The 72,089-nt window shown below is 37.9% G+C and overlaps 1 protein-coding gene across 2 annotated transcripts; it reads right to left on the bottom strand.

Annotated features, from left to right (window-relative positions):
* Nucleotides 1-18,245: 18,245 nt before the first annotated feature.
* Nucleotides 18,246-61,105, bottom strand: LOC132059578 (protein ILITYHIA). Of its 2 annotated transcripts, none has more exons than XM_059452222.1 (59): nt 60,808-61,105; nt 57,033-57,409; nt 56,813-56,944; nt 56,307-56,688; nt 56,048-56,194; nt 55,617-55,928; nt 55,376-55,449; nt 54,758-54,834; nt 54,593-54,629; nt 54,340-54,506; nt 51,947-52,124; nt 50,613-50,690; nt 49,933-50,052; nt 49,788-49,847; nt 48,344-48,469; nt 48,156-48,255; nt 47,889-48,058; nt 38,987-39,283; nt 38,743-38,859; nt 38,553-38,654; nt 38,325-38,474; nt 36,768-36,932; nt 36,497-36,673; nt 35,911-36,033; nt 35,624-35,704; nt 35,413-35,529; nt 33,901-34,073; nt 32,949-33,026; nt 32,662-32,809; nt 31,979-32,101; nt 31,828-31,884; nt 31,628-31,738; nt 31,329-31,520; nt 31,077-31,250; nt 30,342-30,452; nt 30,178-30,247; nt 29,924-30,002; nt 29,594-29,696; nt 29,359-29,529; nt 29,123-29,245; nt 28,926-29,039; nt 27,469-27,575; nt 27,329-27,380; nt 27,134-27,240; nt 26,991-27,050; nt 26,789-26,903; nt 26,598-26,708; nt 26,370-26,507; nt 26,178-26,300; nt 25,983-26,054; nt 24,740-24,852; nt 24,430-24,588; nt 24,156-24,252; nt 23,882-24,064; nt 21,348-21,542; nt 20,630-20,812; nt 20,401-20,530; nt 19,927-20,005; nt 18,246-18,610 (listed from the first exon to the last, which is right to left on the bottom strand). In XM_059452222.1, exons 1-59 carry the CDS (start codon nt 60,920-60,922, stop codon nt 18,568-18,570), a joined length of 7,875 nt encoding a protein of 2,624 aa, XP_059308205.1. In that variant the 5' UTR covers nt 60,923-61,105; the 3' UTR covers nt 18,246-18,567. The 2 variants fall into 2 exon arrangements, with proteins under 2 accessions (XP_059308205.1, XP_059308204.1); XM_059452221.1 differs by having other exon boundaries at nt 20,401-20,533; nt 20,633-20,812; nt 60,808-61,104.
* Between the last annotated feature and the right edge of the window lie 10,984 nt (nt 61,106-72,089).

The raw sequence follows: 72,089 nt of genomic DNA, 5'->3' as shown, positions 1-72,089 counted from the left end.
TTTTGGAACCTAGCAAGGTTCTAGTTTGTGTAGAGGGACGTCCGACTTTATTAGAGCAGATTAGAGCCCAACAGTTTGAGGATGCAAAATTGTGAAAAATTCAAGATAAGGTGTTGAAAGGAAAAGGAAGGGAGGCCATTCTTGATGTTGAGGGGGTTTTGAGGGTCAAGGGTCACATATGTGTTCCCCAGGTGGGTGACTTGACTAGATTGATCATGGAGGAGGCTCACAGTTCGAGATACGCTATTCATCCGGGAGCTACAAAGATGTATCGATGTTTGAATTATCAACAAGTGAAGTATGAGCACCAAAAGGTGGGTGGAATTACTCAGATGATGCCTATACCTGAGTGAAAATGGGAGCATATTGACATGGATTTCATGGTAGGGTTACTACAGACTTCGGGGAAGTTTGATGCGATTTGGTCATTGTGGACCATTTGACTAAGTCGGCTCATTTTGTACCGGTTCAGACTACCTACAATTTAGAGAAGTTGGCCAGAATCTACATCTGAGAGATAGTTCGTTTGCATGGTATACCTATTTCTATCATTTCGGATCGAGGCACTCAGTTTACATCCCATTTCTGGCGATCCATGCAGAAGGAGTTGGGTACGCGAGTGGATCTTAGTACAACATTTTACCCTCAGACCGATGGTCAGTTCGAGCGTACTATTCAGGTTCTTAAGGATATGTTGCGGGCCTGTGTGATTGATTTTAGTGGTCATTGGGACTAGTTCTTGCCTTTGGCAGAGTTTGCTTACAACAACAGTTATTACTCGAGCACTGAGATGGACCCATTAGAGGCATTTTATGGTGGGAGGTGTCGTTCACCAGTAGGTTGGTTTGATGCATTTGAGGTGAGGCCCTAGGGTACACACCTATTGCGGGATTCTTTGGACAAGATCAAGTCAATTGAGGAGAGACTTCTCATAGCTCAGAGTAGACAGAAAAGTTATGCAGATAAGAAGGTTCGTGACTTGGAGTTCATGGTGGGAAAGTGAGTTCTGTTAAAGGTTTCACCCATGAAAGGTGTGATGAGGTTTGGGAAGAAGGCCAAGTTGAGCCCCAGGTACATTGGTACATTTGATATTGTTCAGCGTATTGGTAAGGTAGCCTATGAGTTGGCTTTGCCTCCTGGTTTGTCGGGTGTTCACCTTGTGTTTCATATTTCCATGCTCAAGAAGTACCATTCCGATGGTTCTCATGTGATTCAGTGGGATTCGGTGTTTCTTGATCAGAACATGATTTTTGACGAGGAGCCAGTTGCTATTTTAGATAGACAGATCTAGGAATTGAGGTCCAAAGAGATTGCTTCTGTAAAGGTTCAATGGAGGCATCATCCGGTCAAGAAAGCTATTTGGGAGACCGAGTCGGATATGTGGAGTAGATACCCACCGCTTTTTGGTGATTCCGGTATTTCCTCTCTCTTTTATGTTCGAGGACGAATATGTGTTTAAATAGTGGATGATGTAACAGCCTGCTTGGTCATTTTGGGTGTTTTGCCTATTTTACCATTATTGACCCTTCCCTTAGCTTCTTTATTATGGTATATTTGACTTGTGGTGATGGGTGGTGTGATTCCCGAGGCATCCGGATGAGATTTAGGTGAGAACATGGGATTTTTGGAAATTCATAAGTGTTTGGTTGACCAAAGTCAACATCGAGGGTTGTAACGGTTCGCATTTTTCGCGGGCGGGGTTAGCGCTCGGAAAAAGCTACTTCGAAATCATTGGTGCTCTTTCGGACTTTGTTTTAAAAGAATCGCCACCTAATTTTTAGGAAATTAGGAAAACTAATTTTGAAGGGTTTATTCATTCGTCGCGAAAAATCCTTCGTAATTCAAAGTTCTAGGTAAGGGTTCTGGTGATCCCCTAGGGAAAGTGTTAGGCACCCTAGTATTAAGGATCCGTACTATACGGTTGCCGTTCGAATACCAATGTGTGGGTATTTGCATGAACTGTTTATTTAGTGTAAATTCCCGTAAAATCTATCTTTTATTTGCATATCAAATTCTTTTCTTGAAAAATTTGAGTGTAATTCCCTTATATATAGGCTATTTTTTAGGCTGAATCTATCATATATAAAGAATATGTTTCCTCTTATATATGAGGATAAATAATCTTTTGCGAAGAGGAAAATGTGTTATAATGAAGTATATATGTTTTAGTTCATGCTTTCCTCCACACTTGGTTCGGGTCAAACGCATATGCACGCTAAGAACCTCTCACCTATTACTTCTATTAAAGGACGTGTTTAGTATATTTGAAAGAGATTATTTAATTCGGCATTGGACTGCAAAACAAGTTGAATTGATAAAGGATAATCACCTACTATATATTAAGAAGGGCTCAAGATTAACTTTGAAATTAAAAACCTGGTCTCATAGCAGTTTAGTGGGCCGTGGCCCAAAATTCGATTTTTGTTGGTTTGAAATTTATCAAAAACTCATGCCAGTTTTTCAAGAGCAAGACACAATATACTCTTTGATTTGTTTTTGAGTTTACCGTGATACCAAAAATTTTATTACTATTTATTGTAAACAGGATTTATTATGAAAAGAGCCGTGTCCCTTTTAATGCTAAGTGAAGATTTTGACGACTAATTTTGATAAACAAAAACCATTTAGGTGCTAACCTCTACCCGAGTTTCCAAATTTGATTTGTTTCTTTATAGGAAAAACATCTATTTTGTTTTCTGTTTTAGAAATTCTTTTTGAAAGTGAGAAAATAAAATAGGTTTTTGGAAATTCGCCAAAGGGGCCAAAAGTCCAACTAAACGACTTAAGTACCGTTTGCCTAAAACGTCTAGTTCCAACCATTTGGTTTCCAATAATGTTGTGAGTTTTACAAATACAAATGAAGATAAACATATCATATCACAAGAATAAAAAAAACTTGGGGTGTACCAAGCCCCTTAACCATTTTCACCCATGGTTGGGCCTTCATAGACATGTATATTAGCTTCCCTTTTTTTCTCGTACTCGGCAGAATTTGAAAGAATTGTCCTATTGGACCTTAGGCCCAATAGGGAGGCTCTATCCCCGACCCAAGTGGCTATACAAAGAGTAAGATGAGGGGGGCGGGGGGAGGAAAAGAAAAGGAAATAGGTTAGACTGAATCCTATGAAAATTCACATAATATACATGGAAAATATACACATATAATAATAACATTGAGATAAAATAGCCAAGCTGCCCTAGCATGATATTTTCCATGATGCATTTTAGCGATGTGTGGGCTGAGTATATTGGAGTGGTATTAGGGTGGTTGCCACCCTCCTTGTTCCCAGTATCGCGCAAAATCCAAGGGATTTCATCGAACCCCAGGCATGGCTGGCACCGGGGGAAGGTTTGGCCAACCCTAGTTGGTCCTCAACATTACCACAATCAAGCACAAGTGCATAGTTAGGGTCCAATATCATTGGACAGTTTTAGCCTTCATCCCAAGATAGAATGCAAACATGACTCTTAAGAGAAAAGACACTACTTCACTTCTACATTCATTACTGCCATTTAATCACACCAAGGAAACAAGAGCATGTTCATCACACTATGTATTGCACTTCGGCTAAGAGTGGTTTATGCCAAGTAAACTTATCAGTTCCTATATATATATAATGTACAGTTATAGCAAACATCAATATGAAATTCAGTTACAAACTGCATCTGTATAGTGAACCAAACAGATCCTAGTAAATAAGGAAATGTATCCTAAATCATAGTCTACAAAGGCCAAGCATAGACTGAGCAGACAGATACCATCATAAGAGAGGGACTAATTTTAATCCAAGCTTAAAATACATGAATCATGGCAGATAGGTAGGTGAACCCCAGGTACCAGTTGGACCCCACAAGATGAAGACATCAAGCAAGAATATGCAAGCTACACTTATAACATAAAGGGATATGCATAAAATCATTTGTCTCTTTGGGTGATGTTCCTTTTAAAAGAAAACTACATGATCTTCAACAATCTTAATAACCCTGTTTCAGTTTCAAATCCCTGTTTATGCAAGTTCCCTATTTCTTTTTAAGTTCTTACCTTGGCATTCAGTTCAATCATGTACAGGAGCTCCCAGATTCACCAATAAGCCTTTATTAAACCACTGATTAATGCATGCCTGATTTAGCTTATTCTTTTAGGTCCTAGCAGTAAGTCTACATGATTTTGGAAGGATGTGTTCAGTCAACATGCACCACCATGGGCTCAGGAAAATGCCATGGTGCCTTTTATACAAAGGGAAGATGTGGTGGATCCAACAATGCCATGATCACCCCTCCTTTAGATCCCCTCTCAAAGCACCTTTTTTGAAAAGACTCTTCCTGGCCATGGGGTTTTAGTTTACCTTCAACCCTCTCCAGTTATAAAGGCTATTTGCTACCAAGAATTTTATTTACAGCCAAGTGTCTTAACAAGTTTAACTACAAGGATGTGTAAATGGATAGGATCATTTAGGCTAGAATTATGATCATTTCAACACTAGAAGCTAGCAAAGTCCATGCAGGGTCACCACACAAGTCAAATGTCATCAACAAGTTTCTTAAGTCACTTTACAAAATTACCCTAGACCAGCCTAGGAGTTTAACAATGTTATGTCATATCACAAGCCTCATCTAGGCAGGCCATAGGGAGTGTATAGGAGACAGTCAAGGAGATAAAGGCAACCAAAACATATTGACAGGGAATTAAAGATCAATCCTAGACATAAATTACTCAAGTAGCAGACAGTAGGTAATTACCATTTTTAACTTAAGCTGGTTATATTCCAACAGAACCTGTGCAAAGCATTTCATGTTTTAACAACACAGGCCAAAGGAGGGGCAATTTGATCTTAATTATGGGATAACTACTTTCTTTTAAGAAAAAAAAAACATTCAGAGCCTCTAAGTGGAGCACAAAGGGGACTCAGACAAAGATTTTGCCAGGTGGCCATGAACCAACATTCCTATTTAGTAATGATCTTCCATTTCCCCTAACAAGAACAAATCCTTAAGCTTTCAAATACAATCAAGACTCACAGAAGAGGAAAATAAAAGGAAGAGGAGAGATATGCATTAACTGGCAAGTGAAGCACATTTCTGAAACTGTCAAACAATTGCAAAGAAACCAAGTGACACTTCATGAACAGGCCACATGGCAGACACTTTAGGTTTCTAGTCCAATTCTTAAAAGACTAGTTAATTAGCAAAAGATTGACTTACCCCCCCCCCCTCCCCTTTGCTAACCTAATCTCTAGACAGAATCCTCCTTAACCTACACATGGTTCAATCTAGTGTAAGTAGTCTCACCTTCTTTTTCCCTGGTCATGTTTTAACAAGTTGAACTAGCAGGATAATGGCGCTTTATGAAACTAATGATTCATTATTAGTCTAGCCTTTTCTTCCCTCCGCACAGTCTTGTTTCAACGCTCTCCTAGACTTATTTGTTTCAACACTCTCCTAGACTCTCTCATTAAGGTTCTATCCCTGTTTTGCCTATTCAAACCTCTATTTTAATAGTGATCAGCTACTGAGACATAACAACTTATCACTCTCATTAGTCAGGTCTGATCAAGAAACCACAATCAAATAAAACTCCAAAACACATCAACCTCCCATCAAGGGAAAAGAAGAGCACATACTAAACTGTTAGTCTTGTTTTAATTTAATCTTGCTTTTACAAATGAAATAGTGAGCCACGTTGATCCTCAGAAAAGGAAGGGGGTTCCTTATTTAGTAAAGAAAAATGAATTCTTGATCTATCTGTGTCTCTAATCTCTTTTCATCTTATTTACCAAGATTAATACAATTATTGCACATTCATAAAGTTAACCAGCTAACAGGAAGTAAGAACAAATCACATAGAAGATCAATTTAAGATACTGACACAGCAAGGTAGCATCAAACATTGGAAGACCCAACACATTTGCACACACACTCTTTTGGGCATAGTTTTAAAAGGATTTTTCACTCAAGCATGATAAGATAGGAAGAGAGTAGCCTTACTTTGTAAAGAAATATCACAAATCAAACTGGTGACAGTCTTAGATATGTTCAATAAGGAAAATCAAGAGGTCCTCAAACATAACTAAAACAAAATACTTAAGTCATGAATTCCTTTTGGAGACAGGTATTATCACATCATGATGAAAATATCACAATGCTGATCCCACAAACATGTCATAATTACTTTCTAACACTAAGCAGTGTCCCTCAAACAGTCATAAAAAACAAATTAATATCCTAAGCAACTTTACAACAACCTAGCTATTTTCCGATTAAATCAGACCCTCTTGTTTCCACATATACATATTAATAGTGTATAGTTGACCCTTATCAAAACTCAAGGTCACACAGGCCATTTCCAGATACCCAACAACCTCAAACACCTTTGCAAAGTTATAACATTGATATAGGGCACCCACCTTAAACCAGATAATCATGCACACATAAGTAAAGCATCATGTTTGTAAAGGATTTACTCTAAAGTTTCCTAAACAATGCCTAAATCAACAATTATACTACAAAGCCATCAACCAAGAGCATTTTAACAATACAGACTAACTAAGAATGATAAAGAACATAAAAGAGGGGCTGAGTATTACCTTTTTTTTGATGCAGCCCTTGTCAAGAATGGATTCGCAAGCTCCTTGTGCTTCTAACCCAAACTCAACCATAACAAAGGAGGAAAAGTAAATAAATTTTCGACTAAGGGACTCAAACCAGACGAAGAGGTTTACTTTTGAGTCTAAAAATTATACTTTGCTTAAATTTCAAATTTTTAACTCAAAATTCTAGCTTTCTTTGATTTTTTCGAATTCTAAAAACTTGTTTTTGTTTGAAGGTTGGGGTTCTATAAACCGATGTGGGATGAACTAGTTTTGTTCAAATCATCTTTGCAAATGAAAATCTACGGTTGAAATTGACCAGATTCAAGAACGCATGGCCAGATCTGAGTATTGTTCTACTCGATCTGGCCCGTTTGTACTCAACCAATAAGAATCGAACAAAATACAACAATATGATAGCGAAAATAAAGAACAAATGCAGAAATCGTGTAATAGATTCAAAAAATTAAAAGGAAAATCAAAGATGAAAGCGACTTATACCATGTTTGGAAGGAGTAAGACGAGAATGAGGTTGAATCATTAATGCTTATCACAAAGGAGGAGTGTACAAAGGCTGTAAAGCCTTGTACTCTCTGCAGCTTTGCTATTTTTGGCATGAGAGAGAAGGCACAAAGCCTGGTGGCGTTAGGGTTTACGTATGGGGAAGGGGAAGAGGAAGAGAAAATGCTTAGGGGTCGTTTGGTTTGGGAAATGAATAAGTGAAAAGGGGTTATCCCCCCTTATCAGCTGATTTTGGGCCGGGTCAGCCCCATTGGGCTTGGACTCGGTCCAGCTGATTTGAGGAAATAAAATGGGCCCTTTTCTTGTGTATACACTTGATATTCCACATATATGTTGTGTATACTTGGTGTATAGGCTGAATATATTTAGTCATTAACCATTTATAATTAAAAATACTATTAAAGAAAGTTTAAACCATGGGCAAAAATAGGTTGCTATGTATTTTGTAATAATAAATAATAAATAAAAAAAGAGAAATGATTTTAAAAACTGGTTAAGTCATTGATGGGTCTGAAATTCAATTGGCCCAACACATTCATTTTAATTATGGCCTCTTAGCCTAAATTTTTAGAAAATTAAGACAACATATTATTTTAAACAAAATGCCGACAGGCTAATTTCTGAAAAAAATATAAGCTAATTCCTTTAAATGAAAGAACAATTAAATTAATTGTGACTAAGGCAAAACCAAGGAAAAGGGAAGGTATATATGAAAGGGCTCAGTTTTGCAATAATTATTATGCAATTAACTAACCAGCCAAATTAAATCATTAAAGGGAGACTATACTTATTTTTTGTAAAAAATCAGGAGTAGTAAAGAAAAGGCAAATAATTAATTACTTAAACTATTTAAATTATCCAAATTTCATAGGTGAAAATAAAAAGAGAAATGTTAAACAAAATAATTTTAAGTGATTAAACAAGAATAATTCAACCAAATATCTTGAAAATTATTTATTATTCTCTAAATAAAATATGATGCATGAAAAATCTTTTTATTGATTTAAAAGGAAGAAATATTGACCTACGCATTTTTTAAAAAAATCATTTAAAGTCATTAGAGATATTCAGCTTATTCACTTATTACCCGGGACCCCGAGTGATTAAAATGACTTACGGGAGGTCAAAATTAGGTGTCAACAGGGGTAAATGAGCCATTTTGAAAGTATCGTCAATTCGATTAGGTCCGGAATGTCGATTGTGACTTGGTTGAGTGGTTGGTTCGGTTCCCGGGGGACTCGGTGGTATTTTGGGCTTTTGGTTGGAAAATCTAGTTTTAGGGGATTTGGAGTTGACCACGGTCAACACCAAGCAAGGTGACCTCCTTTGGGAATTTCGAGTGCGATAGTGAGTTCGTAGCGTGTTTTATGGTTGGAACGCATATTTGGTTTGTGTCTAGGGGGTTTCGAATGAGTTTCGGGTATTGGATCGGAAGTGCGAAAACCAGATTTTTTTGGTTTTCAGTGAAGTTGATCTATCTACGCGTTCGCGAGCCTGGGTGGACCAAGAGGGTCACGTTCGTGAGCCTGGGGTTTATGTTCTCGAAGAATAAGGATGATCTGGGTGGGTTGGGCTGACCCATCGCATTTGCGTTGGATATTCACAATCGCAATGAGTGGGCGGGGTCATCCATCACGTTCACGAGTCTTTATCGCGTTCGTGAAGAGTAAAAAGGACTTGGACAGATTTAAAACTCCATTTCGGGTTTAGACCTCTCATTCACATAATTGGAGCTTGATACCTCGGTTTAAGGAGATTTTGAACGGATTTGCAAGATTCATCGAGTGGGTAACTTTCTAACCTCCTTTTTACCTTTATATCATTAATTAGTAAGGATTTCCATGTTAGAAATCATAAATTAAGGATGGGATTTGGGGGTTTATGAACCCTGAGTTACAATTTGGGGATTCTTGATTTAAGCATGATTTGATGATGGATTTGGTTCATTTTTGGGATATAAACTCCATAGATATTGGGTAAACTAATTTTGGGTTGAATTTCCTATTTTGCCCATAGTGGCTCGGAATCCTATTTTGGGTGACCTTTTGGATTCGGAACTAAAGTATAGCATTATAGGTATCTTTGGATTCATATGAATTCCTAGATTAATAATTTGACCATGTTGAACCCGATTTCGCAATGAAATTACGATTTTTGACCTTCGGGGCTTGAAACGGGGTTGACTTTCTAGACCTGAATCTTTATATGGAAATATGGGTATCAATTGACTCGTATTCAAACATATAATCCGTGTTTGAACAGATTGGGATCGTTCGGAGGCTTTACGAAAGGGCAAGGCTTCGCTGTGCTTATCAGACTCATATCCAGGTATGTTGAGACTTTTGACTTTAATTAAAGCATCGTGGTTGGTTAAAATTGGACTAATAAAAGGGGATAACGGGGTAACTAAAGGCTTCTCGATACTTGTGAGTTGTGAGATGACGAGCACCTGTATCGGGTACCGGTATCATGTGATGGTTATTTGCGTAATTTCAATTGTATAGTCTGGTCTGAATGTCATGCTTTGGTCATTAGCTGATAGCATAGATTGATTTGTGTCTGTGATTGGGATATGAGGTCCCTTATTTATTGCTTCTATGCTTATTACTAGTCTTATATGTGATTGCATGATCCCATCACTCCTAAATACTCGTTAAAAAGTGGAAAAGAAGCTAAAGATTGTAACGTTTTTGTGTAATTGGCTAAAGGTCAGACCTTTATGACTTATGTTGAGTATAGATTGAATCTTTATCGCATATCTTGGCTTCTTGATGTTGCGCATGTCATATTCATGCTTATAATTTCTCATGCGTTATATAATTGAGGATACATACGTAGGTCCGAGGGGAAATGGTTCCTGACGGAGTGATGTGTTGATATGAGCCCGAGTTGACTAGAGACAGGTAATGTGAGCCTAATACTAGCTAAGGAACCTGAAGAGAAATAATTCCGAGTGGCATATGGACATCGCGAGTCCCCATGGGTCACGTTTCATCAATGTTTGAACTTGTGTGTACCGGTGATGGAAAGGCCCTGCATTGCATAGCATTTTATCATTTCATTCATTGTTCCCTGTGATTTACTTGTCTAAATTACTTATTGACTCCTGCTATCTTGCTACGTGGCTATTTGAAATGAACTTGGACAATTAGGGGCTCCGTACACCTAGGCTTGAATTCTGGGGTTATTGACTTTATTACTATGACGGACTAATAGCGGTTTAGTATGGGAGTGGTATTCATACGGCCAACCCTCATTTTCGTTTTATCTAGGGTCGGCCGATGATATTGCTGAGAACTCGTTGTTTATTGTACTCACCCTACACTTGTTGCACCTTCTATGTGTGCAGATTCTGTTCCTAGCACGAGTGTATCTTAGGTCGTTGCCGGCCGTTGAGGAGGCCATCTGGACGATTCGGGGTGAGCCACTAGTGTGATCCATGCCACCGGATCTTCTCTATCTATATTTACTTCCTGTCTTTTATTTCTGGACAGTTTACGTATTTTCGGGATGTATTCCGAAACTTGGATTTCATTTTAGTCTGTTCTTGTATTAGTGACATCGGTCTTGGGGATTCGTAATACTTGTTCTGTATTTTCTATGTTATGAAACCTATTACAGACTTAAATTGACCTGTTTTATTATTGCGCATTGAATTCATTAATTATATTTTGGGTTAAATGCTTGTGGTCGGCTTACAGACTCTTTGGAGTTAGTGCCATCACGGCTTGGTAAATTCGGTTGTGATAATTCTCTTAGGTTGAGGTCAAAAAATTCCCATATTCCAACTCCAATTTGAGAATCTAGGCATGAAAATAAATGGATAATCTTGCAAAATGATCAAATTTGAGATAGAATCAATTACCCAACAGTGTGACGAAAATCCTCTTTTGAATTGCTCCAAAATGTGATCCCCAAAGAAAAAATGAAGAAATCACTCAAATCGCGAAATCTGCCACTTTTTATACTATAGGGACCCGCGAAAATGCGGCTTGTGTCGCAGTTGTGACCTCAACAATTGTACAATATCCATTACAAAAGCGAAGCTCCCCTACCCCAGACTCCATTCCAAATGCAACCTGCATTCCAAAAAGGGTCACCGCAAATGTGGTTGTACTAGCAAAAATAAAATGAGCAACGTCTTGATCTAATTTTTGGTTCCGAAACACATCTGAACCCCTTGGGTCCCAACTAAGTCCCAAATCGTGATACGAACTTATATGAACCTTTAAACCATGAATCTTAATCTATTTACTCAAAATGTTAACTTTGGACTACTCTAAGCATTTTAGGCTTCTAGTTCAAGTGCTCCCAAAATGCTCAGGACTTGTTCCACCCATACTCGCAAGTCATAAATCACAAACAAACTTTTGAAAAGCCTCAAATAGAGAAAAGGAGTTATAGAACTCAAAGCGGCAGGTTAGATCGTCACACATAAAGTAAGTCGTATGTATACTTTTGTACCTTTGCTGAATTTGACATGGACTAAAGGGTTATTGTCAGGAATTGAATCGGGGACAAATGTGCTAATATACAAACACCTTTTTAATACTATAAGGACTTAACTATAAGAAATAAAACCTCTAGCCCCCTATTTAATTAACTCATTCTAACAGGTATTTTAGGCTTCTAGTTCAAGTGTTCCCAAAATGCTCCCAATCTCTTTGGAACCCGTGTCATCTGTACCAGGGTGTCATAAATCCCCAACGACCTTATGAGAAGCCTCAAATAGGAAAAAAAGGATTCGGTCGAATCGTTACACGTCAACTTAGTTTGTACCTTTGTACCTTTGCGTAATTTGACATGTACTATATGGGTAATGTCAAGAACTGATTTAGGAACAAATGTGCTAATGTACACACTTTTTTAACGCTATAAGTACTTTAACTATTTGAAATAAAAACTCTACCCATCTATTTAATTAATTCATTCTAACGGGTTTGTACTTTTCCAGAGATTACATGTACAACCCTTCAACACTGACTTCCAACTTCAATTCCACTTTCTGCTGTACAACCCTTCAATGCTGACTTCCAACTTCAACTCCACTTTCTGTTGCATCCATATCAGTATGTGTATATATGCGCATATCAGTATGTATAATTATATTGCTGATGTACGGAACTATCACAATTGTGTAATGATCCCGGTCTACTTTAATTCAATAACCAAACAGAAATAAGAACAATAGCTTTTTTGGGACAATTTTCTTTATATTTATAAAACTACAAAATGGAACTTGAACAACAGATCTGAAAATGCGGAATTAAACTATACAACTAGATAGGATTGATTCTCCACTGCCATGATAATCTGAAGAAGAAGGAGAAGAAGAAGGAGAAGAAGAAGGAGCAGAAGAAGGAGGAGAAGCAGGAGGAGCAGCAGAAGGAGCAGGAGGAGGAGGAGGAGGATGAGGAGGCGGAGGAGGAGAAGAAGGAGGCGGAGAAGGAGAAGAAGGAGAAGGAGACGGAGAAGAAGAAGAAGGAGAGGGAGACGAAGACGAAGGAGAGAGAGAAGAAGAGAGAGGAGGAGAAGACGAAGAGGGAGGAGGAGGAGGAGAAGGAGGAGGAGCATGAGATGAGGAAGAAAGAGAGAAAGAGGAAGAACTCGTGAAAGAGAGAAGAAGGGAAAGAAAATGACCTTTGCTCAAATTTGATTTTCTCTCTCCTTGTCATGTTTAGTTATAACAACTTTTGGTGACGTGTCCAAATCTCAGCCCTTCGAAATCATTAAACCACTTCGCATCTCATCCGTTGGTTTTGAAAATTAGTTATAATTCCCGTATCCTTTGTAGTCGATTTCGATCCCTCATGGACACATTTTATTTATACTAATATTCCTATTACTCAGTTCATGACAAACTCCACTGCTACAAACAATCTTTGTCCTCAAGGATCAAGATCAAAATCAGGGAGCTTGGCTTTAAGGAACTGATAGTCCTCCCAAGTAGCATCTTCAGGAGGTAGGTTGGACCATTGAACTAACACCCTTACCACAACAACATTGTTCCTCCTAACCATTTGCCTCTGAAGAATAGCAACTAGTTTCACCAAGAATTGACAATCATCACTAGTACTAGGAAGAACAGTCTAAACTACCACTCTATTACCAACTTTCTTCTTGAGTAATGAGACATGGAATACCGGATGAACTCTACTTTCCTGTGGCAAGTCTAAGTGATAAGCAACACTGCCAATCTTGGCTAACACCTTGTAAGGTCTATAGTATTTAGAGCTCAATTTTAAATTCTTCCTTAAGGCAATAGATGACTGCCTATAAGGTTGTAACTTCAACTAGACCATATCTCCCACTTAAAATTCTCTTTCAGTTCTTCTCTTGTCAGCATAGTACTTCATTCTTTCTTGAGCGTTGACCAAATTATCTTACAGCAGTTGTTGCATCTGTTGTCTTCTCATTACTACATCTTCAGCTGCATGTACCATATTGTTAAGTAAGGGTCCTAATTATAGTTGAGGGGGAGAGTAACCATACAAAGCTTCAAAAGGAGTACACTGCAAACTAGTGTGGAAATTTGTGTTATACCACCACTCAGCAGCATGTAACCAGTGCTCCCAATGAGTTGGCCTACTAGCAGTCATACGTCTAAGATAATTTTCCAAACACCTATTCACCCTCTCAATTTGACCATCACTCTGAGGGTCATATGCAGTGCTATAATGCAGTTGAGTACACAACAATTTGAATAAGGACTGCCAAAAGTTGCTTAGGAACACCTTGTCCCTATCAGTAACAATTGATTCTGGAGTGCCATATAAACAATGCACTCTTTTCCAAAATACATCAGCAACAGTTGAAGTAGTGTAAGGGTAAGAAATTGCAATGAAATGAGCATATTTGGTCATCCTATCAACAACTACCAGGATAACATCCTTGTTATTAGATTTTGGTAATCCTTCAACAAAATCCATGCTAATGTGACTCCATGCTTGATTAGGAATTGGTAGGGGCTGTAGAAGTCCAGGATAAGCTACATTCTCCTCTTTACTCCTCAAACAAGCATCACAACTAGCTACATGTGTAATGACCATCTGTTTCAAACCAGGCCAGTAAAATAATTGAGTCAGTCTTCTGAGAATACCAAGTTGTCCTGAATGACCCCCCAAAGGAGAATCTTGAAAAGTGGTTATAAGTTGGTCCTAAGGCCACCATTACTCCCAATATAAATCTTTCCCTTTCTTCTTAAGATTCTAGTTGAGTAATGCCAAAAAATATACAAGAATATCATCAAAAAATACCAGAACAAATTTCCTAAGAAATGGTTGAAAAACCTGGTTCATTAGTGCTTGGAATGTTGCTAGAGCATTGGTCAGGCCAAAGGGAATGACCTTAAACTCATAATGACCGATGTGATCTGAAAGCTGTTTTGCAGACATCCTCCACTTTCATCCTGATCTGGTGATATCCAACTCTTAGATCCACCTTTGACAAGATCATAGCATCATGCAATTCATCCAGCAAATCATCCACAATAGGTATAGGATACTTATCCTTAATTGTAATGTCATTTAATCCTCTATAATCCACACAGAACCTCCAAGTACCATTCTTTTTTTTTTTTTTTTTTTTTGACAAGAAGGACTGGTGAGGAGAATGGAGATTGACTCTGTTGGATGATACCATTAGTGAGCATATCCTTGACTTGTTTTTCCAATTCATCCTTCTGGTAGTAGTTGTATCTATAGGGCCTTAGACTCACAGGTAAAGCTCCAGGTTTAAGAGGGATAGTGTGATCTAAAGCTCTAACAGGGGGCAAGGTTTTTGGTTCTGCAAACACATCAGGATACCTCTTAAGTACCTCCTGTATGGTTTCATCCACAATTTCTGGTTCTTGCTGTACTATAGAACTCATCATGAATAAATGAGCAATGAGAGCTTGACCCTTCTTTAGCATCTTGCCTATGGTTACACTAGAAATCATATTTAGTTTGCTTTCTTCAGAAATTCCATGCAACATCAGTTTATTGCCCTTTCTACCAATAGTGATGCAGTTTCTTTCATGATCAAACTTAGTGGGGTTGTGTTTTTGCATCCAATCATTCCCTAATACAATATCATACCCCCCTAAAGGAATGATAAGCAAGTTCTCCTGAAACTGTCTCCCTTGCATTTTCCACAGGAATTCCTTGCAATGTGAAGTAGTCATAACATAATTACCATCAGCTACTGTCACTCTTACTGGAGGACAGCAACTAGATTGGTAACTTGTTGTCTTAACAGTGTTCATGTCAATGAAACTATGTGTGGCACCAGAGTCTATCAACACTGTTAGTTTCCTGTTCTTAACAACACCCTTGACAAGGATAATGTTTACTCCTTAGTTGTCACCTGATAATGCATTCATGCACACAGCTTCCATAATTTCTGGATCCATTTCTCCTTTAATAATCAGATCAGTACAAGGTTGTTCCTCTATAATCTCATAAACACTTGAACCCACCTCTTTTTCCCCCAACATATCGTTTATTTGCTTCTTCTTACATTGGTGCACTGCTGCAAATTATTCACCACGCCTGAAACACAGATGATTGTTCTTCCTATATTCATAGACCTCAGGAGTGAGCCTAAACCCAGTGGGCTTGGTTGTAGTTGACACAGGTGCCTTAGCAGTTGCATAGTTAGTAAACTTAGTAGTCAGCTTAGCTAGTTCCTTAGCTTTCCTCTCAGCTACTTCTACGGCTCTTTCCTGCAGTTTAGCCTGCTCTATAGCAAGTCTGAGAGTAGAGGGTTTATGCAATTTTAGCCCAACCTTGATATCTTCCTTCAAAGCCCCAATAAAACTGGATAAAAAATGGGATTCATCTAATTGAGAATTCCTCACAAGCATCTGAGCCTTTTTGTCCTCAAATTGTGTTTAAAAACTCATCAACAGTCCCAGATTGACTCAACTTATTAAACTCCTCCACTATATCTTCCATAACTTGCTCACTAAACCTCTCAACCAACTGTTCTCGAAACTCAGCCCAGTTAACAGCTCCTCTACTTAACACTAAGGAGTGATACCATATCTCAGCTGCACCATTCAAATAAAGCGCAGCAACATCTACCTTCTGATTGTCCTAAGTTCTATACAAATTCAAGTACCTCTCACACTTACGAATCCATACCTTAGGTTCATGTCCTTCGAAATTGGCTAACTCCCACTTAGGTGGAGGTGTTTGAATGACTTATTGTAGTCTGTTTTGCCTCCCCTCCTGAGCTGGATTTGGAAAAAGTCCATCACATTGACCCCTTTGAACTGGTCTCTCCAAAGGTTGTCAACCTTTCTAAAATCAATTCTAAGGTTCCTTGAATTCCCCTTTGTGTTTGCTGAAGGGTTTGTTGACCTGTAGTCAACTTGCTTAACACTTCTTCATGTTGAGTGAGCTTAGCATCCATGGTCTGCATTTGTGTTCCTTCAGCCATAATTCAACCCACAAGCTTCAAAATTGACTGCTCTGATACCAATTGTAATGATCCCGGTCCAATTTAATTCAATAACCAAACAGAAATAAGAACAATAGCTTTTTTGGGACAATTTTCTTTGTATTTATAAAACTACAAAATGGAACTTGAACAATAGATCTGAAAATGCAGAATTAAACTATACTACTAGATAGGATTGATTCTCCATTGCCATGATAATCTGTAGAATAGAAGAAGAAGAAGAAGAAGAAGAAGAAGAAGAAAAAGAAGAAGAAGAAAGTGAGAAAGAGATAATTAGAAGAAGAATGAGAATAGGAAGAAAGTGAGAAAGAGGAAGAACTCGCGAAAGAGAGTAGAAGGGAAAGAAAATGACCTCTGCTCAAATATGATTTTCTCTCTCCTATAAATGTTTAGTTATAACAACTTTTGGTGACGTGTCCAAATCTCAGCCCTTCGAGTTCATTAAACCACTTCGCATCTCATTCGTTGGTTTTGAAAATTAGTTACAATTCCCATCTCCTTTGTAGTCGATTTCGGTCCCTCATGGCCACATTTTATTTATACTAACATTACTACTACTCAGTTCATGACAAATTATTTCTCTCTACACCTGCAAAACTTAGTAATGATAATCTTATACTCCCTCGGTCTCAATTTAAGTGTCTTATTTTTAATTTTTCTGTCCCAAAAAGAGTTGTTTTTTTCTATATTTAGTAAGTTTTTCAATTCAAACATTCGACCACAAAATTTAAAAGGCTACACTTATCTTTAATTTAAAACCACAAGATTCAAATCTCCTTGTATTTCTTAAACTTCATGCTCAGTCAAACTAATACACTCCAATTGGGTCGGAGGGAGTATATGTTAGAGTCAATTGGGTGCTGTATGCTTCGCCTCAAAGAGAATAATGGTCAGATGATTATCTGAGGTAGAGATGAAGAGTAAGCTTTAAGGTGATTGCATCTCAAGAGTGACCTTTATATCTATGATTGGACAACGCACACAGATATCATGTTCGATTATAGGATATATGATCTCAATCGAGTGACACGGTAACCAAACAGACATGACAATAATTCAGGATTTGAACTTTTTTTCATGCAAAAAACTAATTCAAAATTTTGTTACTATTATTCAACTGATTAAATAAAGGACATCTGGAATACGCCACATACCAACAATACAAATCGCACAAATGATTAATACTATACATTAATTAAATTGCAACATGTATAGTTATGACTCTAGATATGATGTTGAGGAAAATGAGATCATAGTCGTTTGGCATCTCACTGCAAAAGCGGAATAGTTACGTACAATAATACCAACTTGGCAAGAAAATTCTCTTTTTGAGGAAACGAGAATTTGAACTTTCAAGTCAATTTAAAGTGCTAACTCAGGATGAAAAAAAGATAAATTCCGAGATATGAACTCATTTGAACAAGTCTCTAACTGCAATTTGTGAACCAAATAGTCTTGTATTTCTCCATTTCTAGATAACAATCAGAATAGAGTTTTTCTGAAGTTGATATCTGCACTGTAATGACATAGCCTCCTCCAGCAAATAGAGCATATAACAGTAAAGTTAAATCGCAGGATCGAATCACAGCGGACCCTTTCCACCATTGTTAAATTGCTTCTCTAGTCTATACTGGCCATCAAAGTGGTAAGTTTTGTAGCACAGAGGTAATAAATGAATGGAAAAATGGGTACTAACTCGGTCGAAATAGAAATGGTGATTTCATATAATTGGAGAAAATTTACAAAATTTATACAATGTGAGCTCCCTGCCTTTCCTCAAAGGCTATTTAATCTCAATAATACACAAGTACAAAAGATATCGGAAGCAAAATCCACCCGGTGTCAAAATTTGGCAAATATCAAACTCGTCCTTATTTGCTTACGCATCTATATCTATGTGATTGTTACTGTAAATATTAAATCTCAAGAAAAATTTCCGCTTCTAACTTCTGTCTCACCGACCTTGACGATAAGTAATCTGAAGGCAAAAAAGTGCTTTACAGTAATAAGCTTGTTAGCCACTTGACGTGTCATTGTCACTATCTCCACTGTCATCACTGCAACAACATGAATAAAGTCAGAATATAATGAGCCAGTTAAAGGCACAGCTGCCCAAATACAAGCAAATAAAATAAATGCTAAAAGTGTGCACAGGATAAAGCAGCTAAGACGAGAACGACAAAGATGCCCCCAGGGATTTGGTTCAGTGGAAAGTCCAGCGAATATGAGTCGGTTAGGTGTACGTCACGAGCTTGAATCATGCCGTCGACTAAAAGCCTAATAATCAAGTGGAAAAGGGTACAACAGTGGGATCATTACCACCGATTTTGAACCGTGCAAAGTTGGCCGTCGTAATTTATTATTATCAATAAAATGAGAATTTTCACTGTGGACTACAAGAAAGGTAAATACATAGATTGGACCGTGGCGCTAGAGATACAAACCTCATACGGTCACCAAAGAGTTAAAAACTAATAGCAATCTTCTTTGGAGGAGAGCTACTCCATAATGTAGATAAACAATAAACAAGAACTCGTCAAGTAATGAGAGATAAAAGGATTACATGGAATAGGGTGCAACTCAGAGAAAATGAGAAAAATGGTCAGCTATCTTTGGGGCAGGTTTAAAGTAGTTCCTGAAATATACTCTCAAACAGCTTTGATCCTTTATTGCCAAAAATGAGGACTCTTGGTCTCCATCAAAATTTTATCAGACTCTGGATGTTAGAACTATGAAAAAAATAAAGATTTAAGGGACACTCACATTTGGAGGTACATTTATTGCAGTATCTTGTATTTTGGTCTACATTTGGTGTCTGGTGCAGCTTGTTGGGTTGGTTTTTCTGGGATTTGATGGAGCTTACCCGGTGTTGTCATATGATCTTTTTCCACACTTCCCCTTACCAAATTTTATTAAATATTTGACGGAGACCAAACGTGCCATTTTTGGCAAACTTAAAGGATCAAATTTACTCACGAGTATTATATTTGACGGGCTAATTTAAACCTAACCCCAAACATAGGGACCATTTTTTAAATTTTCGCATGCAATTGAGTAAATGATCTCTGCACAATTAATTTCTCAAATGGCACTAATTTGATAGCAGGTGTATCCTCCATATTGATTTAAAGTAGTTTAGCAAACCAAACAGAAAATGGTGAATCAATCTCGTGCAGGAGACAAGAGTAAGCAGTAACAAGTGACACAGTAAAACTGGTAAAGAAGAAGCTAAAGAAAATTTCTGTGATAGGAATTACTTTCGAATGGTAAGACATTAAACCATAATGCAAGAGACAAATTCGAGATAACATATCAGAAGCAAAGTATCCGCGAATAGGAGGCTACAGATCTAGAGTGATTAAAAACACTTCACCTGTGTTCAGGGAGCTTTGCTATTCGTCTAGCATCCAAGCCTGTAATAAACTTCTGTGCAGCTTGAACATTTTCTGTACCTGCAAACACAAGAAAAGGAACGTTTAGACGCTTGCCAAACCAGAACCAGAGGACTAATAAATTGAAAGGATTAGCGACCACTAGAAGCAGCTTTTTAAGCATAACAATAAAATTGGCAAAACGTACGTAAAAAGGATCAGCAAGCTATGTTGCTCGGGCTCTTCAAAAATGTTGATTGGTGCGTGTCGGATCCTCCAAAACTAGTTCGAGGATCCGACACGGGTGTGGCAACATTTTTGGAAAGTCCAAGCAACATAGTCAGCAAGCACCAGAACAGCTTAATAAGCATTACAACAAAATCAATAAACACATATGACCAAGTACAGGATTGAAGAGAATTATATTAGAATCAGAATGTTAAGATGCCACAGGACAGAAAATGCAAAGGTAATACCTTTTGCCAATTGTAAGGCATGCAGGGCGCATCTCTCTGCAGCAAGTCTCACAGGTGTATTTCCATCCTTCAAGCAGTCAGCCAGAACAGGGCCAAATTTGGAAACATGTATGGCAATGGCACCAGGATTGGCCTGTAAGATAGAAAACATCAACGTTACTTCAAAAAAAAAGGTTGAGCCTACTGACGAATGCATATTCTGATGCATGTCAGTTATTTCAGAAGCACGAACCTTTGAAACTGCCTTCAATGAAGATAAGGCCCGTCTTCTGACTTCACTTGAATCATCCTGCATGGCCAACACTATGGATCCCAGAGTTTCCACATGTGAAGTAGCATTTGAAGGATCACTCCGGATTTGTTGACGTAGAAGCAACCCCAATGCTCTCGTCGATGTTTCACGAACAGGGAACTAACAAATAAAGGAGCAATCACAAACAAAAACCATCAGATTTCCAAATAAAATAAGTTTTACTATTTCTGAAAATTACACTGTACGCATTTCCAGTTTTATTGCTTGCATCTGCAATTTACTCTCCAGAGTAAAAGCTTTGTGAATGTTAACATAATGTAATAATAAAATGAAAATCTGAATCCTCTCGTGGATGTTTAACGTACAGAAAATTGAAAAAATAGTGAAGTAACTCAACCAGAAAGAGATGCTTCAGCGATTAAAAAGAAGACATAAGTGTTTTTGTTTGGACTATAACACTGATTTATTGATTTACTTGATAGAAAAAAGCACCAATTCATTGATTTTCAGTTCAAACAGAGAAACACCTTCCCTTCAGTAAAGGCAATAGAAAGTGGAATTCTTTTTGTTTCCAGGATTGGATCAAAGATATACAGGAAACAAAATATTCAAGTTTCTATGGAAAACGGAATAATGCAATTTTTTAACAAAACAAATTATAGTTATAGAGTAAAAGAATATATGTCAGACATACCTTTTCATCATTTAAGGTGCTTTTGAGGCACTTTACAATCAATGGGAATGATGATGAAGCACAAATTATGTCAGGTTTGTGCTTAAGCATTGAACAAATAGTAAGTACTGCTCCATGCCTTGAGCACCAGCTAGATGATGATGCTGATTTTGACAGCTCATCAAGTACTTCAACAACTTGTCCATCTTCCAGGTACTGTACAATCATAAAAAGCGGGATAAATGACAATAAATCTCAATAACACAGTTTTAGGTCCATGAAACTTCCTGAGAATCAATCTAATAAAAAATCAAACATCTTAGTTCAGTTAAGCTGATGTTATGAAAGAAACCGATTAATTCGGCTTGATTCCAATATACAAACACAACTTTATCGGAAACAATTTCTGCCGGTCTGCCTATACAGATACATCATAGTCTCTGCTTAATAAATAATCCTTTGAAACAAATCCCCCTAGACTTCAATAGTTAGATCTACGAAGTAAAACGCCCCTAAACTTTCATCACATTGCTCCGATAATCTCAGGCACAATTCTCTTGCAAAGTGAAGAATGAAAATGGTTTTGATTGCTCTTCCTACACTTTTTGAGAAGGTAGGTGAGGTATGATTTTGTTACAAAAACACCAAAACAGTCCTGGTATTACACATGCATCACAAAAAGCAACCCTCCTTAGATTAAAGGAGCTGATAAAATCTACCACCTCAACAACATTTTTACATCATAAAGTTTACACCTATCAAATGGAGCTGCATGGTCGGTGAGAATTCAAACAGCCGACCCCAACTTGCTTGGCACTGAAGCAAAGTTGTCATTTTAGAAAGTTTACACCTACTGTAAAAAAGAACTAATAATGCAATAGTCAAATATTTGTTTAGCACATTAATAAGTCACTGGTATTTGAAGGCCTTACAAAGATGAGAGAGAGGATAAAGCCATGTGTATTTGAGAGGGAAAGCAATATCACCAACCAAAGTGTCTCCGTGAAAGAAAATTCTTACTAAAAACCAGGAGGAATGAAAGAAAGGGTGAACCTGTGAGATGACAAACCAAGGAATTGAAAATGCGATATGTGCACCAATTTAGCATCTCAACCGTTCTCAACACACCATGCTTTTATGATAAGTTAGATTTGTAGACAAAAAGGGGGAAAACCTCCCATTTAGTAGAACACAGCAAAGAGCTCAACTCCAGAATATCACAAAAATCACCTACCGAATTAGTTCTTTTTTGACCTTCATAAGCCTTTTCTGACGAGAAATCATTTTGATACCAAATCACCCCTACCCAAACCGATTAAATTGGGACAAAATGAAAGTTTTGCATAAGATCCTCCTATTCGCACATTAGCTGCTCAGTCTAATTTGCGACCGTTCAACAGAGGTTATGAACAAAGACATGAAATAGACTGAATCAATCAATTAATCAACGACTCAGTCCCTTAATAGTGGGGAATGGCAACACAAACTCCTATCTAATCTGCTCAACTCGAACCTATCATCCAATATTCAATAATTTGCCTTTAGGGTAAACTAGAGGTTCTCTATATCTGACCGGTGTCTACTTATGCCTCGAAAATACATCAGATTATGTACTTCTGACATGATTTCTGTTAGTCTTCAAGCATTTAGCATGCATATCTCAAATTATTCCATCAGATTTGTGTAGGTAAAGAATGACTTCGGTGAAGGGTATTTGGAAGTCAAATTGAGAAAAGTAGCGAGAATTGAAGCAACAAATATTGGAAAATAGAGTTGGTAGCAATAATTCTTATCACATACAAACCAGACCTAATGTGTCACCAAAGCTATTAAGTTATAACCTCCACTATTCGGTGTACCCTATATGGATCCTCTGCCTCCATTATGCTCTATTCTTAGAGACATCACCATTTATTATGAATAATTGGAGTTATTTTGAGACAACTTTCTTCCACGCGAGTAAGGTCTAACTCATCACCTTGGACACCTTCAATCATCAAAGTGCCGTACCCAAGGATCAAGCATTTTGGAGGTCACTGGGGGACATTGGCAAACCATCAAAAGCATCCTTCTGTCAGTAAACTTTTCTCATTTTACCCTCAATTTTTGCTACATGCATGTTTGCTAGATGTGATCATTTCTTGTCGGATCTTATATGACCAATGAAAAAAGAATTCTGAAATAAAGTAAATACTAGAGACAAACTTGTGAAAGGGAGATGGCACCCCCAAGAATGAGAAAAAGACCCTTTGCAGCTATGGTTCCTCTTTTAGATAATCCGAATTACAGGGTAGAAACACAATATATTGAGGGTTATTATCCTCTAAAAGAACACAGGAAACCACAAGAGGCCAATGCAAAATGAAGCAGCCTGCATTAGAGCAAAAAAGGTGATAACCTGCATTATCTACAGTCTTCTCTATTCCGAACAAAACCCCCCCATCAAATAAAACCTTTACCAAAAACCTCACTAATAGGTAAAACCTGCTAAAAGCAGGACATGGAATCTGGATATAAAGGAAAAGAAATATTTTCCTGGGCAGAATGACCCTAACCTGTGAAACAATTCCCAGTATGCTAGCAGCAGCAGTTCTTATCTGATCATCATCGTTGTGTATTAAATCCTTCAGTAGGGTGTAGACACGTGTTCTAGAAGCAATGCTGACACTTTCACCAGCATGCTTAATCACACCTTTCAAAGCAGTAAGAGTAGCCTCACGAATTCCAACATCTGATGTCTGTTGAGCCATGACTCAATGGAATAAACTCAGCTTCTTAAAAAGAGATAAATTGCAACAGTAGAGAAGTAGAATAAAGTTAAATTATCACCTGCACACCAGATAACAGATCACCAACTAAAGGATCAACCCTGGTACTGAGAGCACTAAGCTTCCCAAGTGCAAGAGCAGCGCTTGATCGTATTGTCCTATAATTTTACTTACATAAGCCTAAGGAATAAAGATCACAAAGCACTGAAGCTATTGCTTCAAGAAGCAACAGATGTCATGGGAAGAAAGAGAAAACAGGGCAGAAGGGCGTTATTTTCACATGATGTCATTTTCCCTTTTAACAGGCAAAAAAGGTAAACCACTATAGAACCAACCTTGTGTTATCCTGTAGACACTTTACAAATGTTGTTTGAAGCTGGGGAAGAAAGGGCTTTAGGGCTATTCCTCCCCTTCGAATTATGATGGTCAGAGTCGATAGAATTGCGCTCTTTACTTGCCAAGGAAATCTGTCACCTATAATACGAATCAACGGCCTGCAATTGAAAGCATATTGTACAAAATTAAGCATGGGCTGAGTAATTTTTTAGAGAAAATGAGGCTATAAATCTAGAAAAGATAAAACATAATCATCTCATATCTGCCTATATGAACTTCTTCATGCTGGTACAAAAGTTGTGCATATACCCTGTGATTGGAATCACAAACTCCTTCAGTGTTTTCTCGCTTGTTACTTCGATTAACTCCCCAAGACCTATAGCTGCTTGCTCCCTTAGTTCAGCTGATCCACTTATGAGACCCTGTAGATCAAAAAGTAAATCACACTTGGTAACAGAAAGTCCAAGGACAATGCAAAAAACAAAAACACCACATAGGATCATTAGGACGTTAATAAAAAAAATTTACCATTATAATTACCCGTATTAAGCAATAAAACATAATTAAAAGATGCCTCACATCGATTAAGATGTAAAGACTTTAGTTTTGAAGCCTTGCGCCAGTCTGCCAGTACACGTTTACAATTTTGCCATTAAGACGAAACACACAAATAGAAAACAATGAGAAACCGCTAGGGACTGTTGGTTTTGGAGAAGGAGGAACTAAGAGAAAAGAGTAGTTAAGGAATAAAAGCACAGGTTACTCTCCAATTTAGTCATTCTCTCCTCTTCTTACTTTGGTATCCTCATGTTCAACACTTAAATCCGACAGCAATGACAATAGGGGGTTGCTATCGGATTTACAATGCAAATATACTCTCCACAATAAAAAAATAAAAAAACTTTCATGGGGGTTAAGGGAGAGAGAAAGGCTGTTTCCATGAAATATTAAAAATAGGTGATGTAATCAAAAGAAAAGGTCATTAAGAATTATGTAAGAAGTACTGAAATATTTATAATCAGATCAGACAAAGCATAGGTCCAACGTACAAGGCACAGTTCAGATGTATAGCATACAACAAAGTTAAACTTTATTGACATGACTGCATCTCAAAAGTAACCACACATATGTAACTTTTCCAGCAGAGTGGTCTCACATATGCACGCAGAAATGATTCTTTTTTGTAAAACAATAAAGAAAAATATAATCAACTCTGAGATGCAGTTTATTAAATTCCCTCATCCCCCCCCCCCCCCCCACACACACAACCCAACCGCAGCAAATACAAAACGTATAAATGTGATGAACTTGAAGACTGATATTCTGATGTACTCTCAGAAGCTTTTTCCTCTCTAACAATATCACCAATAATCACGCACCAAAAGAAAAATACGACATCTATCATGAATTTACAAAGAAATAAGCTGGAATACCTGATCAAAAATAACAATAATCATAATAATAACAACAACAACACTAGTAATGATGATGATGGGAAAAAAAATAACAGTAGTAGTGATGATGATGATGATGATAATAATAATAATAATACCTGGAGAAAAATAGGAAGCAATGGCTGAAGAGCTTTCGGAAGACAAAATCCAGGTATAAGAACTGGTCCTCCCTACATTCATGAAGAAGAACGTTAAAATCTCAACTTATAGACCCACCAAACAACAGAAAACAATGTGACACGCATGCTTTTAAAACATAAAATCACAGAAGTCTAAATACAGAAAATTGCAACCTTTTTCTTTCTACGTTCCTTATCTCTTGATGTAGATACAGCATCACGAACCAACTTGATGTATGTTGGAAGAACCTCTTTAGGAACTGAACTCACAACATTAGACAGAGCTTGCCATGCAACCTGTCAAATAAGTGGTAAGATAACCATACAAATTAACATTGAAAAGAAATGCAGCGACCCTGACATTACCACCACAGTATCAGAATCCGGATCACTAAGCAATATAATGAGGGTGGATATCATGCTTGGAGCTTCATCACCAAGATACAAGTCGCTATTTTTGAACAGGTATCCAATGAGATAGGCTGAACTTCGTCTAATTGAAGCCTGGAATTACAAGTATAAAAAGCAGCATGAGAGAACAGAACAGCAATTTACTAGTCACAAAAATAACAAGACAATAGAGAAAGAGCATGCCTGACTATCCCCAACTCCTTTCAGTAGTTCTGACAACAAAGACTCCATGCCTTCCTCGTCAATAACCGACACAACAGTTTCTGCTGCCTTCTTTGCTAAATTTTGAACTTCCTGTAGTTTAAACCATTGAAAATGACAACATGAATGTGAAAACCACAGAAATGAATGCACATATCTGTGAGGAGACATACCATGTCGGTATAACCCATTGCATTCAGTAAAGCAGGAAGGACAGTACTAAGGTGCGAATCAAGACCAGGTCCTGCAACTTCCGCTAAAGCTCCCAAGGCATGCGCATTGAAGGCACTGTAGGTGTGTGCAGATATGTTGGTGAGTACTGCACAACCACAAGGTACACAAAAGCTATTGGAAGAAGAAAGCATATATACGTACGAAAGTGGAAGATGAACGAGCTTTGGGAGGATGTGTGGCAGCACGGCTGTGGTCCTGACACTGAAATAGTGACAACAAAATTTAAGACATAACGATAAGATAATACATAAAAACATGTCTTATCCAGACATACAATAGCCTACCTCAGAATTTGTTTTAAGCCATCCAGAGCAGTATCTGAGGTCTCCTCATCCTCCAGTGCATGAAGAATTGTTGGAACAATCTCATCAATTGCTTGTATTCCAGCATTCTATGTTACGAACCACCAAATGCAAAGATTAGTGCTGAGAAGTACTCGGTAAATTATATCAAAGATTTGCAAGATCTGGAGGGTTTACCTTGTAAAGAGTACTAAATGCCTGGCCTGCTGATTCACGAACCTCGGGTGTACTGTTGAATAAAGAACCAAAGAATTACTTTGGAATGCAAATGCAAAAAACTGTTATTTTCATAGTAATATAAGCAAAAGATACCACACCTATCACAAAGTGCAGTCCGAATTGTGGGTATAAGCTCATCCATATAACTCAACAACTGACTCCTGCCAGCACTGGCCATAACTTCACTTAGACCAATGCAGACACCCTGAAATTAAAAAGCATTAAAGATCGGCAAAAAAGAGAAATGAAAAGTGGAAACAAACTACATCTTGATGGACATTGTGATTGCAAGTTCAAAGGTAAGCCCATGTCAAATGAAGGAAAAAGGACGCGAATTTTTTTGTAGTTGCAGACCAATTCTCGCACCTTTTGTGGGAAAAGTATAAATAAGACTAATTATTCATATATACACGCCATTCACCATGAAGTCATAACTATATTGTACCAGTACAATATTAGGCCTATTCTAAAAATGCGAGTTTTTTTTAAACGAAACATTTTTACTTAATTTAGGTCTGCACAATGCCCCACATGTGGGCTTAATTGTTTTTTTCTTGGGCCAAGCACGTGGAAGTATTTTATGTTAGGTGATGATGAGACTAGAATGAACGACATTTTCCTACTCTGATATAATATTGTTTTGTCTTAACCTCTTAAGCTACTTCTTTTTAGAAATTTGAAATATATTATATCAGTCCCTTCGGGGACATCGGATAAAATTGGTAATATATTGTAGCTGCATCACTGTAGAAGGTGCTGAATTATGCAGAAGTGAGAAAAAAAATAAAGAAAGAATTCTCTTCTAATCGTGTAGGTATTTTAGGAGGCTAAGTATTGACTTTACTTTCATTTACAAGTTCCTCTTTACACCAGAAAAAGAAAAAAAAGTGTAATTAAACTTGATCAGTTGGACCAAATTAGCCTGGACTTATAAACATCTAGCATATCTTTGAATTTTGAAGGCTAACTCCTTCCAGTCAGAATTGAAGAATTTCTAGAGAATGAAACTTCTCTTCCCTATTAACAAGACTTACAGAACATTTCTAACAGAAGCTCACTCACATTACTTTGCTCTCAAAATAGTGACTCCCCCAAATACACTTCAGTTGTACTAAGTTATCTCACTAAGATAAACCTTAACTCAAGTCGCAATGAAATTTGCAACTGCATATTTGGATAGATGAACTAAGATTATCATAACCTACTGCATTTTCCATACTAAATTACCGATTAATGATACAGAAGTGGATCTTGGGCCTAACTCATCCACAAAAGATAGCTCATTATGTGAGGATTGCCCAAGACCATATGCAGAGACCAAAAATCCTATACCCACCCACTGTGAGATATTTGACAATTAACATATGAATAATGCTAATAAACTATGTAATTGTTGTTGGTATCAATAAACTGGTAGTTCCGCGTAACCCCACCCCTGGGGTTGCCTTTTATTTAAAATAAAAAATAAAAAAAAAGAAAACCATCAACCACCTGAAAACACTCAGAGAAACTATAGAAAACAATTGGAAGCATACGGAAGAAGTAAAGTACTCACTTGTCTTGTACTTGGATTAGGATCTTTTAGACCCCGTGATAATATTGGGATAATCAAAGGAAGAACTCTTTCCCCAAGCTTCCTAACAAGCTCACCCAGTGCTCGTCCAGCGACCTGCAAATTTCAGGCCAAAGAATTCTCATCTCCACAACTACTTAATACATTCTAGTTAACCATAAACAAGGGTAACAACAGACCTGTCTCCTTTCAGAGGATGAAGATGCTAGAGAACTTATCAATGTGCTCATCAGTACAGGCATTATCTCTTTCAATGTTTTCGGAGTATTTGCAACAATGGTCTTCCAAACATGCAAAGCAGCCTGGAAAAAAAAAATACAAAGTAATTAAAGTTTATTAATAACACTAATCAGCATCCCCAAACAAGTCGAGCACCATGATTGAAGCATCCCATACTGCTTGAAATAAACATTACCTGGCGTACGGTTATGCTGACATCGGTTCGGACCATATACAATGCAGCAAGGATTTCATTGCGCTTGTCCCTCCCGAGTATCTCAATAATAGCTCGTCCTTGAGCCTCAGTACTGGCACCCTCATCATCACTACCACCCTCAAGATGTGCTTTTCCAGATGTCCCAGCAACCTAGAAGAAAATATACATTAATACAACTGCTTCCTACAGTACGATGCTGAAGTGCGACACATACCTTGAACAAAAGGTCACCCAGCAACTCTACAGAACTCTGCCTGATACGCCAGTTATCATTGAAAATACCTTCTTCCACAGCCGGAAGAAGCAGAGGCAAAGATCTGGAACCAAAGAAGAGCATAGAGTTACAAAATGGTCAGCAGATCAATTATCATTCAAACTGTAATCATAACAGCACTATCATTCACTTCAAGATAGCCTCTTCCATTGAGTAATCTAAATCAACTAACTATCATAGCACTAAAATTACAGCAATTAACGGGACCCCAAAAGTAAACTCAGAAGTCCAGCTTAAAACTAGATATGGAAGATAACAAAGAAGGCATACGTAGTTGCATAGTGCTCCACCAGAACATGGCCAGCGCTAAGTGCTGCTTCACGCACTGATTCATTCTCATCGGCCAAACCTATTATAATATATATTGTTAATTCAAGAAATATCTCAACGCAAGTAAACATAAATGATAACCACTCATAATACTTCAATGGTTTCTGCCAACTAGAAAGAATGAATACTAATTTTTTGTTTATCTCAGAGTGTGCGTGTGTGTGTGTGAGATTGAGAGAGAGAGAGAGATTTACCATCTAATATCGCCGGCAGAACTTGCTGCAAATAGTTCTGGAATTGGACGCCTAAAGATCTTGGCAGATACTACAAGTAGCCAAATAATTCATATGAAAAAATATACAGAAGTAGAAGTTATCCATCTTTCTGAACACAAAATTCAAAAAATGCAAGTGCTTACCCTAAAGAGTGCCAAGTGCCCATCACGAACTGATGCCTTTTGATGAGAACAATTCCGTATTACATCAGGAAGTATGTTCTCAAAGTACTCCATTCCTAATGCAGCCAATACCTGGGAAAGAGGAAAAAACACTTGTAGGTTGAATGTGAAAATGAGAACCCTAAGCGGCTCAAAAGCACAGCCTCTCCATTCTGTATTACTGGCTCCACACACACCCACCCACCCCCAAAACTCCTTGATGTTGCACCTGAAAGGCACAACTTTTTCTATGCTTGTCAATTGTTGTTTCTTAGTCCTCACGCCACGACAGCCAAGTTTAAAAGAGAGAAGAGCCAATAAGATAAAGCTGCTCAAATCTATTTCAACTTGCTTATGCAAACAATGTCACCAACTTACTCTAAAGTACCCCGCTAAACCAGCGCAAGAGGGCAAGCAAAGTGTACATACAGCATAAAACTTTAATCATGGCGACAATATTGAAAGAAAATAAGTCCAAAAGAGATCTATTATAGTTCCTTCTTGATCAAAGAGCACAGGTAAGAGAGACCATGCTAGTACTAAGAATTAATATCCAAAATTTATTTTACGTGAAAAAGTAAAAGCTTGCCTCCCCAATGACAGCTTCTTCTAGAAATAAAATCCAAACAAAAAAGAGAGGTTTTCAACTCCTTATAACAACAGAAAAGGGAGAGAGAGAGAGATGTAACCAAGAAACACCGGATGAGATAATTATACCTCACTTAGTCCTTGTGCAGCCCCAGAACGCTCAACATTGCTTCCATCAGACTTCAAAGTATCCAACAACCAAGGCACCAGGTCTGGGAAGTTATCTTCTCCCATCCCCCGTATAAGAGAACCAATGGCTCTTGCAGCAACAGATCGAACTTCAGGAATTGGATCCACAAGTACCTAAAACCATGTGAAAATAATGTTGAGTGAACTTTTGCACTCATCATAATATGTTACTCCAATTATTTTCAGACATACCTTTTTAACTTCAGGGAGCAGTAGTCCTATGTAGGGTATCATGTCCTTAGGCTCTGTCACTAATGAACACATATTTCCAGCAATTTGTGCAGCTTTCTTCTTAGTCTCGGCACTCCTTTCACGAAGCCCTCGGTGTACAATTGGTACTAGCAGCGCGAGAGAAGGAGAATCAATTGAATTCACAAAGGTTGTCTGAAAGAATTGGAACAAGGAATTAGATTATCAGCAAGTACATAAAAACCAGATTTTCAAAGAGGTACATAGAAACCAGATAACATGTTATCAGTAAACATATTTACCTGGAGGAGAATATCAAGGGAGTATCTTGTATACTCATTGGGATCTGTAAGACCCATTAGAAGAGTAGGGACAAGTGCAGATATCTCAGGGTTCTTTATAACACTCCCAACCTATATTCAACAAAAGACATAAATAAACAATAAATGGCAAGAAGTAGAACACGGAAAGTAAGAGAAACTATATCATGAGATTGCTTAACCTGTTGAAGGGCTGTCTGTCCAGCTGACTGAACCTTGGGATGAGTGTCAGTAAGCACCTGTACAGTATTACCAAAGTGGTATGGAACTGAGACTAGCACGGCACTGTAGTCAGAGACAGTAAGTACTAAGTTTGCATGCAAAAGAACAAACCTCAGTTAACTTGGGCACAATCTTAGGGAGACATTGTGACAATTGCTGTGGAGCACAGTAGGCCATAGCACCAAGAAGTTGTACACTACTCTGCTTGGTTCTCCAAGCTTTATCTTCAAGTCCCTGATGCAGAAAAGTAATGTAAACATAGGTCTCATGTAATGAAGGCTAACAAATAAATGAGTTTAGCGAATCTGGGAAGATTCATAATAGCGGACTCATCAACTACAGCCGAATATCAAAGTTTTTCTGGTAATCTTAGACCCATATAGGTTTCTAAACAAAGGAACTGAGGATCCAATTCTGTCATTTCAGATGAAATACACAGATGCCAAAAGTTAATCTAACCGCCAATACAAGCATTCATGAAACATTACACTTGTTCTTCAAAAATTCAAACAGTCCTCAAGGTTAACCAACGTGGCCCCCTGTGCAACAATTTCTCATCATCAGAAGAGCATTCTCAAGACCTATAATTTTTACTTTAACTACACGACCCTTTTGGAATAGATGTACACTGGAAAAGAATTTCGAGCATGTCTTTATAAGAGCACTCTCTAAGTGTGCATAAACTACATTATGCAAGATTACTCATCATCCAGTTAACCACATCACTCAACCAAAATAGTACGGGTAGTCAATGGCACTGAGGTAAGGTAAAGGGGAAAAGCTAAATTAAGAACCTTTAAAAGTGATGGAAGAATTAGTTTCACTCCTTGAGCACTAAGCTGAGACATCATTGCCCGAGCAGCACATTCAGCAGCTTCACGCACCGCAATCACTTGATCAGAGAATGAAACCAAGAGGAACGGTAACATTTGAATTACATACCTGAAGGAAAAACAGGGAGACAGGTGAAACCAAGCTGATTAATTCCAAATCCAAGTTCAAATTACATACAAGGATAAGCATTTCATTTGTATCATTTTCTGGAAAAAAGAAATATAAATTGATACACACGCAGACATACGGTTCAAACAACTTCCCAAGCTTCTCACAGAAGCATTCAAATGCAAGCAGTGCTCCTTCACGGCTCTTAGCCGAATTCCTGCAAATAGAAATTGATTCAGATCCTGGAAGCAGAAACTTTCATATGTAGAGGGGCAGTCACTGAAATATAATGAAATCCGCAACCTCATGACAAAGCCATATCAGTGAAACAATGTTGAATGTCAATTATTGCTAGCTGAAATGCCACTCAAGAAATAACCTAAAATTCAATATTATAATAGAAAACAACAAACTACACTTCAACCCCACATTAGTTTGGATTGGATGTATGGGTCCTATTTTGTCTATTCCGGTCTATACAGGTCCTATCCTTTTCAATACTAAAGTATAATCCGGTAACTGCATGAACAACTCCCAGATCATATTAGAAACACGTAACTATGGTCAGAACACAGCTAATAAGATGTTAGACATTTCATGAAAAAGTCCTCTAAAGTTAGGAGCTCGAACTTAGTAGCAACTATAAAGAAAAGAGGTGGCAAGCTGAAAGATAACAAAGTCACTTTTCCCCTTTTTTCTTGTTGCAGACAGGTGCAGACAGGGAGATTTAATTGAAAATTAAGCCAAGAGAACATTTATCTATTTTATACTTTTAAGACATAAGCAAAATCACACAATCGAGCCACAAAGGCATACAGAAGATTTTTATCAATTAAGATTGTTATAAAAGCCTATATGTTAAGCGATCATAACCTTGAAATTTCATATCAACAATGTCTAGCACACACACACAAAAAAAAAAAAATAGAAGAATGAGTTCTTCTCACTAATTCTACAATATTATGTCTCAACTTGGTTGCTATTCATGACATTTCATCAAATCCTTGGAAAAGGAGAGAAAATTACTGAGTTAAATCACAGAATAACTCAACCCCTAATTTAGAGTGATTGAAACATGCCACACGACTAACCTGTCAGCAAAACCTTCATGTAATGCCGCTACAATGCCATATTTCTTTAGGCAAGCTATTCCAAATCCCTTAACCACCCCTGCAAGTCCAAATGCTGCACCACGGCGCTCTCCGTATTTGTCACTCTTCATTAGCTGATCCAAAAGCCTAGAAACCAGAGATGGTGCATCCTCCTGGTGGAAAAGAAGAGATGGGCAAAAAGAGAATCCAGTTTCAGTTTGCAAATTAGATATAAACTAACAAAAAAATATTGTTGGACAGCAGAAAGAAAGAGGGATTACTAAGGAAGAAAAATTTCAAAGAAACAAGGTCAAAATTATAGAAACCGAACTAGGACACAAATTAGTAATTTATATTTCCTTGACTTTATCCAGTACAGGACAAGAAGGAGATTATCAGTACAGGACAAGAAGGAGAGAGAATGCTAGGAGCAGCACCAAACTGGATTGGAAGAGAAAGTGGAGATCATATACCACTTTCCTCCTCATTATTACTTGCCATCATTTTCAAATAGATGTTTAAGGTTGAAATGAACAAAATCCCCTCCAGAAATTTGAATTACAAAACAAACTCAAAAGCTATGTGAGACAAGAATTCCTTCAGAAATATCTCAAGGAACTATCGGGATTAACATGGTAAATACATGAGAGTAGGTCTGTAGTTAAGTCTCCAGTTACCACCTCAGAACACTGATAGCCTGAAGGAAAAAGGAACCAAAATCCAATATGGCTTAAGATATTGGATTTTACTCATCCTAGAACTAAAAAGGCGTAACTGCAAGATCATGCAAATTAGGATGATAACAGATGGTTCCGAAAATTGTCACGTTGGTTCTTTGTTACTTGCTTTGCTAAAAGTAAGAACCCTTCTAGAGGAGGGATGTAAAGCTAGCACAACTCACTAGGATATAAGATATATCATTCCATGCAGTAAGCCTATTATATTATATGTGGACTCGTATATGGATATGGATATGGACGTGGACATGGACAAAGATATGGATTGGGTACAGGCACGTCTCCTTTTTTTTAATTTGGTCAGACTCAGGTTCTAGAGGAGGGATGTAAAGCTAGCACAACTCACTAGGAAATAAGATATATCATTCCATGCAGTAAACCTATTATATTATATGTGGACTCGTATATGGATATGGATATGGATATGGACGTGGCCGTGGACATGGACGTGGACATGGACAAAGATATGGATTGGGTACAGGCACGTCTCCTTTTTTTTATTGGTCAGACTCATCTAAATTTTAGCAAGTTTAAGATGTATTCCCGTAGGATATAGATAAAGTACCCAAGCCCAAAACATACCCTTCTGACACATGTACGTCATGAAGAGTCTACATAACCTGGCAGTAAACAAGAGCAGACACCTTTGTCTGTTAGGCCAGGAGTGTAGTAACTGCAGATTGTTCAAGATTTCCACTCATGGCATGTGGCAAAAATTTCTTGTTTGTTAAAGTTGCATAGTATAAAGAAGCTTTCTAGAAGATGCTGAACTAACCTGCTTTGCTTGCATAAGTGGAGAAAGGCAGGTAGCGACAGCTCGCTGAACAGCTTCAGAAGGAGTATTCAATACATCCAGCAACTTCTCTACAACTGTGTGAACCTTAGGGTCATCCTATTCCAAAATAGATATGGTATTAGAAACCAGAATCTTCAGAAGTCGCCATTGTTTACTGTGGACCATGTTTATAAGAAGGAAGATCAATTACCTTGGACAAATGCTTTGCCAAAGCTCCGGTAAATATTACCACACCTTCACGGACCAGATCATATTTCTCCTCATCTGAAGGCTGCACAATCACCAATCAGTTGGTCATTGTCAGATATTTAACATATGATCTATTTTCGAAGACTATAACTAGCTTTTAACTGCCACAAAAGGGCAATAGGAGTCAACAAGAAAAACTCAAAAACTGATCATTCATCCCCAACCCAAAGGTATAAAACCTCTAAACAGTAAAACAAATAGATGATGCTGTCAACAAATATGTCGTACCTTTTTGTTCAAGTAGTTTTCGAAAATAGGGAATAGCAATGAGACATTATCTCCTCCATGTTTGTCAATAATAACTATGCCGGCATTGATCATTCTTCCTCTAACATCTGCATTAGGATCTGCCTGCGAGTCCAAAGATCCCATTACTCAAACCCAAATAGGACATAACCTTTTCTTTTGAAATTTCATATATTTCCAAAATGTCTTGTTTTGATGGTTAACAAAAACCAAGTGAAGCACCACACTTCATAAATCAGTTACTACTTATCGAGAGATGTGCGCTTTAAACCTTTTAATATAAGGAGGTAAGAAATATCTCTGCAAGGATCTTTCAATTTTTAGAGTTCCCATGTTTAGTGTCACTAAAACAAGACAAACTCATAGAAGAACATTGCCAAAATCAGCATGCACGAAAGTAAGTAAGACTTTCGTGCACCTGCTGGTTATATCATTAGCAATCTTTGAGAGAGAGAGAGAGATAAAGAACAAAAAGAAAAAATGCAGATCTTAGGTTTTACCATCCAGTATGATACATTAAAACTTAGACATGATTAACAACACCTCATTCTGAGAAAGAAATTATTACCAGTGCCCTTGAAATTAGGAATGTCATAACAACAGGAAGGTCTTTTGCTCTAAGAACATCTGCCACAGAAAGCAAAGCCAATGCAATTCCTTGTCTGCCTATCCAGCCAATATCAATGTTGTCTTCACCAGAACCAACATCACGGACGTACAAAGAAAATAAAGTTGAGAGACATTCCTGAAAGCGTTGTTTATCCAAAAGACATCCACACTAGTCAGTTAAGAATTTTTTTATACATTTCCAGAAAACAGAACATAGAAACTAATTAAACCTGTATCGTATCTGGACTTTCATCTAAAGCAGCAGCCAAGGCCTCAGCGCCAGCCACTCGCACATTATAATTAACATGGGAAAGGGCTTTGAAAATGCCAGAGTAATCTGTCCCTAAGTCATAGCCGTAATGATCCCAGATGTGTTCAGCAGCTTCGGCAACACACTGAATAGAGAACACACAGTTCATACTGTCATGATAACATATTGGACATAAAATAGAAATACCGAATCACAACAACGCTTAGTACACAAAATTTGAAATGAATGTCTGGATTGCTGCTACATAGACAACCTAACATAAAACATTCAAGACTTATAGTCGATTAACTAATTCAGCAAATATCATAAGATCAACCCATTGCTTTTTGTCACTTCCAACTAACAGGAAAGCGGAACTATAAAATCTGGCAAGGATCATTTGGTTAGTCCAGCAATTGCCAATTTCTTTTTGGAAAGGTAAATTATTTTATAAATTAGAACAGCAACAAGGATGTGCTATTGGGACTGTACAATGTAGCAAAAGAACAAACAGCGAAAGCGAGCCCCGTCTAATTTTGTAGGGATTCTAATGTTTGTGGACTGTTTCAGCTTCATTTACGTGTTCCATCTTACAACATAAGCAAAACAAAAATATACAATTAGACTGTAGCTTGTTGGTGGAACTCACAGAATTGTTAAAACATCATTAATTTATTTCAGTCCAAACAGTCCACCAAATACATGCAATAATTGTCCAATTTCTTCAAAGTAACAGGTACGGGAGGAACCAAACCAGATCTACAGACTAGCCAACCAGAGGGACAAAATAAATAACGCATTAATGCACCCTCCTACAAGTAGTTACCAAGATGCTTCTTGAGTAGGACCAATTCTAGGAAGCACAGAACCCAAAATATTTAGATGCATGTTCATTTTGCACTTTTGTTACGGCAACACTAATTGGAAAACATTACATAGTGCACCTGTATCTCCTCTAATTTATTTATTTTTGTAGTTTATGTTTTTTCAAGTTGAACTTTCAACTTACAAGTCCGGACAATGTATATGCCGCTTATACCCCAACTAAAATGATATGGGAGCTGTAAAACAATTCGAACGGTGTCGACGGATGTCTTATGTCACAAGAAGAAATCATAAAATTAAAATCTCACACTCACTAGGAGAATAGGAACACCTCTCCAGCAAAAACAGAAGCGAAAAGAAGTAAATCCAGTTGCCTCCTGGCCCGGGTAAGAACATTGGAGCTCATTATGTTGTGGAATGTTAAGCTAGACTAAAAGTCTAAACTCTTTTCTGACGTGAAATCTTGCATTTTTGCTACTAATGAAATTTGGAAACATACCGTACTTGATGCCAGTTGTCATGCAAGAGTACAACAATAATGGAAATAGACACTAAACATATGCACGGGATTCATTCAACTTGATCGAAGCATTATCCCTTACTGGTCATTGTGCAAATCCGAACAATATGTCATTATTAATATTTAAGGAAACTGAAAATCAAGAGTTAAGCATTTATCACTAGAAAAGAAACTTTTACAAGAACGCAATACCTTTTCAGGATCATGTAAAGCAAGCCAGATGCAGGTGGCAATTTCACTACTTTGAGGGACAGAATGACTAGCCAGAGCAGGAATGCATTTCACAGCATTTAAGCAAGCCATTCTTACATGGATATCTTTAGCATAAACACCACATAAAGCCTGCACAGACCATGAACCACAAGAGATTATAAGTGTCATGTGAAGCTCACAGAAGAAATTCATAACCACATCACATACAGATGCCACTTCAGCTGGCCGCAGCCCAAGGCATAACTCATTTAATGCTGGTCCAATAGATGCTTGATAAGCAGGAACAACACCCAGGACATGATACAGAACCTACAAAAACACCAAGATAACCATTCAGAAATAGATTACAGGAATGATAATCAGGGTATAAACAACAAGAAGCTGTAGTGATCGTAACTGAGAGCATTTGAACTCTTGGTAGGGGTAAGAACGAATCCAAATGCAAGAATATTATCTTGAGAACATCATCATGAAGTCTGGTCTTCTTGGGAGATAACAATATTCTCTCTATAATCTATGCATCCAACAAAAAGAAAAATAATACATCAGAAAAAGTCAGTGTCTCAGTGACAAGGAAAGAATAACTACCAGAAAATTAAAGTTGTAGGAGTATGCTAGACATGATCGGGCCACAAACTTACAGGGAAAACAAAAGTAAACGAATCCACAGGGAGAGGCCCAGTTTTGCAAGAGATGGATAAGCCATTTGTTACACACTCAAAGAGACCGGGCCTTTCATTTGATACCTCCTCGCCAGCAGAAGGAATTTGACCCCATAAGACATTAACATCCTCTGACATAATTAACCTTAAGGCTGTTGCAATTTCAAGAGCCCAGTTACAAAGTGGAGTAGCAGTACACTTTGAAAGCTTCACCAGGGTTCCATACGCCACACCACCAACTATTGGTGACCGTAGTAGAGGATTGATAAACTTCACCTAAAGATTAGATTGAATAAAAGAGTTAAAGACAGCAACATACAAGGGTACGACCCTCAAAAGTACAACCTATACACAAGAACAGTTACAGAATGGTACAGAATTCTTTTCCGTTGTTATTATAGGCACGCGGATTTAAATTATTTTGATAAGACATAAAAATCCAGAAGGTATCAACTAGTTTGGGTTAAGTCTTAACTCAAGTTCACGAAAACACATGGATATCAGTCTACAAAAGTGAATCAAGGGAGAAAAGGGTCAAATGAGCGATTCGATGGTTGAAGACTGATAAACTTAACAAAGATGAAAAAAATGTTTACTACCTGCCCCTAGCATAATTAGTTTTCCTAATCTTTCACTTCCCACTTGTACTACAAATCAACATCTATTTTCCAGCTTGACTACATAGATTTTTTTGGATCTCGCAAATTAAAGCTTAATAGGCAGCACCAAGGAGGTGCTCTAGATCAAAATATTGCACCTGACTTTCTTATATATTAACCTAGATAGTCTGCAAGGATCTGGGCATGTGGGCATTTACATGACTACAAAAGGAAACTTCCCAGTCCTGTATAACACTGATGAACTCTATGAGCTCTCTGTCCTTCTTTGTTCATTTTTACACAAAAAATGACAGCAAGAATATGTAGTCAACCATGATTTTACTGATTGGCTGGGCTCTATTTTTTCAAACACTTGAGGTTCCTCTCCTTCCAAATCATCCACCAAGATGCATGCAGGGATTGTGTTCCCCTCCTTTTTAAAAAAAAAAAATTGGTAACTGTATCTATATTTCATCCTGATCAAAACAGTACATAGGTTGTACTGAACCATATTTACAAAAGTATTCCTACTTTCTGAAATCCTACTCCTACATTGAATCTAATACATCAATGATGGAGACTGTGTCATTGGAATAGACCTGATTACACCAGAAACATAATAACAAAAGACAATTCAACTTGATTTTTTGGATACTATTTTCTACATTCTCAAAACACCTAAAGTTTCTCTCCTTATAGATTGTCCACCAAATGCTTGCAGGGACAATTCTCCATCTACCTCTGTTCTTTGCCTGCAACCCTGCTTCCTCCCAACTGTGAAGTGCCTCTGTAATCTTTCAGGCATAGTCCAAGATATACCTTTAAGATTTAAGAATAATCTCCATAGTTGTCCTGTTACCTTGCAATGTAGAAATAGATGATTAACTGTCTCAGCATTATCACCACAAAAAAAAAAAACCTGGAGCATAGTGGCAACCCTCTTCTCATCAAATTTTCCTGTGTCAACACTGCTTCCTTAGCTAGTAACCATATAAAACATGCTACTTTATGTGGAACTTTTGTTTTCCAGATTTGTTTCCATGGCAGGTGTTTAGTTGTTGACTCTCCTGATTCATCCATCTGTAAGCTAAATTTACCTTGAAGATTCCTTTGCTATTGTCCTGCAACCATAACACATCTTTCCTTGCCTCCAGTCCACTGAACTGCTCTATTGTACTAAAAAATTCAGCCACCCTTGGAATTTCCCAGTCATTTAATTGCCTCCTGAAATTAAAGCTCCTTCCTTGAGGTGTCCAATGATCTGCTATACTCCTTTGCTGGTGCAGTACAAGATTATGTATGTCCAGGAAAAGCGATGCCATCTTTCCTGCCTCATGCCATACATCCTTCCAGAAATCAGTCTTTGCCCCATTGCCCACTTGTATCTTGGTATTTAGCTTGAATTCATCCCACAATGCTCAGATGGCTCTCCATAAACTTACTCCATATTGCGTGGTAACCACTTTTGTCATCTAATTATCTTCCTCTTCATACTTAGCTCTGATGACCTTCCCCCACAAAAGTTGATTCTCATTATCATTATTGTACTTCCATAACCATTTCATTCTGAGTGCTTTACTATGAATTCCCAGATTCTTTATCCCCAACCCTCCATATTTCTTCCCTACTAACAAAGCTTTCCACTTTACCAGGTGGTATCCTTTCCTTTCTTTGTTCCCTTGCCACAGGAAGTTCCTCCATATGCTATCCAACCTTTTGATAATCCCTGTGGGAACAGGGAACAAAGACATCATGTATGTTGGTAGAGCATCAAGAACAGAGTTAACAAGTGTCAACCTACAACCCAAGGATATATACTGAGTCTTCCATCTTGCCAGTTTCTTCTCACATTTCTCAACCACGTTGTTCCAAATTCCTGTGGATTTAGACTTTGCTCCTAAAGGCATTCCAAGACAGGTGGTTGGTAGAGCACCAATTTCACCACCTAAGATAGCATTAACAACTCCATGTTTGGCACTTCATTAATGGGGTATAAGAAACTTTTTCTCCAATTGATATGTAAACCAGAAAATCCTTCAAATAAAACCAGAATTACCCTCAAGATTTAAGTTGTTCTTCTTCTGCATCACAAAATATGAGAATATCATCTGCATATTGTAGGTGGGTAATCTCCAGATTCTCCCTACCAGCTCTTGCAACATCAAAATCTCTCATCCATCCATTGACATTTGCAGTTTTAACCATTTTGTTGAGACCCTCCATAGCTATCAGAAACAGAAAAGGTGATAGTGGGTCTCCTTGCCCGAGTCCTCTTTGAGTACTGGAAAAAACCTGCTGGTGACCCATTTACCAATACTAAGAAACTTACTGTTGAGATCATCATCACAAAAACTTAACTGTTGAGATACAGTATTTGATCCAATGAATCCACTTTTTGCCCAAAACCCATACACTCCAATAATCTCAGAAGATATCCCCAATTAACATGGTCATATGCTTTCTAAATATCAAGTTTGCATAAGATTCCAGGCTTCTTCTGCTTCATTCTAGAGTCTACTGCTTCATTGGCTATTAACACAGCATCCATGATTTGCCTGCCTTTGATGAAGGCCATTTGTTGGGAGTCTACCTGTTTATCCATCTCTTTTCAATCTTCCAGTAAGTACTTTAGAAAAAATCTTGTAAATGCTGCCAATCGAGCTAATTGGCCCGAAATCCTTCAACTCTTTAGCCCCTTTCTTCTTTCGTATAAGAGCTATGAATGTGGAATTAAACCTTTTTCAAACATTTCTTGTTCATGAAAATTTTGAAGTGCATTCATTATATCTAGCTTCACTACCTCCCAGCATTTGATGAAGAATCCCATGGTGAAGCCATCTGGACCAGGTGCTTTATCAGCTGCACATAACTTTAAACATTTCAGCACTTCACTTTCCTCAAAGTTCCCTTGCAGTGACTCCTTCTCCTCCTCTGTCAATACTTGGCAGTTAGTGAAATGATATGTAGGCCTCTATTTTGTTGTTTCTGAATATAGCTTTTGATAGTAACCAACAATTTCTCCTTCAATCCTGGCTGGATCCTGTGTTATTTCCCCTTGAACAAGCAGTTGATCAATATTGTTGTATCTTTTATGTGCATTTGCCATCTTGTGAAAGAACTTTGCATTTCTATCACGCTCCTTTAACCATAGAGACCTTGAATTTTGTCTCCATGATATCTTTCATTTTTAATCAGCTTTGTTGCCTTTCTGACTGTCTCATCTTCTGTCATCCTCCTTCTTTCAAGAACTGCATCCAGTTCTGCCATTTTGCTTAGCAAGGATCTCCTTAGTGCACCCAAGTTTCCTTGCTCAATTCTACTCCACTCCTTTAGCTTAATTTTAAGAGCTTTAAGCTAGTATGAAATCAGGTCTTCCCCGGAAATTACAAGAGTTCCAGCATTCCTTGACTCTGTTCCAAGATCCACCATGTAAAGCCAATGGAAGTAATTCTAGATCTACTTCTTGATTGTCCCCTTTAAACCATGTGAACTTGGCATCTTCTAATTGAAGATCAACCAGCTTCATGTCTTCAATAAGGTCTGAAAATTCCTTCATGCCCCTTGTTCTTCTGGTACAACTCCTTTTTACTGAGATGAACCTAGTGACATTAAAATCTCCATACACAGCCCAAGGTCCATCAATCAATCCCCTTAGGGATGTTTGTTTATTTATATGTATTTGTTATTACCGATTATTTACATATCATAGACTGCTGCACTGCTCTGTCTGAAAGGACGCAAGCCAAAGCCAAACTTGTGTTCCTTACTTGTTTGTGAAAACACTACTTGTTACTGCTTTTTTCTATTGTCATTGCACTTTCTATCGAGTCTTTGGCCGTACACTTACACAGTGTGTGGTTCACGCGAGGTGTTGTCTTACACGCCTCCAGCCCTTCTTCGGATTCTCTAGTTTCAGAGTTGGTACGGTAGTTTTACTACGTACCTTCTCGCAGACATTCAGTCCCACTCTGGAAATTCCTAGGAGAAAATCTTATTCTAGAGAAAAATAAGTCATGTTGCAGACACCTTAGGCAGGACAATACAAGGTATTGTCGCTGCAATTAGGAAGCTGCTCTTTGTCAAAGGTTCGGAACCTGAATGACATACCCCCTCTATGTGAATTGATGAAATGATCCTTAAGATACACACAAGATGATTTTTTTTAAAGCAAACAATACTTATCATATCCTTTACCCCCTTTTCTTTCAGATGGAAATTAACCAAAACTTACCCAATATCCAAATGTTAGTCTCACCTCCTCATGACCTGCAAACCTGGTGGAGGAATATCAAAGTGGCACACAGGGGGAAATCCGACAACATCTGGGGTCCTTGATGTCACTGATGGGTACTTGAGCTAACAACACTCTCACCAAATTACTGATAGAATTTTGGGACCCTGCTACCGCAACATTCAAATTTTTGGATTTCGAGATGACTCCTACCTTGGAGGAAGTTGGCGGATTCACCAACCTGCCATTCGAGGAAAGGATGCTGGCACTCCCATCTTTCATATTAGGACAAAGGTTCTTAAGTATTTTGGAAATTCATGTCTACCCGGTCTTAAGGAATGTAGCGAATAATCGGGTAAGATTTGACTATCTCTTCCAAAGGTTTGGTCGCCGAGCGAGTTTTAATCGATATTAGAATGAGTTTGTATGCGACCGAGGAAGGTGGGAATGAATGCGGCCCCGGGTCTTCGCAATGGCCTTGTTGGGAGTTCTAGTTTTCCCGAAGATAGCACATCAGATCAGCATCAACCTCCTGCCGCTATTCACAAGCATTTTCGCAGGGCCAAACGAGTTGACATTGGTTCCTATGATCCTTGCCGAAATGCTCCGAGCGCTGTCAGCTTGCTCGAGGGAACACAACTTTTCCCAGCTTTGGGCCGTTGAACACTTCTACAGCGTCTCCGGATCATGGACTACTGCATAGACACCCGCAATACAATTCGGAGTCATGTAAGAATGAGATATTGGGATGCACCTTTAGGAGAGGAGTGGCGCGCATTCCTGATTCAGCTTACGGGAGATTCCATTCAGTGGAAATATCCTTGGTTGGCAGGGGAACCTTTGGTAAGGACCGCAGATTTGTACTTCATTGAGTTGATTGGGTTAGACGGAATTCAGCCATATGCGCCTCTCAGAGTCACGAGGCAGTTTGGAGTTATACAAGGATGTCCCTTTCTGGTCCCATATGGCGCTACATCTGGACGGCGATGATGGGGTTGTTCTTGCAATGCGAGTGAGAAATCTGCAAAGCGAATGGGACATTGTGATCACGATCAATATGGGAGAAGAGAGTTGGTGCACACCTGAGTACTATGCCTGGTATAACGTAGGAGGCCTTGAGCTCTTGCAGAGTGAAGATGGATTTGAAGGGTTCACAGACTTTGCGGTAGCCACTTGGCTTACATTTGAAATACTACCCATCATGGACGTCACTACCGCCATGTTCAGGCAGGTCATTCTAGGTTCGGTGAACCACATGACACAGTTGGTAGATGAAGAAGAATATCCGGTAGAGTCAGAAGAAGAGATGGAAGAGGATCCAGAAGAAGATCCGATAGAGACAGATGAAGAAATGGAAGAGGATCTAGAGAAAGATCCGGAATGGGAACCAGAGCATGATCCTACAATGTATGACCACGAGGGGCTTGATGAGCAATAGAGGTTAAGGCCGGAGGAGTCACTCGAGCATACGGCGAGATATCCGTGAAGAACCGGGCGGTACAATCCGAGTATAGGCCTGCAGGACATGACATGGAGGAGGGACCCGAGTACGATCCAAAGGCGGGTTGGGAGATAGAGACAGACCAAGAGGAAGACCGTAAGTATGACGAGGGACCCGATCGTAACTGAAGGGCCGGTGCACCACGGCCAAAACAAGGGTGATAGACTAGGATTTCTTTTTCTTTTTAAATTTCCAAAAAAAGGCCAGAGCGCAAGGCCTCCTACGTTATACCAGGCATAGTACTCAGCCGTGCACCAACTCTCTTCTCCCATATTGATCATGATCACAATGTCTCATTCGCTTTGCAGATTTCTCACTCGCGTTGCAGGAACAACCCCATCATAACCGTCCTCATGTAGCGCCATATGGGACCAGAAAGGGACATCCTTGTATAACTCCAAACTGTCTCGTGACTCTGAGAGGCGAATACGGCTGAATTCCATCCAACCCAATCAACTCAATGAAGTACAAATCTGCGGTCCTTACCAAAGGTTCCCCTGCCAACCAAGGATTTTTCCACTGAATGGAATCTCCCGTAAGCTGAATCAGGAATCTGCGCCACTCCTCTTCTAAAGGTGCATCCCAATACCTCATTATTTCACGACTCCGAATTGTGTTGCGGGTGTCTATGCAATAGTCCATGATCGGGAGACGCTGTAGAAGTGTTCAACAGCCCAAAGCTGTAGCAAAAGATTGCACCTCGAAAAAAAAAAAAAAAAAAAAAAGTTGTGTCCCTCGAGCAAGCCGACACCGCTCGAGCATTTCGCAAGGATCGTAGAACCAATGTCAACTCGTTTCGTCCCGCGAAAATGCTCGCGATTAGCGCCCGTGAAGTTGATGCTGATCTGATGTGCTATCTTCGGGAAAACTAGAACTTCCAACAAGGCCATTGCGAAGACATGGGGCCTCATTCATTCCCACCTTCCTCGGTCGCATGCAAACTCGTTCTGATATCGATCAAAACTCTCTCGGCGACCAAACCTTTGGAAAAGATAGTCAAATCTTACCCGATTATTCGCTACATTCCTTAAGACAGGGTAGACATGAAATCTCAAAATACTTAAGAACCCGGATATGAAAGATGGGAGTGCCAGCATCATCCCTCGAATGGCAGGTTGGTGAATCCGCCAACTTCCTCCAAGGTAGGAGTCATCTCGAAATCCAAAAATCTGAATGTTACGAAGTCCCAAAATTCTATCGCAATTTGGTGAGAGTGTTGTTAGCTCGAATACCCATCGGTGACATCAAGGACCCCGTATGTCGTCGGATTTGCCCCCGTGTGCCACTTTGATATTCCTCCACTGTAGGTCGTTATGGCGAGACTAGCATTTGGATATCGGGTAAGTTTTGATTAATTTCCATTTGAAAGAAAAGGGGTAAAGGATATGATAAGTATTGTTTGCTTAAAAAAAAATCATTTTGTGCCTATCTTAAGGATCATTTCATCAATTCACATAGAGGGGTATGTCATTCAGGTTCCAAACCTTTGACAAAGGGCGGCTTCCTAATTGCAGCGATAGTACCTTGGATTGTCCTGCCTAAGATGTATGCAACGTGACTTCTTTTTTTCTAGAATAAGATTTTCTCCTAGGAATTTCCAGAGTGGGACTGAATGTCTGCGAGAAGGTACGTAGTACAATTACCGTACCAACTCTGAAACCAGAGAATCCGAAGAAGGGGTGGAGGAGTGTAAGAGAACATCTCGCGTGAACCACAGTGTGTGTAAGTATACGGCCAAAGACTCGATAGCAATGACAGTATAAGGAAAGAGGTAACAATTAGTGTTATCACAAACAAATAAGGAACGCAAGTTTGGCTTTGGCTTGCATTCTTTCAAACAGAGCACTGCAGCAATCCATGATATGTAAATAACCGGTAATAACAAATACAAATCTATAAACAAACATCCATCAAGTGTTCACTTCTTAAACTAAGTTCGCTAAAGTCAAGACCTAGGTTATATATCTCCACGATATAGAGTTCGTGGATTAGGGTAGAAGGTTAGAAGGTAGTTGAGCGTCTTCTCACTCCCCTGTGGGATAGGCTTGGTGGGTAGATAGTATTAGCATTACTCACTGGCTTTGGATTTCTGCTACTATAGTTTGTTTCTTGTGCTTCGGTTATCGCTTTATTTTGCTCTTGATGCTATGTAGCTTTCTCTATTGCTGGTTATGTCTTACTTGCTATGCCTTTTTAATCCTACATTGTATTTTTCTAGCTTCTTTGTTTTGTGTCATTTGAGACAGGGGTCTTTCAAAAACAACCTCTCTACCTCCTCAAGGTAGGGGTAAGGTCTGCATACACTCTACCCTCCCATACCCCACTTGTGGGAATATATTGGGTATGATGTTCTTGTAGTCACAGACTCACGGTGATCAAACTGGACAGAACTGTAATTTCCACTTCAGTGATATTTCTTACATTCTTCGTAGGCAACATAGGCCTTAATTTTATGGATGGGGATTTGGTTGAAATATATATTAGATGATACCTGCTTAATGTACAGACAAGATATTATAGTGGATAGCGAAGAGCACAGAGCACACTAACCAAGGAAGGTAGCTGACTGTGAGTGAAAACAGGATTAGCTATGGCCATTTCTCCCAGAGCTTTCAACATTGATGAAAGATTCTTTTTTACAACCATGACCTTTTCACGTATACATGCTTCCTCCCTTAGCTGCACCTCACGTGCCTCTTCCTTTGCACTTTTTCCCTTATCTAAAGAAATAACATATAAAGACAGATAGATGATTAACAAAGTTATCTAACATGACGAAATTAAGTTCAATAGGAGCAGGAACTATCAAAAAGGTACCAGCTTTCTTTGATGATTTTCCACCATCTTTTTTCCCAACTCCAGTAACCTCTTTGCTAGAGGGCTCACGCCTTGCAGTATGATTAGAACTCACTTGGTCCTGTAAGCAAAAGCAAACTCTGCCATAAGAGAAGTGAATAAAGAAGATATTCAATTCTGGACTTGAAAAAGACAGATTGTGCGCTCACAGGGCCATCATCATTATCATAAAGCCTAAAACGGCCTTTTGGTTGTTTTGTGTTCTTAGTTGCAACAGCTTCAGCAATGTAAACACCTTGTTCAGTCGAAAGCATCCCTTCAGGAGTTTGAAATATCTAAACGCAAGAGAGACAACGAATCAAAATCAGAAGATAGTCAGTAAATACCTACTAAGACGGTACAAAGAAAACTCGTGAAACAAAGTCAAAATAGGATATAAAGACAATGACTTTAAATACACTTATTAGGAAGCCAGGAAATAGTAGCTCTATCCGACATCTGAGAGAGTAACGTGTCTAAAGATAAAAATTTGGATATTCTATGACTTACAATCCCTTCCCTCCTGCTCCCCCTGGAATACTCGAATAAGAATCGTTAGCATTAAAACCTCCGTTAAAAAATCTAGCAGGCAAAAGATATTCTTCTTCGATAGGATCTCAGACAATGTTTTCCAAAGGCCAAGGTGTTCAGGCCAGGTAGAGGTCATTAGTTCACCAGTATGTTTACTATCCCTCTGGCTTTTAATCCCATAGCTAAAAGAAAGTTTAGTGTCTCTTGCACATGCCTGATTCAAATTATTAAGGGCATGGTTTGATGACAGGGATTTCACTGTTTCCAATGATATCCTTAGCCTTTTATGAAAAATAATTAGCATATTTGTTTTCATAGTATCTATATATAATGACAAGATGTTTCTTTGCAGCTAACTGAGTTGGTTAGGCAGAATCAGAAAATTAGGCATGTAACAAGGCCTAAAGAAAGAAAAAAACGTTACAAACTAAAACACAAAATTAACTAAAATCTAATAGCAAATAAGTTACAAGGAAACCAGTTGAGGAAACACTAAAGTTTGTCAGCATGAGGGCTGCTCCAGGCTGTGGAAAAGGGTATCAGCAGTGATTGGGAAAAAGACTTGCAAGATCACATGTTCAGAGGACCCTCATAATGTCTCAACCCCCCCCCCCCTTCTCCAACCCCCAAAATGAAAATAATATACCCAAATGTAGATCGAATAACTTGCATTAATTTACACACATACTTAGGGCCTGTTTGGAAATAGAATTTTTGCTTTTTTCAACTTTTAATTTTTCAAAAAACTGTTTGGTTATACATTGTAGTCAATTTTTCACTCCAACTTCCAGTTGAGTTTCTACCACTTTATCAAAAAATCCCTCACAGAACTTCAACATTTTCAAGTGAAACCATGTCCAAACACAACATCAATTTTCAAATACCCTTTTTCAACTTAACTTAAAATACTACTATTTTTCAAAAATCACCAAATTCATGTTGAAACGCCTATTTATTATATGTTGTATTTTAGCAAAATACATTGCAATAATATTGTACAAAAGCTTACATGATCCATAAATTTCTAAAATTATGTGTTGCAATCGTCATTGAATCTAGTAACGGGAAAGGTAATGATATTACCTGAATGTCATTTTCAGATAACATATCATGCGCAGCACGGTCTGAAAGATTGTTGAAGTGCTGCCAAGGAGAAGTAAAGAATTTATAACCACATTAAGCAATAACAAGTGACAAACAATAACTTCAAAAGAACCATGCAAGTAACCTTCTCGAACTCCATGTAGGTTTCTTCAGGTAACATGGTCATCAAAGTTGATAAGGAGTTTATTGCTGCTTCTTGCGCAAAATGATTACCACTCATCAGACCTGTCGGTCCCAACAAACCCTGCAGGTTAAAAGATGGGACAAGTTACTGAATGCATGACAATGAAGGATGGTAGCCAGTTGACATAACACTCTGTTTGGCTCCAGGAAGGAGAGGGGGAATGTGAAAGATAGAAAAACTGATTCATTTACTTCATTTAGACGATTATTGATGATTTATTTTTGGTTGTTTGACGCATTTGAAAGTAAGTAGAAGTGTTATACTTCCACCTTTCCACCTAGTTATGGAAGGATTAAAAAGGTGATATGGAGGGTTGGATATCCCTACACTTTAACGTCCTCTCTCTCTCTCTCTTACTTCCTTACCAAGCAAGACAAAGAACCCATAGCCATCCAATTTTACTTCCACTCATCCAACTCAAATTGAAGTTATTAGGCAATTAGAAAAGGGGAGAGGAGGAGTAATCATTTTTTGACATGATGAAGAACAATGTGTAAAAACAATATAGTTTTACAAAACTTTCCATATCAGCATTCCTCAATGATATGTAGATCTTTCAAAAGTCAGTAATGGTCTAACACAAATATATGGAAAGCAACAGAAAAGAAGTTGCAGTTCACCTTGCACAAACCAACCACATTAGTTGTGACAAGACCAATGACATCAACACCATGTTTATGCAAACATTTTTGCACCCTCTGACAAACAACAAAAACGAAATAGGTTTAGACAAATGATCAAGTGAAATATGCATAGGAAAGACAGAAATTAAAGGCAACAAAAAAGGGAAATATGAATTAAAAAGAATTAAGTAAATTCATCTAAGCTCCTGTTTCGCCATAGATTTTGGAAGCTTTTTTCCTAAAAAAAGGGGGGAAACATTGTTTGTCCATGAAATTTGGTCAGTTTTGGGGGAAAAAAATCAAGCTCCAAAAACTGGTTTGGACAAGTTTCTGGGTGAAATTTTCTTCCAGTCACAAAAATCAAATTGTTTTCCAAGTAAATGCATGTCCAAACACAACTTCAAATTCCAAAAACTATTTTTCAACACAACTTCAAAAACTCTTTTTTCAAGTTTCAAAATCTATGGCCAAACGCTAGTTAAGTGTAAGCAAATCCTAATGAGACCAAACACAGTGTGCAAAAAAGACCCTCAGACAATTGACTTGTAACAACTAACTTATTCTATTCAAAAGAAGCTCAGCTATGCATGCCAAACAAACATGTCAGTTATAAGAAAAGTTAAAAGTGAAATAGAACGTGCTGCTTCAAAAGACAAGACACTTTCAAGTACACAATTATCACTGTTCTCTTCAACTTTCCTGATAAGTTTCATTTTAAACACTTTAGATGATTTGGGTTGTATCTTCATAAACTTCAGCAAGGTATATATGGCAAGCCTTACATCCCAGAGGATTTCCAGAGTCCTACTTGTTATCACCATTAGAGTTTAGTGCTAAATTTCATCATGGTACACACCAAGTATATGCTCTCGAATTTGTTCAATTGTTAGTAAAACTGTATTATAATTGGTAAATGAATTAAAACCTATCCATATTTTATCCTTGAGCTCATCCGGCCAGAGTGCGGAAATTTGGCAGTGAGTTAGGATGAGAGGAAGTGGGGTTGCATAAGTACATATAGAAACAGAAATATGACCAGGTTCTAGATATTGTTTAGTAGTTTATAGATTTATGTTTCAGTTAGTATCTTATGGCATTGCTTCACCTCCCACTGCTACTCTTCCTGCTTGCTTCCCAAACCAAAAGAAAATAGAAGAAAAAGAAATCAAGAATTAAAAGGAAATATCAAAGCAATTTTAGGATGCATCAGGTAAAGAGCAGATAAATAAATAAAATATTTTTCTTGTTTGGAGGTGTCAAAGAGAAGTCAAATCTAATCAACAGCTATTGAGGAGTATCCAGGACATATAAAACAAGCAATAGTACATTACCCTCCACACAGAATTTCTTTTAGCTGTGCCAATTAGGCATGGATGATGCGAGCAAAAAACAACTTGCAAACACGCGCTTGGTGCAGCAGCCAAAGTAGCAGACGACATTATAAGCAAAGCCTTGACCATAACCTCAACAGATGGAACAACTTGAGCCTCCGATAAATTTTCAATATCGCTGCAAGCAAACGATGTTTTTTAAATTAGAAGAGATCTTAAAGTACTTGAACGTGAAAAAGTTAGATATATCATTGCTAATTGAATTTTGCTTCAGTTTATGCTAATAAATCACCTTTAAAGACCCAAAGGATAATTCATAATCGGTATTTCAACAAGCAAACTGAGTAGAGCACAAAGCTCAATTAAAGCACTTTTTTCCAGATAACCGTGGTGTCCGGGCCAGCTTGCGCGCGCCTCGACTAATTCCACAGGATACCTGCCGCCTCCCACCAGCAACAGGTACCAATTAACTCTGTCCACCAAGGCTAGAACAGATGGGAAGAAATCGCCTAGGGTTTTTTTAAAACTGATAACTGTAATCACCTAGCGTTTTTGTCTCTGGTGGGAATTGAATCTGCAACCTCATGGTGGTCAACCCACTGCATTGACCACTACGCCACACCCTTGGGTGCCTCAATTACAGTACATTTATATGCAGAATAAAAGGAAAAAGCTATATGATCCAAGAAAAGAATACTCATAAGTCATAACACAGAACACTATTATGAGTAGGCAATCAAGTGAAATATAAAAAGTAAAACCATATAAATCAAGTGCATAGACTAAAAGGAAATGCTGATGCCAGTGTACTGGTTATGATGATGCTATTTCACCCAGGGTATTAGTCTAGCGGTAAGAACGCAGCGCATGATGTGTGGGTTAGGTGCACATCATGGATTAGAACCCTGCCACGAACAAAAGCTTGATTTTTAAGTGGAAAAAGGTATCTAGTTTCGAACCGTGCCCAACTGGCTATCAGAGATTTCTCGGTTATAAAAAAGTAATAAACTGCAGGGAGTTAAAATTTTCTAAGAATTCAGATTTAGTGAACCTTGACATGTGATTCTGAAACTAGCTTTCTTATACCAAAAGCTTTATGATTTCAGATCCGTAGGCACTAATATACCCATCCATTCTGTTTTATTAGCATTAATTTTTTAATTTGCTGGCTATATGTATTGTTTAGTGCTGCCTTTTTTCAAGTCAGAGCCCATGAGCCTCATAAAGTAACCTAAATTTTTCAAAAAAGCTATTGGTTGGGTACTTTTTGGCTGATGCACTTGCCTAAGGTTTTTTTAATAAGGTAAATAATTTTATTAACAATTAGGGGAAAACCCCATATACAAGCAATATACCAAAAAGAGAACCTACATCAAAATACGATTCTCAAAAAAAGAGCCCCAATCTTCTATAGTAGGGATCTCATGGGAACACCAAAAGAAAACTAGAAATAGAATACTACTTAGCAACTTTACAATATCTTTTTCAATCCCTTCAAATGCTCTCCTATTTCTCTCTTTCCAAATAACCCACATAAGTGACATAACTACTAAAGAGGCAACCTTCCATGCCCTTGGACTTCTCTTCCCCCTCCTATAAGCCCATCTATGCATGCCTCCTTCATTGCTCGGCATCACCCATTGCACCCAAACCAACTAAGAACCGCCCTCCACAGTCAGTTAGCCACTTGACAATCCAATAGGAGGTGATCTACATCTTCGCAATAAATGCATTGGTGTCTTCACTAAAGTGCATTAAAAAGTGACACACTGCACCTGGCTTATGCTGCACTTTAGCTTCAAGCTTCCTTTGACACCTACTTGTGATAAATCCAACTTATTCTTTTTGATAAGGATTTTTCATTTCCTTATTGCAACACATTTGAACTCTCCCGTTAAATACGATAGATACATTTGTAAACCAATATATCACGATATATATAATGTTACCTGTCCAAAATAAATTGGTTTATAAGGTAAATAATTTCGTTGATAATAAAATATCCTACGTATACAACCAGTATACCAAAAAGTAGAAAATCCAAAACACAATATGATTCTCAAGAACGACACCCAATATCTATGCTAACTAGAACATCATGGGTGCACAAAAAATGAAACAAGGAAGACTAAGAGGTTATTCGTCAAGTATATACATTTGTTCTCTATTGCTTCAAAAACTTTTCTATTTATCTCCTCCTACAAGACCCACATGAGTGCTAATGGCGCAAGGTCTGATGCTCTCTGACTTCTCCTCTTCCTAAAAGGTCTGAGCAGCTTTAATGTGCCCAGCATTGCCAGTGGGTTCTTTTAACTTCAATTTTCTTTTAAATCACCTTGTTATAGGTTCAGGGTGGGGAATGTTAAAGGCGTAAACATGTATAGAAAGTTCACCTCATCTTCATTTGAAGAATCTTTTCACCAACAACAGAGAGATAACATGAAAACTCAACCATTAAAGTTTCAGATAATTGTGGAGTAGCAGAAAGTATCCTCCTCGTAGAATTATAAGCTGCTCTTCGGATATCCCAGTTTGGATGGCATAGTAAAAAGAGTATAAACTGTGAAGAATTAAGTACCGATTAGAAATAATGACAAATTCATTAAAGCATGATGACACTCAATTATATAAACCTTGCCAATTAACCTGCATTAATGTCTTGACTGCAAAAGTCTCCAATACCCTGTAGAAAAGGGACATTCAACTTCAGTATTGATAATTTCCGGCAACAATAAAAGATATGCACAGATAGGAAACTGAAAGTAGGAACCATCTTAAAAGTAGGATTCCTATATGCACCATAACACTAACCTTTGTGAATGATCTACCAGCATCACCTCAAAAAGGTCATGACAAGCCAAACAGTCCTCAATTGATAATTTTGAGGCCTGCAAAGAGTATTGAGTCAAGTTAAGAGCACCTTAAAGAAATCGCAACACAAATATAAGGCTTTCTCATTAATCTTGTATCAAGATATAGGTCCTCAGATATAAGGGCATAGAAGTATCTCGACATACAATATTATACCTCATACACTGTTGCAAACTTTATAAGATGTTTATGAGCTTAAACTGCTCAAAATGTCACGAGGGAAAAATAAACATACTGGACTGCCAGGTGATAAATTGTGAAAACACAACACAAAAGTTTAAGACCTCCTACTAAGAAGAGAGGTAAGGAAGATGGTCGTTGAAATTTGAAAAGATGAGGCCTATGAAAAGAGCAGCAACTTCAAAGCCAAGAGCATTACTTCTAATTGTCAGATGAAAAGCATGCCATCAAAAATTGCCAATTTACCAACCGCATATGAAGTGACCAACAGAGAAAATACCCTTTTTTTAATAACACAGAAAATATCATCTTATGCTTCATGTGTGCCAACTGCCAACAATCATTCAAAATGAACAAAAATTAGCTCAGAATATTCACCAGAGGAATTGGCACCACTGACGGCTCATTCTGTGATACCAATGGCCAAATTTTCTCCTTTATTATAGTCTCATCTAATAACAGAAGCAAAGGCAAAATTAGAATGTGTGATAAAACCATATGAAAAGAAGTAACTGAATTGAATCATGGAACGCCAAAAGTTAGGTCAGTAACCAATTTTTTTGTCACCTGGTCAGTGACCATTATTCATGCACAATAAAAGTGAAAAGTCCTAATAAACCTGCTTTAACATCCACTGCAGCAAGTTTTGCCACACAGAGCAATGCATAGATGCCATCCAACCGTTGTGCTGCTTTCGTGTAACCAGTTTTAACAAGTTGTATAAGAGCTGACAGCAGAGAGGACATCTGTGGAAGAGCATCAGCATTTTGGCACATTACTCGCAGGCAGCGAAGATGACCTCTTCTAAGTGCTTCCTTCTCTTTGAGCCCTGATGCAATGAGTGATATAACATCGGGTTGAATTGCATCAGCACATCTTGTGGTCCAAGCAGCCAAACAAGATAAACATGCAAGCTTGACCTCTTCATTACCTGGATAGACATAAAGAATAAAACATAGATCTGTCAGCTAAAGAAGACATTGCAGAAAAAGGAAGTGTCAGAGAGAAGCTAGGCACACACATCAACGTGATAAAGGTACCGAAACCTACCATCATCCTTGTAACAGGACAGAAGGAAATTACAAACAGTCTTTGACAGGCTGTTAAGGTGTTTTCCTTCTGGGGCATTTGACAATTCTCGCAGTGCATTTATCATGCCAACTCTCTGATAGGGAAATGTAAGCCTTCCTTCTGAACCTGTCAATATTCCAGATCCAGTAAATTGCTAGCTAGTTAGTCCGTTCTTAGTTGTCCAGTTAGAAACGCCATATCAATAAGTCAAGGAAAATATAAAGTCAGGAAAACAAACCTCCAATAACCAATTTGACTGCATTAAACATCGCTTCTATAGCATCTGGACTGCTAGATTTTATGCTTAAGCACCTTACGATGGATAACGCAGCAATCCTTCTACCTTCATCTGCATGTCTCGCCTGTGACAACAACACTGAAAGAATCTCTACGGCATATTTACTCAAATCGAGTTCCGCAGATTGCAAAAGGATTCCAACTGATTCCAAGACAAGCTCTGGATTTCGTTTCAACATCTTGACAGAGGAGGGAATGACAGTGTTCTTAAAATCTTCATGTGTCAAACGAGAAAATAATGGAATGAAAGCATCACTGAGGCCCTTTGGCGGTTTTTCTCTTGCATTCAGAACAGCTTTGACATACATCTCAAGAAAATGTTGCTGCAAGAGAGAAACAACACAATATGTAAAGATAAAGCACAGAGGCCTAGGAGGATCTTAACACCTCTGGCTTCAAGTGCCATAGCTTCTACATCCCAAGAGCTGCTTGAAAACCGGTTCATACCTTCCATTGATCAAATGAAGGAGTATTTGCACTTGAAAATTCTAGCATCAAGAGTATAAGCTCAGGATAGTCCTTGTAAGTGATCCTTGAATCCCTTAGTTCCTCCATGTAAGTTCTGTAAATATCTGGTACCTGAAAACGGAACAAATTATAAAGAAAATTAGGACCTCTAAAACCATGCTTCAATTAAGACCTGCAGATTTGTTAAACGAGATGAAACCTTTGAAAACAAAGAGAATAAGCTTTTTTTGCAGGTCCTTCTGACGTGGGACGATCCTTGCATACCAATATGCAAGACTGATGCTTGCGCTTGTGCTAGTCGACAGACTGCATTCTTTGATACTGAGGAAAACTGGCTATTAGTTAGGAGAAGACACGACCAAGTTAAGAGTCTGTCGCACCCAATATAGGATTGGAATTTGAACTGTTTTTCCATGAATTGTACAAGGGTTCCAGCAAAAGCTTTCATAAATAAAGTTTCACCCAATGCTTTGATAACCACATCATCCACTGCAGCCCTTGATCCTCGATCATCATAAATAAATACTGTACTGAAAATTACTTCTACCAACAGAGAAGCAATTTCTGTGGTCATCTCTGTGGAATTCAGAGCAACAGTAAGCTTCAAAACATACAAATTAGTGAATTACATCCTAACATCAAAAAGTGTAAACACGTATTCAATTTCTAATAGGAATACATAACCAAAAGAACCTCTAGAAATGCACCATGAAAGACCGCCTGTTTATCCACTTCTCATTAAAGAACAAAAATGTTTTACAACTTCACTCAAGAGTCAGTATATCACATAAGCAATGCTGCACTATGTCTACCATATCCACATGTCAACCCTGTGCAATCAATGTCAAAAATTGGCTTGTAGAAGAGTAGCCTGACAATCCCTATACCCGTTTCACTTTATGGTACAGGAAAGATAAATATCACCAGCACTCATTCATGTGTGATTTCACTCACTATTTGAAACATGTATGAACGGGAATTGAAATGCATAGATAATGCTGTCACTAAATAAAAGAATAAAGCAGATTATGCTTTCAACCCAACCAACAAATAACCCCCAAAAAAAGGAAGGAAAAAAAAGCTACAAAGATGATGCTAAAAGAGATAAAAACTAAACAATTCTATCCTACAGCAAGTTTTATGATATGCCACAATGGAGTCTCTCATTTCCTACCCGGTGATGGTTGCTAGTTTATCAGGCTATCATAATGAAACATTTTCCAACTTGCCAAAAACAACACAAGGTATATTGTATCCTGATTCTCTAATGTGAACAAGGACCACTAAATTTAGGGAAAAATATTATTTCCATGATTTATATATGTTAGTCTTACAGCAGATAAGTTGGTACTGGCTATACAAACCATAACCAAGAAAAGGTATCAAACCTTCCGAACATCATGAGGAAGTTCTCAAAAATTACCCTCTATAGCTAAATATTAGTAATATCATAAATAGAATCTTGAGAAAGCGCACATCTTGCTGATATTGCAATGTAGGAAAATTGCAAGATTCACAAACTAGACTTGACAATGAAAACATAGCAACTAAGAGCTGATCAAGGTCCCCTTTAGCTGAAAATTGCAGGTAAAAGACGGATTTGCTGGAGTTTGGTGGAGAATGCTTGGCGAAAGAATAAAGAGTTGTAAGACCACTCAAGCAGCTATCAATAGGTGTTGCACGAACACGAAACGGTAACGGAGGAGAAGCAAGAAGAAGCTAAAGAAGGTCTATTAGTTTTCTAGAAAGATTCCCAGAGAATGACCCCCTAATGTAAGGTTTGCATAAAGCACCAGGAAGAAAGAACAGTATCACCAAAACCAAAGAAATCAACCGAGAAATCCCCGAGGGCCGGTGGCGCATGGTCCGGAACTCAACAGATCATGAGTCAGCCCCTCTATCATCTTCACTTAAATTTCATACTGTTGTATGTGGCATGCTTCGATCCTCCACTAGCTAGTTTTTTCGGTGAACTCTATTTGTTATGGTGTGGATAGCAGGAAGGCCTATATTTCTTGATTTTAAAAGGACTCCTTACAAGCGTTGTTTCTATCTACTATTATCTAAAATAATCAAGTTATTAACGACTGGACAAACCCAAGAAATAACCCCATGTGTGAAATTGTATAAGATCCCCTTTAAGATCAATCAATTCCTTCGTATTGAGTATAATTGTATATGTGATAGCATCTACTATACCAGAAATATCAATGAACCCGATTATTGCAATTGTCCAAGCTAGCCTTTTAGCTTTTAGGGTCTATTTTTCAGTTAAAGATTCCTCTTACTAATTGGAATCAAAGAATTAGTATATCTGTTCCCCAAAATGGGAATGGGCTAGGGTTATGAACTTATAACCTGATGATCGAGTCGATTCTTGATATCCCATATCGGATAAGGCCGGAATAGGGGTCATATATATCCTCATTATGAGAAAGGTCCATTCGGGCGTATCTAAATAGATACTATGTTTACATATGGATCCCCCTACATTGTCACATTCCATTTAGGAATACGCATAATCGGACCTGCATATACATATCTCTATTGGGAACCTATTCACCTCTTTGAGTGAATTCAGAAATAGGTTTGATTGTCCATCTTTTTTGTATATATATCAGGCATTGCATTCTCCAAATAATTCAAATCAAAGCAATTGGATGTCCAACCCTAGCCTATATGACATGACCGATCAATAGATCCACCTTGTTGTATATTTCATTCATCACCAAATAGGAATGCTCATTTCTCATTCAATGAGCATTCTCAATAGGAGAGCTTGGATCAGATCGAATCAACGACGATTCAATCCGAGCTCTTTGAACTGGAATAAACTCGGGAGTGGATTACAACTTGAGGTGATCTTCTCTATCTAATGAATGGGGAGTCCGCTTTAAAATTGTTTGCTCTTGCCTAAGCCACGCATCAAGTCTTATGCTCTTAACACTAGGACGAATCTCTGGGGGCAAGAAATCAAATCTTTTTTTTACAAACTAGAATAAGTCTATTACATTATCACCAAACTCCTTTTTTCTTTGAGAGTCAAATTTTCCTTCACACTGCACACTACGATGGTCGAAAAATATGTACAATGCGAAGTTGCGGCTCAACCACGACCATTTTTCAAGTCAACAAAAATTTTGAATATACTTGCAGCCCTATCTCTTCTCATATTAGTATATTTGCAACGAACTATCCTCCATCACACTAACACTCCCATACATGATCACTCAAAACTAACTTGCTACTCCTAATGCACCTGTCTCCAAAATTGCAGGATCCAATATTATCCATGATATATTATCCATCGATCGAACTGCAATCGGTAGTATATTTATCTCATGCATGTCATACACACGTCCATGTTTTTTATTCTAATGAAGTGCCATACACACGTTCATGTTAGACAACATAAATATCCTCTTTAAGCATATCATTGTTTTCCGCTCATCCATTAATCATGTCAACATGGTAACAACTTTATATGCCTCTCTAGACACCTACAAAATGAAATAGGTGCTTAGAATATTCATTTTCCAAGTCACCAACTAGAAAAGTGCTCAGTCTGATAAGGTCTCAACTAAAAGCGAAATTTTCACCCAAAAATGACTAATCAAATTTAGGCAAGTGCGCACCAGCTCCATCAGCCTGATTCATTGAGGAACTCTTGGATAATTATTAAACTAATACGAGTTGTATCTTCTAACTTCATTCAAAAATAATGTGTACGTATTAGTTGAAGCAAGTGATACGAAGTAAGAGTGTATATCTGCAAAGGAAAAGCAACTTGCTCCTTTTGAATGCAAAATATTTTCGTCACAAAGTATCAGCACGGAAAATACTCTCCAAAAAATATGTACCAAACAGAGCATATATCCAAAAAAAGAATTCAAACAATGGCCAACTCGGATGGAAACAAAACATGCCTATTATTATTAGAAAGCAAGCATATAAGAGAGAAAGGAAATGCAGACCAGAATTAGTGAGAATAAAAGGAATCTCATTTCTCCAAATCTGAATACGACGTTTGGTAGATGATGTTGCGACTGATGAAGAAATGGAAGTTAGTGACTCCACTGGACTCGCCATTTGGAGCGGATACTGATTTCACGAAAGTGAAGTAATGGCGTCTCCAATATGATGAAAAATGATAGATATTTGATATTAGGGTTTCAAATGGCTGCTGCAGCAAGGAGGGCTGCAAGTACTGTTATTTGACAACAGAACACCAAGCAAGGGAGGGCATTTCCAGAGTTGTCCTCCTTTTTCTTTCGCCTTTTTTTTTTTCGTTTTTCTTTTTCTTTTTCCCCTTCTGACTTTGTTAATTTGATTGGAAAAAAAAAATTATTTAAATTTGTCACCAAACTTTATTTAAACAAACAGAATACTTGAACACATGCTAAACTGGGGATATTTTTAAGAATGTACAGCCCCACACAAAAATTTTGATAGAATGGATTACGTAGATATTAAACTTATCTATAAATTTTATTTAGTAGGCGTTTGGCCATGAAAACCAATATTTCTCATTTTATTTGGAATTTTGAAGATGGAGTTGTGTTTGGTTATAGTTTTTGCAAAGAATATTTGGTTGTATAAAGGTACTAAAAGTGGAAATAAGGTTTTAGGGGTTTTTTAAATTCCAAATACAACTTCAAGCTGTATTTGGAATTATCATGGCCAAATGTTGATTTTTAAATAAAGTGAAAAAAAATCGAAAAAAAGTGAAAAATTATCATGGCCAAATGGGTCCTTAAATACTTGAACTATTGTTTGTTTCAACTGAGCATTTGAACACATGATAAAACATTTCTATTAGACATGTCCGACTCATATTTCAGAAAAGTTTCTACATGTTACTTAGATATGTTAATCACCTAAAATATGTCTCCTCCTTTGATTATACACATCAACTTCAGTTGGAACATGCATGTAGTTTTACGGCTTATTGAGGTTAATGTGTATAATTAAAGGAAGTTACATATTTTAAGTGGTTAACTTATCTACGTAATGAAGCTCAAGAACACACGCAAAAGCTTTTTTAAAATTTTTAGTCGAAAGTTCTAATAGGAACAAGTCATCATATGTTTAGTAATTTTTTATAAATCTTTTCTTTAGTTTGTGGGTATGTGTTTGTCAAAGTTACATTAAGAATAGGCTAAATAGCCTAATGGACATTTCTACTTGTCTGGTTTTATCATTTCTATCACGTCCTAAATCCACCTGACTGACATCCTACCCGCCCCGAGCAAACCAACCATATAAAACTACCCGATTACATAATCCTTACATGCATGCGGCCGGAGACTTCTAAAACATATTATTTAATGGAACGTAAATTATGTTTGAAACGCAACATTTAACATCAAAATACCTAATTATAATAATTATAAAAATAAATATAAAGGTAAATAAAGTTCCATTCACGCATGTGATACGAGTAACATACTTACAGTCCCCAATAAAAGAATAACACTATCTACGAAACCTATATGACACAGAATGAAATAGTCAACCGAGACAGGCCCCAATGACTCAAAAGAATATAAATAAATAATTTATTCATGAATAAAGGTAGAGCTTCACCAAAGGTGTGTATGAAATATGGAGTTGCCCTATTGGTGCGGCTTGAGTTGGTCAACACGGGCCCCTGAAACAACAAATTTAAAGTTGCTGAAGGTCTAAGCAACACAAGTCTAGTATATATCATAAATTGTTTTCTCAATAAGTGCGATAAGATTTAAATATTCCCTCCGTTTCAATTTATGTGAACCTTTTCGGAGTATGAGGGTCAAACTTTATAACTTTGACCTTAAATTTTGACATAGATTTTTCAAGTTTGTAAAAAAAAATTATATAGTTAAAAACTACATAAAAAGTACTATAAGTCGTGATAATTTATAATTCAAATAATTCAGAAAAAATATAAGGAAAACATGGTTAAAAAAACACCTCGAAGACTCCCCAAATAATAATAGGTTCACATAAATTGAAACAGAGGGGTATGTTAAATAAATAATTAAATATGTCAAAACATGACATAAGAAAGAAATAATTATATCAATTTGCAAGTATACATAAGAAATGGAACAATTTGGTAAAACACATTTCAAATCGTCTTTTCTCTTAAAAACTTCAATCATAAATGTAAGTGTGTAAAACAATTTATTCGTGAGTACTGCAATCGACACAAGAACAAAATCAACCACGTTATGTACCTAGCGGCAAGTATAACCCTACATGCTCAGGTCGTCTCATTGTAGTATCGTACGAATCGACCCAATCATACTAATAGTTAGCACAATAGTACCCTCTCGTAGGGCCACTCTACGTAACTCCATGGTGTCAAGTAGAACTACTCATATATCGGCATATGTCGTTCCATAACAACGGACGAAATACCTCCAAGGCCAATCTCAGGGAACACAAGTAACCCAAAAAACCTTCACATGTTATCAATCATGGTGTTAACCAATTATGCAAATTATTTAATTAAATACAAACATTAAAACGTATCAAAAGAAACAATCTTTAAACATTCAATCAAGTACTATTCAATTTCGATGAAGTCTTGAAACAAATGATTTCACATTTTATAAGAATCATAACCATCGCACTTGAACAATTTACCATACCAGGAAGATGGTGTAATTCCAACCCGCTAGTCCTCATATCCTAGGACCAACATTTAGAAATTAATTTCTCAAATCAATTTGTGATATGAATTTGGAGGAAAAAGCTTTGAAAGGTAATAAATTTCAACTCCTATTCGAGCTAAATTAGCTATAAGTCATGCAGGTTGCCTCAAGCCCTCAACAATAGTCAACGAGTTCAATTTACACATACGAATATATACAAATCAACAGTGTGAGTATGAGGTTTAAGTTTGACAGCTAGTTTGAATATGTTAAATACTAATCTGTGCATGTAAAATTTGAGCTAACCTATGAAGAGAACACATGCCTTATCTTCCTTGACTGAATTATGAATAACTTATCTCAAGCATGTGTATTTAGTTGGCTCAAAACTTGGTTTGACTACGGTGCTCACCCTGTTGATGTATTTATGAGTTGGCTAACTGGCTTTAATTCACCAGATTAGTTTAAGTGTTTGCAAGCACTAATCTTTGCCTGGTTCAAACATGTTTCAGTTTATGTATATCCAATGTATATTGTGTGTATTGAATTTCTTTCAGTCACAATACGTAATAGATGACCTTGTGCCCCCATGAATTAATTCAATAAGAAATAATATGGTTAGTCTGCTAGTATGTGTCCAAGAGTTTGGTATTCTTCTTATGCTATTGGATGACACATGGATAACATGTTATTTTAGACTGTTTTATGGTTGGAAAATGTGTCTGAAACTGTAGCTAATTAAATAGACAAAAGAACACAAATCCCACCTCAAGTGACTATTTTTGATAATCTTGGATGATTGTATTGTCTGCCTAGTAATTGCTATATCTAGTTGCTGTCAATATGGATATATAGACTACTTGTGTTAAGGTATTTGATTAGGAAATGATTTATGGTTGGTATTGCCCGGTTATGATTGAATAGAGATTGGTTTAAAACAGTAAGGAACTTAAGAAACAAGTGTTTGTCTTTGTCACGATAAAAATTCGAATCAATGTAATTCATTTAGGGTAGAAATAAAACTGTTTATGGTCACTCTAAGTGTCAGGGGGGACTTGAGAGGTTGTCACTTGGTTGTAAGGAGATTGAGAGTGATATAATAGGGTCAGAAGGGGATGAGGAAAGGTTTTGAGTACCTCATCAGCCTAGTATTACCTGCTCGAGACTGCTGGGGTTCCTCTCATTTGAATCACAAGTTCATGGGACTCTCCAAGGCTTCAGTGAGTGTAAAAGATAAAAATGATGAGAACTTGCATGCTAGAATTGAAATTATGAAGTTTGTATGTGGTTCAATAAGTACTTCTGGGTATCTGGGCCTTCTCTCTTTGTGTTTGGTATTCATACATTACCCTGCTATTGTATATTTCTATTAATGTGATCAAGGCAATTTGTATCTCTAATAGGCTCTGTTTCAAGTGTAGAAATGACAAAGTTGTGTGATCAAATAACTAGGAGTCCCTGACTGTTGATGTGATTAATGTATGCCTGAGCTAAAACAAAGATGGTATTTGTTTGAATGCCTAAGAGAGACTTGTCTGGTTCAACCTAGTTATAATCTAGCCTAAATAAGCATGTTGACAGTTGACAACTAAGCATGATCCCTTTGTTAAACCTTGTCTAGTGAAGTTAAACTCTGACTATGATGTTAAAGGGAATAAATATGCATATGTTTCAAATCCATAGGAAATTGGGGCTGTTTATAGTAGATTGACTCTTTCTTTTAATGAGTATCTTGGATGTTTTGAAGAGTGTGTTCATTATGAGTATATCAAGTATACTTTCTACACATGTGTGTATATTTGACGTGTTGATATTGAGTTGAGATGAGCATCAGAACCTTCTTATTTGAAACTTCCCTTTTTGTCACGACCCAAAATAGCTTAGTCGTGCGGGCACCTACTATTTCCCACCTTGATAGGCGAACCCGTCCCTTAATCATTAATTCATCACCATAAAGTAAATAAGACAATAGAAATATAAGTCTCAAACGTAAATATAAATAAGTGCAGAATACAATACTTATACAACCCAAGGATCTGGTCTGAATACAGTACAAGAGCCACTACTAATCAGCTATAAGTCTAGAATAATACAAAGTCTCAAAATACGAGTACTGTCTCAGAATGCAAGAAAAGACAAGCATAAAGAAAGAGCCTCCGGGCTGTGGATCCATCAAGCAGGCTCACCCTAAACACTCAACAACAAAGCCTCGGGATCAGTCGCGAGGAGTGCATGTGGAACCTGTCACGTACTCTACTCATAAAAGAATGCAGCAAGGTAGTATCAATACAAATACTATGTACTGGTAGGTATCATAGGCCAACAACAGTTAGCTAACATACATAAAGGAAGAAACTGAAGAATAGACATGCTCACAATCAAGTATAAACACAACACAATCCAAGAACAACCACTCAAGTACATAAATATCAAGTTCGAATCCAACAAGAAAGGGAATGTAATAATGTGTACATATGCAATGCAAAGATATAATCTCCGTACACACATGCTCCGAGCGGAATACCTCCACGCCTAGACGATTGACCCATGGGGGACTCGTGAAGTCCATGTACCATTCTAGCCATCCCGGCAAAGACTTCAAGCATTGGACACTCTCTCGATCCCGATAAAGACCTTGGGCATCGGACACTCTCTCTATCCCGGTAAAGACCTCGGGCATCGGCCTCTCATCTCTCTCATCATCATCATCGATACCAAATCTCAGCTCATATCAGTGTATCATGAAATATGAGAATGAATGTTATGCTTAATATCAATGTCGAATGATAACATATCAAAATCAATCATGCCACACGTGGACACATATCTCAGTTTCAATAATAAGTCAAGTTCTTTCCTCTATCCAAGATAATACCCAATAAGTGAGGGATAGCAGTTTCACAATCACGATAAGGCAATTAAGTATCAAGTCTAATATTACACGCGTGGCAACACACCGATAGATCACTATAAGACAACAAGCCCACAATCAAACAATAATACCAAGGTAGGTAATCCATCCCAACTTCATACTTAAAGGCGCAACGTGCTTTCTCCTACAATCACTAACTCTACATATGCTTCGCTAACCGAAGTCTAACCATAAGGTAAGTCGTAACCTACCTGACAGCCAAGCGGGACCCACGAATAATCAAACCTTCGCCTTGCCTTTTCGGAGAGCCTCCAAGTACTCAAAGTCTATCCATTGTCGAATTCTAAGTTAGAAATAAGAAACAACAACACCCATATTGCTATACTATCTTTCGAATCAAAATCAACTATGGAAATTAGGGAAAACGGGTCTACAAGGGTAAAAAGGGTATTTCAAAGGTGAAATTGGTAAAACCCAACGTTCTAGATTAGTCACCAATTCATCAAATTCCATGCTTAGATTAGTCAAATAGATCAACAAATCTCATTTTGAAAGACTAAAACTCAAATAATAAAGTAACCATCAAAACCCATCTTTCTTCTTAATTTCTTTAGATTTTCTATCATGAATTCATGCTTAAGGAAGGTAAATGAATGAAATCTAGGTTAGACAACTTACCCTCAAGAGAAATCAGCTAAGGGCCTCCTCAAATCACCTTAAAGATACTTAGGAACAACAAATGTAGGGATAAGAAATGAAGAGTTTTAACTAGGCATTAAATAGTAATCTGGTCCCTGTCGTTCGCTGCAGCGGTCAAGCATTCGCTACAGCGGGTCTGCGCCCGCGGCCCTACTCTCGCTACCACGAGTCCGCTACGGCAGATCCCTGTCCGCTGTAGAGCCTCGCTACTAATCTGACACACACGCCATAGCAGATCAGGCCTCGTCAAGGCGGTTCCTACCGCGCAAGGGTGTCGCTACGGTAGACACCAGACGCCAGAAAAATCCTGGTTTTTCACTAACTCACTCCCAAAATCAGACAATCACCCGAGACCCCCTAGATACAAAATAGACACGCAACCATACATAAAAATGCGCTACGGACTCACTCGTGGTCTCGGAATTCCCAAGGGAGGTCTATTTGACCGGTTCAACACCCAACGGCCAAAGATCAAATTTTCAACCAATAATCCAAAATGCTCCTGAGTGCCTCGGGAACCGAACTGAACATCCCACCAAGTCATAATCGACCATCCATACCTCTAGGAATCGACGGATTTCTGAAAAAGGTCCATTTACCCAAAAGTCAACTATTGGTTAAACGTTTTTCACTATAAGGCTCTATGTCCCAAAAGTCGTCATAAATCCCGCCCGATCACCTCAGGGACCGTACCACCCATCCCTAAGGGTCAAAATCATCTAACAGGGCTCGGGGAAGGGTCAACGGGGTAAATGGATCAAAAATGCTATAACGACTAGACGGGTCGTTACACTTCTTCTCTTTTCTTTCTTTTATCCTGTACTGCTATAGCATGGTATACACGAAGTATACAAGATATATTTTCCATGTATACCTCGGTATATCCTGAGATGTATATCATGTATACCGATGGTATTTCATGACATTACTTGCAGGTTAGGCTTAATGTTGACTGATTTGGGCCTACTTCTTTAATTTTATCTTTATGAGAACTGGGTTGGGCTCATCTACGCCTTGCTTTGCATGTGATTTTGGGATTTGGGCTTCCTGAACTGATAAACTTGCCCATTACGTTTTTCCCTTTTTCTGGTTGGGCCTGTTTGGGTATTTTCTCTATTTGCTTCTGTGGCACACATAGTATAGATGCCTTCTAACCTTTATTTTCTTTTCTTCCCTTTCCTTGCATGAATTCACCCGCGTAGGCCAGTTGGGCCAAATCTATTCCAACTGCTGCTTCGTTGGGCTGAGGGCCCAACATATTCTTTCCATCGAGTCTGAACCCAGAACTTGAAGGCCCAATCATATGTGAAAATGGTTAACTGGTGGGCTTGGTAGGCCCACCAGTCCATTATGCATTTCCTTATTATTATTATTGCCTTTACATTTTTCCTTGTATGTGTATTTATGTACTTGTAAACAAATATTTATAAATTATTGAAAACCATTTGGTTGGAACTTAGTTAAAATAGGCAAACGATGCATATATCATTTAGAAAGGATCGGACCCACAAACACGTTTTTTCCAAATTCTGACCAAATAAAGATAAATGACCAACTCTTTGTCTTTTGAAATAACAAAAGAAAAAAAAATGATTTCTTTTACGTATAAAGTAGAGATATAAAAGTTTTAGAGTGTAATAGAGTGTTTGAAAAATTAGTTTTACTTTAAAAATTTGGAGAGAAAAATGGACTGTTTTAAGCAAAGAGAGAAACATTTTTCTAATTTGTAAACTCTTAAATAGAACAAAAAGGACAGCAGTTTGTGAAAGATATGTTTTTTTGGGCAAGTTTTATGAATAAAAACAAGAGGAATTCTATTTGACAACAAGTTTGAGGAAAGGATTTAAATGGGCCATGGTTGCCCTTCAAATAAAAAATGAAAAGACATTTAAAAGGACTTGTACAAATCGTGTGGCATCTTTTTACAAAAAAGGGTATATTTGAGGCTTTTCTTAAAACTTATAAGGATGAATAAGACATGCATTTAGGACCAAAATTAAGTTGAACTCTACCCGAGGGAAACCTCGAGTGTGTTTTGATCCGGAAAATGAAATGACCATTCAAAACGTTATACGAATTTTTCTAAAGGGAATTCAACTTTCTTTAAATAAATGAAAGATTTTTATTGAAACCATTTAAAATGATATGCCATGGCTTTATATACAAGAATTTAAGCTATTTTAAGCAAATAAACAACAAATCACACTTTGAAACTTGAAGGTCAGCTGCATTCTACGAATTCTTAATATCGAGGTGTCTAACGCCTTCCCCGAAGAATCACCAGAACTCTTACCTCGAACTCTGATTTAAAAAGGATTTACCTGTTGCTTGACTAAACCCTTTTAACTCGATTTTCCTAATTTCTCTTAATAAATTAGGTTAAAAAATCCTAAACCTTAACACTTAATCTCATGAAAGCACTCTCTTAAGAATTTGGGTTAAAACCCTAGGTTTTCTACCCACAATCAAGAATTAAACCACAAATTATGGAATAAAAAATGGTTAAATAAAGGGTTCAAGGTTAGAATCTTACCTCCAAGAAGAATCTTGAAAAATCCACTTGAAATATCCTTAAACCAAGCTCTCTAGTTTCAAAAATGGGTTTAGAGTGAATCAGGTTTGAATTGGGGAAAAAGGGAATTTAATGGGTTTTTGATTCAGCGATTTTCGCTTCTGCAGCCATTTCTGGTGCGGCACGATCCTCAAAATACTTCTCGTGATCCTCCTTGGTACGGGAATAGACTAAAATCTCATCAATGAAGACAATCACAAATAAATCCAAATAGGTCTTGAAGACCCCATTCATCAAATCCATAAAGGCTGCAGGGACATCGGTAAGCCCGAAGGGCATGACCAAAAACTCATAGTGACCATAGTGGGTCCTGAAAGCTGTCTTTGGGATATCCTCTGCTCTAATCTTCAAGTAATGATAACATGATCTTAAGTCAATCTTGGAGAAGACCAACGCACCCTGAAGCCAGTCAAACAAATCATCTATGCAGGGTATCGGATACTTGTTCCTGATTGTGACATTGTTCAACTGTCGATAGTCGATACACATATGCATGGTACCATATTTCTTCTTCACAAACAGAAATGGGAGCACCCCAAAGAGAAATACTAGGTCTAATGAATCCCTTACTCAATAAATCCTGCAACTATTTCTTTAACTCCCTTAACTATGCTGGAATCATACGATAGGGTGGAATAGAAAGAGGCCGAGTGCCTGGCTCCAAATCAATACAAAAGTCAATATCTGGATCAGACGGCATACCAAGCAAATCTGTGGGAAAAACCTCTGAAAACTAACTAACTACCTGTACCGACTCAAGGGAAGGAGTATCCATGCTAGTATCTCGGTGAGCCAAGTACGCTAAACATCTTTTATCCACCAACTTCTTCACCTGAAGGAATGATATAATCTTCTTGGGTGCAGGGCTAGGAGTACCCTTCTACTCTAATCTCAGAATACCCGGCATGACCAACGTGACAGTCTTGACATGACAGTCCAAGATCGCATGATAAGGGGATAACCAGTCCATACCTAGAATGATGTCGAAATCTACCATATCGAGAATAACTAAATTCACCAAAGTGTCGTACCCCATAAATGTAACCACACGAGACCTATAGACCCAATCGACTATCACAGAATGACCAACACGAGTAGAGACACTGTCATGACCCAAACTAGAGGGCCATGACGAGCACTTGGTCGTACTTGCTGAGTACCACTAGACATACATCCGTAACATAATCAAAAGCATAGGTGGGCTATTAGAGCCGCCATGAGATAACCTGCTGACTCGCAGAAACAATGGACTGAAATATAACAGGCCTAAAAGAACATAACTACATAAACAAGCTGGACATACTGTACGGGCCGACAAGGCTATACAACACCTTACTGTACATAACTGTCTACAAGCCTCTACTGGAGTATGACATAACGTGGTCGGGATAGGGCCCTGCCATACCCATGCATATGCATATATAACTATGCTGACTCACAAGGCAACTCCGAAATAAGTGGAGTGCAACAACACTGTCTGCTGAGCTGATATCCTACTAGGAGAGCCGTCGACCTATATATCAAGACCTGCGGGCGTGAAATGCAGCATCCCCAGACAAAGGAACGTCAGTATGAATAATGTACCGAGTATGTAAGGCATGGAAAATAGCATAATAGAGACATAAAAGTAACATGAGACAAGAGAGAATCAACCTGTACATCTGAACTGCCACTGTGGGCCGATATGCATAAATACTGTGCATGCATGCATAAGGATGTAACATCTCATAAATTCGAGTTAGGTGTGAATGTGAAATAATTGGGGTTTAGATGTCATCTTAGCTATATGGATCCTATCGGGATGGGTACATGTGTTAAATGATCTTTTTGGGTCAAACGAGATAAGGAGGTTCGTTAAAAATTCAGAAATTCATCTAAGTCTGAGACAACTTCAGTTATGCCCAGTCTTCAGGTATTTTCGTTGGGAATTTGGGAAAACCCAAAACATAAAAGTTGTAGGTCATTAAAATACCTTTCCAACCATACATTATGGAGGTCAAATGAAGGTCTATACAAAAAGTTCTTACCGATTTACTGAAGATGTGTAAAATGGAAATCCCGATTCTTGTAGGATTAGGTTTTAATGCCCAAGCCTTTATAATAACCTATAAATACAACCCAAAAACGTCTAAAGAGAGGGTCTTTCGACCAAAGGTTTCTACCAACCCCCTAAGGTGAGTTTTACTCAAATCCCTAAGCTAATTATATTAACCTAACACTAGATTAACACCGAATCATTATATGAAATCGCTCGATTGTGGAAACTTCATTCAAGGTCAAACATGGGATGAAGCTTTGGGATTTCTTCAAAAAGGTAAACCCCTCACTTTGATGGATTATATAGAATTGTTATTATGTTTTAGACATTGAATGGTCAATAGAATCATGAGATAGGATTGATTTAGATGCACTCTATTAAAGACAAAACCTAGTATTTTTGCTGTAGAATTTTCTCCGACCAGTCAGCTTTAATTA

This window comes from Lycium ferocissimum, chromosome 6 (genome assembly GCF_029784015.1).
Source record: "Lycium ferocissimum isolate CSIRO_LF1 chromosome 6, AGI_CSIRO_Lferr_CH_V1, whole genome shotgun sequence".
NCBI classification, from domain to species: Eukaryota; Viridiplantae; Streptophyta; class Magnoliopsida; order Solanales; family Solanaceae; genus Lycium; species Lycium ferocissimum.
Note: the sequence above shows the minus strand (reverse complement) of the source record. Positions and strands in the feature narration are given on the sequence as shown.

Bases quoted from the DNA above. Each gene is read 5' to 3' on its own strand.
- LOC132059578 (XM_059452222.1), bottom strand. From the start codon at position 60,922: ATGGCGAGTCCAGTGGAGTCACTAACTTCCATTTCTTCATCAGTCGCA. The intron at 36,034-36,496 runs GTAATAATTTCT...TTGGACTCGCAG, and splicing joins TCCTAATTTCAAGGGCACTG to GCAGATCCTAATGCAGATGT. The intron at 27,381-27,468 runs GTGTGGTATCTT...TTTATTCAACAG, and splicing joins CGGACTGCACTTTGTGATAG to TACACCCGAGGTTCGTGAAT.